Source organism: Populus nigra, chromosome 15, assembly GCF_951802175.1.
Source record: "Populus nigra chromosome 15, ddPopNigr1.1, whole genome shotgun sequence".
NCBI classification, from domain to species: domain Eukaryota; kingdom Viridiplantae; phylum Streptophyta; class Magnoliopsida; order Malpighiales; family Salicaceae; genus Populus; species Populus nigra.
Genome location: NC_084866.1, coordinates 1,514,643 through 1,575,590, shown reverse-complemented (window position 1 = coordinate 1,575,590; position 60,948 = coordinate 1,514,643). Strand labels below are relative to the sequence as shown.

The window sequence follows — 60,948 nt, the reverse complement described above, 5'->3', positions numbered from 1 at the left end:
AAGAAGAAGAAGATGATGAAGAAGAAGAAAGCCAGCCTTGAATTATTGCTGGGGCAAACTAGCTAGTTGCTGTCTAACATAGTACTAACATCCAGCCCCAGTTGGAATTAAAAAAGGAGAGTTAAACATACGATCCAGCTAGTTTTTTTTTTAATCTTTTTTCTTGATTTTTCTTCTATTTTGTATCTTAAAACAGATTGATTACTTGTTAAATCTTCATCATGATAAAAATGATGATGGCTTGCTGTCTGATTGCCATTCTCATTGAGTTCCAATTTTGTTCTTGTTAAGAACTTGATACAGCCTTGGCTAATAATGGATATGAAAATCCATCTTTGTGTTGATCTTTCAAGAAACAATGACTGGAATCAGTCACTCCTGCGTACGAACCCTCTTCAAGGGGGCTGGTTGCTTCAACTTCTGCATTGATCGATAGGGCTTGTTCTTCCTTGCCCAGGTTCAGTAGAGTTTTTCTGAAACATTTCATATTACATTGAATAGCTGCTGCAAATTTAATCCTTTATCATATATCACAAAGCGACGAGAGGAACAAAAGAAGGTATAATCTACAATGATTGTAAGGAAACCAAGCAAAGATTATTTCACTGTACATCCATCACCCCTCGCCATTATTATTCATCATATATAGAGAGAAGTAGACAAAAATTCATAAAACATGCTAATGCACACTGGTATTTTTGCTAATAGAATTCGTAACTAATTTGAAACTCTGAATAAGACTGTATTGCATTCATTCTACCATCTGCATGCCCTTGACAACCCACGATCATCGTCTATGTTAGTCTTTCTTTCCTCTAGAAGCAAACTATGGTCATATATATATCTGTGGGGACCATCGTCAAACCCTTTGCAGTTCCATTGCTATGTAGTAGTATGTTCAATATACTCGCTAGAGTGGAAACTTGAACGAAGATCATATAATCGGAATTTACACAAATCGATCGCCATTGTTATCACCTGCATTACTTCTTTTCAAAATTAAGGTTGGTTCAATGCTCGCAAGGCACTAAATTATATGAAGATGTATGCTTTAATGAAACAATAAAAATACCTTTTGCGTTTGCTTTTCAAGACTGTTGAGGTTGAAGGATTACTGTGCCAGTTCCTCTTCCTTTGATTGATGAACCAATTATTTATCTGCTTTAATTGCAAGCCCGTTTCCTGCACCAATCTTGCCTTGTCTTCCTCCTGAATAGTCATAGAGGTTCAATTTCTAAAGTTAACAAACAGCCAAATCAGAGAGACTGATGATTTCGGCTTAAACTGCCCCCTAATCTGGTCACCCACTAATGTCATGTCAGAAGAAGTATCAGCCTGTTGCCTACAAATTCTGCTCGTTTGCGTAGTGTGTGAGGGTGTACCAACATCTTTTCAGTCCTTTAAGAAAGGAAATTTCGCTCATTTTTGTCATTCTTGGACCCTCAAGGTTGGCATGGTTGTACAAAACTAAAAGCACACGTTTTTTGACTTGTCCTGAGACAGCATACCAGCAGGTGGGGTTCCAATGAACAGGCTAATGCATGCATATGGGGGTAACCGTAGCTTAAATCAATGTAGCTTAAATCAATCTCATTTCAAACTAGAACTCAATAAATGCTGCTAAATGACAGTATCGAATCTTGTTAAAGAGACGGAGCAGTAACAGTAACACTTACGGTAGGATATGGCCACTTGGAATGTGATTGCCACCAAGCTTTTAAGACTGAGGTTGTGTCCCCAGGAAGCTTTCCTGCTCTTCTTTTTCTCAGAATTTCCTCTCTAATGTCAACAATTTTTTCTTTGTAACCCTGCAAAACGAAAGAAAATTGGTTACAATGAAAATGTCAAATCCTTCAGATTAGATAATTTTGGCCATTACCTGTTTTAATTCATGCTTCAATTCTTGTCTCACACGCTCCATCAAAGATCTCTCACTCTCTGTAGGGACCAAGGGACCAAACCCCAGTGTATCTGCACCCTCCAAACTTCCAACGAACAAAGTGGCATCACTGTCAACTTGGTCTTCATCGTCATCGGACATTGTTGCGCCTGTACCTTCACCTGGAGAAACTCCTGTTCATGCAGCAATGGGAAAATATTAAAGCTTCATGTCATGAATACTTGTTCCGGTATCTTATTGCTCAAGTTATGAAAGTGATAGAATTCTAATGCGGCAGAGACATAAACATTTATCAGGGAAGGCAAGAAAACTTGAAACAAAATCAGCCTCTAATGTCAGTCATGTTTATGGTTTACTAGTTTCAACAGGTTACAAAGGGAAAGCATAAGATCCCAAAACTCTCCAAAGAGCAGGAGAGAGTCTTGTAAAGAAGGCAATAAAATTCCCTTAATTCTTTAGCTTTTGCCCTGCTTCCTCCACCGGATGAACCATGGCACAGAAAAACAACAAGAATCATGCCTCCGCAAGAATCTAGCAGCTTAGAGGCTTATAAACAAATTTAGGTAATATAAGATAATGAAGTATTACCCGTTAAACTTTGTAGGGATTGCTCTATCTCCCAGCACGCCATCACTGCTTCCATTGCATGAACTCGAACATGTTGTTGCAATTGTTCTTTGAAGGAACAGAGCAAAAGAAAATAATGTGTCTGCAGCATCAAAAAATGAAAGGATCAACATTTTGATTCTTTTTTCATGCTTCAGCTTCAAAGTAACTCAAAAAATTGTCATTGAACATGCACTAATTACATAGGGAAAATAAGACAAACGATCTGAATTAACTGTCTGCTAGTCATGGCAGAATCAAAAGAATCAGAAACGACAGCGATCTCCTAGCAACACCAAATCAAGAGAAATTCACCATGACTCAGTGATATTTTCTTTTAGAATGTGTGGATTGTACACACTTTGAAGTCATTTTCACTGAAAATGTTCTATTATAGAACTTAACTCTGGAACTATAGGTTACCAAATATGCACATACTCGTTGTAGTATTAGGTTATTACATGTCAAACACCATAGTGAAAAATATTTTAGTTGCACGCTTCACTTAAAAACTAACTATTAGAATTTCAAGCAAGCATCTATGCTTGGGGCAATCAGACCCTAAAGGATCAATAGCCGAGACAGATCCAAAAAATTGTGGGATGAAGAACGTATTTCCATTCAATCAAGTAGTGCAAAGAATTTAGGTCAAGGACGATATCTCAAAGAGTTTGTCACAGACACTTGAAGATCATAACTAAAATCAAAGTATCCAAAAACTCAATTTAATGGCTTTGTATCTACCCTATACCCACTTGAAAAATCAAATTTCAGAGTAAGCTAAATCAGATTCTTTGTTTCTGAAAACATGCCATCAGCCACGTCAGGAAAGCTATTAGACCTAGATAGAAATTATGCCTAACCACATTTAATTTCATTTCATCCCTCATCCCTGACATTGAGAAATTAAGGGACCCCGAGATCTTTAAAGGAGTCCGTCATACTGTACTTTACCATGCACATCTCTTAATCTCTTCTCATCTTCCCCCCTGTCTGATATTTCAATGAATTAACTTCAAATGACCTCAATCACTTCAATCTCCAAGACCCACGATCAAATTCAGATCGGTCCCTCATAAAGCTCTGCTGCACTGTGAACCACTATCGTTCTTCGTATTGGACTTGGCCCCTTGAGTTTTGCAAGCACGGTCAGTATCCAGATTTTCCAGTCTTTACTACATCAAGAATTGAAGATTACAGCTGTAACTACAGTCTACCAGTGGCACTCCAAATTCAGAAACTTACAGTTAAGGTATTATAACCCTTCTTCTTATACCATTACATACGTCCGATCCCATTCAAATTCAAATTCCAGCTTCGAGCCACAAAAGCCCTGCTAGTTTTGGCTGTAAACAAACTCGCTTGCAACCAAAGATATCTCCTCCTCTATTATTGTCACGATGAGCTAACACCTTTCCCTAAATCATCAACAATATATCTGCTAACTAAGCACCTAACAGCCATCCAAAAAGCCCACCACCAAACTTCCTCTTATAATTATCCCACCAAATAAAACCCCTGTCGGTGCATCCACCACCCTTCAATCTCAAAAAAGAAACCCACATAAAATCACTAACTCAACAAACCCCCCTAACTATAATCAACCAAACCAAAATTCATTCCAATTAACAAAAACTAAGCCGATTTAATTCAAAACTATAAACTTTGGGGTGATTTGAATAATGCCTGTGGTCATAATTAATCAAACCAGATTCATTCCAAAAATAATAATTAATCAAGCCCATTTCAGTTCCAATATATTGAAAAATTCAAACTTTTTTGCACGAGAAAACACAAGTGATCTAAAAAACATGTTTGTGAATCAAACCAAAAACACACCAAAATGAATCGAACCCATTTCAATTCACAATCCAAGACATTCAAAAACATAATCTTTGAACCAAAAACAACATAGAAACAGCAAAAAATTGGTCCAAATTGAAAACAAGAGGACCTTTTTTTTTCAGATTTCAAAGAAACACAAACATGATTAACTAACATGGTAGCATACCATAAACTGATCAAGCTCTTTATCATCAGGAACCAATCCTTGGTGACTTCCAAGAGCAGAGTACTTAGTGACTACTTGTTGTGACTGAGCCAACTGTGCATCAATCCTCGGCAACTGATCAACTGGCGTGGCAATCCTTAAACACGCCACGTGTGCCGACAGCAATTGATCGTACAACGGATGCGTCAATATGTCCGCTTTATACCTTGCATTTTGCCAATTCACCACCGCCTCTCCTCCACCACTATCCGCCACCATGGCTTCACCTTCACTCTTATTCATATTCTTCAACTCCGACGATTCTTGCGATATACTAGTTATGATGGCGTGGTCCCCGCCGCCGGCGACGTCGTCGATGACGTCACTGTGGTTGCGGTTAAGGAGGGAGGAGGAGGACCGGGAGAGCCATTGAACTGGGTTATGAGAGGTTGAGTCAGAAGTGGTGGCGGTGGCGGTAGTGGTGGTGGTGTGGAGGTTTAAGAAATTGTTTGTGTTGTTATCAGTGAAGTGGTGGTGAGTTTGTTGCTGTGGTGGTTGTTGAGAGCGGAGGAGGGCAGTGTTCAGCCAATTCGGTGGTGCTGTGTGGTTCTCTGTTGCTTGCTGGTCTGTGAAGTGGTGAAGAGGGAGGTCTTGTGATGACAAGTTATGGTGATAGGCCATGTTCTTTGCGCAAGTCTTGGAGACAGACAAAAGAGAAGAGAAGAGAAGATTGTGAGTCTATTACAACATGGGATGTGTGTACATGTGCAGGAAAGAAAGAGTCTATTACAACATGGGATATGTGTATATGTGCAAGAAAGAAAGAGAGAGATGCAGAGGCAGGTGTGATGCAAGTACTCTAAGGAGAAGCGAGAACACGGTGAATTTTGAAAGTGTAAAGACAGAGAGATTGTGGTCTTTGAGAGAGAAGGGAGGGAGGGAAGGTGATGAGAGATAACGGTGATGATATGTGGGGTTACTATAAACGTCCAAGTTGAAGAAGAGGGAGATGGGAGTGTCAAGAGAGGCTGTAGGTGAGAGTGATTTTGGGTTTGTTTGTAGTGGTTTTCAGGTGAAGAAAACTGCTTGCAATCAAAGAAATGGGACTTTATATGTGGAGATTTTTTTTATTATTAGTATTATTATTTTCAATGTTCACGGTATTTATGATATAATTTTTTATATATTAAACCTTTTTTCCTTCAATTTCTTCAATCTAGTTACGATTTTAAAGACATTTATCCACGTCTAAATTAAAAACAAGGATGCTTGATATTACTAGTGCCATGGCTAGAATTTTTGGCATTTTAATGTTTTTTTCCATGAGATAAAGAAATATATCACATTGGGTTTGAAAAGAAAAATAATTCTTCTCTAGTTGTTTGTGGATTTGCTGTGTGTAAAATTTTGTGTAGATTGGATTTTTATATATGGGAAATAGTTTTTGATTAGTCATGAGATCAATAATTTAATTACTGTAAATAATTAATACAATTCAAACAAAAATGGTCTGGTTTTTGTTTTGTATTAATTCTTGTCTTGACCTTTCTCGACGCAAGTGTGGCTAGAATTGCTCGAGAGATGATATCAAATACCTTATCGAATTGGCTAGCCAGGGCCAGCAATGTAATTAAGGCCATGATTTGGTCAAGAAACTATTTTTCCACGTCAATTGACAAGTATAAGTCATTATTTATTTATTTATTTATTCCCATATATAGTATTTATGTTTAGCTATTATATTTATTTTTCAAATGTCAACACGGTTTTGCTTGTAAATTGATAGTGTAATTATCGTTTAAATTGCTACTGCTATCATTACTTAGTGTACATGGGTCGGATCCTTCCCTAATTCGGATGCTAATCATTCCCTCGATGCACGTAATCTCATTCGTATCAATGCTAATTATGTTTTCTTTTTTCAAGATAAGACAAAGAAAAAAGAAAAAGAAACGGTAATTCTTGAATCTACCCTTTTTCCAATATTCCTACGATATTCTTTAAATCGTTTTTACACTAAAAACTAGCTTCAGTTTTCCATGTAGACAACAAAATATTTCAATATCTAATTTTACTATTTATTACTGTGCGGTTGTTATTGTTTGTGATGTGTTTTTAATATTATTTTTCATTTGAAATATGATGATAAAATAATATTTTTAAAATTTTATTTATTTTTTTTTAATATAATCATTAGAAAACTTGTATCTATATAAAAACAATTTGAAAAATAAAAAGAAAGTTAATTTAGTTAATTTAAAGCGATATGTTTTGATAAAAAATTTAAATTATATATTTTTATTAAATTAATAGGGTCATGTGTTGACATGGTCAATTGTATTATAAAAAAATAATTCCTATATAATTTAGAAATGAGATGGTAAATTAGATCTATAAATTTAAGTTAGATTTAATAATAATATTTTTAATTTTTATTAACGGATGTTTAATTTGCGGTTGGATTGTCGTTTCATCTTTTTCTAAAAAAGTTATTTTAAATTAATTATTTTTTATATTTTAAATATTTTTTATTAAGTTAATATTAAAAATAAATTTTAAAAAAAATATATTATTTTAATATATTAAAAAAAACACTTTAAAACAAAATATGTACCTCCTTTCCGAAGATGCAACAGTAAACGATTGCCAAAGAGGGCAAAGAAAACTGCCGAGTTAGGCTTGGAGAGATTACAGTTAGAAGCGCGTGAGCACAGGGTGTAATGAAACAGTGGGCGTAGGTAGGTGTGATGACGTATGCTTGCCGTACAAGGGATGCAGCTAATCCATCCATCCATCCAATCAATCTTAAACTGTGGAAACATACGTGTATGTGCCCCAAGTACTGTTTGCAGCACCAAAAAGGCCTTGTTTTATTTATTTATTTATTTATTAAAAAAATAAATACAGAGATTTATTCCATGCCCTAATGATGTGCCATGCTCCCCACCCTCTCCCTCTACCGTTTCATGGTGTCTTTGGATGGATCGACAAAAGCCATCTCAAAGCTGTGGTTGCCACAGAGCTGCATGGGACGTTATTGACTTATTGTGTCCTATTTCAAGATATTATTGAGTTATTAATAAGATTTGATTGTGTCCTATTTCAAGATATTACTGAGTTATTAATTTAACATCAAAGATTGACATGGCCTTTTAAAAGTCCTTTCATTTTAAAAAAGTATATTTGATTTTAAAAAATATTAAATTAATTGTTTTTTAATGTTTTTTTATGGTTTTGATGGGATAATGTTGAGAATAAAAAAATTATTTTAATATATATTTTTTAAAAAATTATTTTTAAAAATATCATAAACCACTATACTCAATATAATTTGTAAGTTAATTTACTAGTTTGCTTTCTTCCATGACTCAATTACCTGACTTTCAAATTACACTAGATAATAATTAATTTAATGTGATTAGATTGATATAGAATATATTTGGCATTGTGATAGTGGTTATTTTTTAAATAATTTTTCGTGTCGAAATACATGTTAATAATATTTTTTATTTTTTAAAAATTATTTTTGATATTAGCACATCAAAACGATCCAAAACATACAAATTATATTAAATTTAAATTAAAAAAAATTAATTTTTTTTAAAAATATGATTTGTATCGCGTTTTCAAACCAATTTTTAATATTCAACTCATGATCGAGTGAGACTTCGAAGCATGACACAAAAAAAAAAAAAACCACCAACTATTCAACAAAAATCACATATGACACTCCCAATAACTTTGTTCAAGCTTTTGCTAATTTATTTCATTGTTTCACTCGTGACTTTTTCGTTAAACGAAATTCTTGCTATGCATCTTTATCCTTTTTATGAGTAGGTTTTCTTTATATATATATATATATATATATATATATATATATATACACATACTGACCTAATTAACCCTGGGGTATTAATTTGAATTTTAATTCCTTCAAAATTTTATTATTTTTTTTTAATGGAAGAGAGTTCAAAAATTGTCTAAAAAAATAAATTATCTAACGAGAGTAATGGATTAGTAACAAATTGTGTGTGTGTGTATTTTAATATCAACAATGAATTATCTAAAAAAATAAATTATCTAAGGAATTTGCAACGAATTGTTCGTTGCTGATGTGACGATATCAACCTTGTGTTTATCCACAGTATCTTGGCTTGTTTCCATCATAAGCATTATAATTATATTTTTTTATTGTATTTTGACTTATTTACATTAATGAAAGTTTAACCAAGTTTTAAATTGCATTACAAATTTTATTTTTGTTCCATTTATTATTACTAATAAAGTAGTTTTAGATATTAATGTATGTTGTTTATATAGTTATTTATATATGTTCTACTACTTTCAAAATATCCATAAATAATTAATAAAATTAATAATAAACCAAAATATAAAAAAAACATATAAATTAATAAAAAAAATCTATATAACCATCAATTGATTTTTCATTGCTAATTAGAAATAATTCATATAATCATCAACAAGAAAATCTATCGCTAATATCAACAATGGATGGATTTTTCAAAAATAAAAAATCTGTTGCTGATAAATCAGCAACCACAAATCTACAGCTGAATTTTTTTTTTTTTTGCTAATTTTTATCAGCAATAAAATTTAGTTTAATCTACAATTAATTAGATAGTTGTTAATAGCTCTATTTTTTTTTAGCATTGGAACAACAAAATTGTTTATTTTATTTTTAAGAAAAATCAACCCAGAAAATTCAAACATCCATTTGAAAAACTTATATATATACTTGTAATAATATTTATTTCCAATAACATCCATGCAAGATATAAATGAGATTAATCGTGTCTGAAAAATAACAATCAAGCCAGCGAACTGAATGGTTCCCGAGACCTGCATGCATGCACATGAAGAAGCCTCGAGAGTGAGAAGACAGAGCTGGACTCCTGTCCTCCGGCAAAGACACATTAATTTCCGATATTTCAGCAACCAGTCCACGAGACAAAATCTTGTTGGGCATATAGGGGATGCCTTTGTTCGCATTTATGACATGCAATAATAATCAGGGAAATACGAAGGTCAGAACCTGTTCCAGAAGAGGATGTACTGATCTCCAAATCCAGTAGTTGTAATTAATTTCTTATAATATTTTTCATAAATGCTAAAATCAGCATTTGTCTTTATAGTCAAATCATCCAGGGGGCTTCCATGAACCAAAGCTTGTGTTCTTGTAAAGATTTTCGATGAAATTAATCTTATTCTTCGTTTGGTAATATGATTTTAGAAAGGTTTCTTGTTAATTTAGGCTATTAATTAGGGTTTTAACGTGCCGGATAAGATTGATACATGAATCTTCCGCATCAATTACAATTAATCATATAATTTAACGAGAAAAACAAGGTTACATGACAATTAATTACGCCATATAAAGCTGTGCCAAGCATTTTGAAGTCAAGAACATTGTTACATGCATGGCCCCAGTTGAACCAGCTCAACTGATTGAACAAGGCTGGGGCTTAAAAGATGAAAATTGAATCATTATATTTCATACAACACGTACACTTCAATATTAAAGCAATATGAACGGTGAATTTTCAGGTAGGAGTGTTTATAAATTAATCATGTGCGAGAATCCCAGAGCTAGCTGGCATAAATTAATTATCTGGGGTTTTTTCAACATGAATTAATTATTCCAGGGTTGAAATTGATATTTAAAATATTTTTTAAAATTTATTTTTGACGGAACATTAAAATGATTTTAAAATATAAAAATAATAATTTAAAGTTAAAAAATTAAAAAAAAATCTAAAAACATAATTGGATATAATATCTAAAAGTAATGGGTGTCTGTGTAAGCAGCTTATATAACGAGGGGAACACGGTTTTGATGCTTGTTTGGCTGTTCATGATATGTTTTACTCCGTCAAAACAGAGCAAATTGCTATGGAGAGGCAAGTTAATTAATGCTATTTGTGTGCTGTGTGGAAAAGCTGCTGTGAAACGGGCGACCATTTTTATTTGATTGTTCTTAATTACTCGAAGGCTAGCTGGAGTCGTGTTGCAAACAGAAGTCATGGGAGCTGGTCTTTCAAAATTGCGGTGGGCGGTGGCAAATTTGCGAAAAAGACTGTTCAGGCTAATTATTGGCAAAGTGGGATGGAATGCCGCTATCTAGGGTATTTGGAAGCAAAGGAACCATCGAGTATTTGGCATGGGAGCTGGTTAGTTCTACATCTGATGCAGTGATCGAATGGATTGGTCAAATGCTTTAGTTGTTGGTATAGTTTGTTTTATATATATATATATATATATATATATATATATATATTTTGCTTACCATATACTTTGTTAGGGGTGTGAGTTTTTTTTTAATGTAAAAAATATATATAGGTACTAGAAGCTTCCTGACATTGTTATTAATCTTGAAAATAAAATTGTTTTGGAATTTTTTTCTAAAAATAATTTGTTATATTAGTGTATTTATAGTTTATCTTAACCAACACGAAGTTTTTCACTAAAATTATTATTTATATTTTAAAAATTTAATAATAGTATTTAAAAAACTGACCACTAATTGAACCTAATAAAAAATTTCGGACAATCAAAGAAAAAAAAAGGAAAATGAAAAAAAAAGGGAGGGTAATTGTATGCTTTATAGTAGGGTGAGCTCCATGTTTTTTTTTTTATCAATGGAAATGCTCACTTATATTCAAAAAATAAAGCAATATGAAGCAAGCATACTAAATACGAAGATAAAAAGTTCTATATTCAAGTTGTATGGATCGATAGTTTATAAATTCATAATTATTATTAATTGATAGGGTTATCATTTGAATAATATGTGCCGCTTTTAATTTTTCTTTTGACCCATTAGACGTATTCCTTTTAATTAATTAAGTAAGTAATTAATTAATTATATATATATATATATATTGGCGTGAAGTGGTTGTCCCTTGGCATCCAGCAAGGGGAGACGTAAGCTTCTAACATACAAGTATAGTACTTCCAGCTAGATAAATAAAGTGTTTGGAATTTGGAGTACGGTAGGTAGGTGTTATTTTTTAAAATATTTTTTTTAAAAAATATTTTAAAATAATTTTTTTATTTTTTTAAATTATTTTTGATATTAACATGTTAAAATAATTAAAAAATATTAATTTAAAATAAAAAATAAAAAAATTAAACTATTTTAAAAATATTTTTAAAACATACAAGTAAAAAGCGCTCCAAAACCCGATCGAGGCCCTAAACTTTCTCCGAGATTTGCTTAGCTAATTGAATGTCATCCCTTTAACCTTGGAGCGTGCTTTCCACGTCACTTAAATTTGCGTAACAAATTATCAGCTAATAAAATCCAACACTGGAGACAGCAAACAACATTCCATCTATCTCGCTTACCGGTTTGGTCAAGAATCCATCTAGATGGTTTCCTTTGTGATTACCGGCTATTCCAGTCACTTAACACTGAAGAACATAGTTGTCACGCAATCCCACCTGCTCCGAGCATCTCCATGATAAAATTTATAAAATATATCAACTCGAGTTAATTAAAAAATTAAAATATATTATTTTAAATAAAAAATTTAAAAGAATTCCTTGAAAGAGACTAGGTTTCATCCTATTTAAGTCAATCAGATTATAAATGGATAAAATTCAAATTTAACTTTATTAATATTTAAAATGTTTTAAAAAAACTTAGCAAAAATCAATTTTCAAATTAACAAAGTTATTAAATATATAAAATTAAACAAATAAAATTAAAATAATTTTACTTTAATTTAAATTTTAAGATATTGTTTGATAGTAGTTATTTTTTAAATGTTTTTTTATTTAAAAATATATTAAAATAATACTTTTTTATTTTTTAAAATTTATTTTTAAAACCGGCATATGAAAAATCTAAAATTATTTTAAAAAAATTAACTCAAAATAAAAAAAATCAAATTGTCTTAAAATTACTTTCTGGATTAAAAAATAATCACACTCCAAGTTAACACAAGGGTTGAGGCTCAGGTTTAAATAATAAAAATAAATAAATTGGATACCTTCGATTATGTCGCTCCTCTCCGCACCACTCGCGGGAAATGGAACTCATACACACGCGTCATCCTATCGTAGCTTGAACCACAAGTCGTCCCTAGCCAAGAGCACGCGCCATGAACGTACCGAATGAATAACGTCCATGTGGAACGGCAGGAGGGTGGGGACAACTGAGAATTTTTTTGACTTCCCTGACAGCCGCCGGCTCGGTGGGTGTTTGTCGGCGTGTTAATGTTTAGGTTTTTTAAAATTTATTTTTAATAACATCGTATTATAATAATTTTAAAATATATAAAAAAATTTAAATAAAAATAAAAAATTGAATTTATATATTTGAGCCTGGCTAAAAAAATAATGGTTTAAAACATGTTTATTTTTATATTTTAAAAGTATTTTTTAAAAAATACAATTGTATTTTTTTATATATTTTTTAAAATTATTTTTATATGTTAATATCAAAAATAAATTTTAAAAAATAAAAATATATATTATTTTAATATATTTAAAAAAAAATAAAGGAACGTAATCAAACTTACTCAATTAATGCAAAATTGCAAACTGCTTATGATCCCACACCTTTAAATACTCATGGGGTCCACAACCAAAGAAAAAATCGTGGGCTTTGTGCATGGGGCCCAGTTTTATAAGAAGTTGGGTCCAGCAGAGATAGAGAGAGAAGGGACTGTCCATTAGGGCCAACGTGCCCTATGGTCCCCTGCCTAGTAGCTTGGCTCTCTTTTGTTAGTAATTTATTTTTTCTTTTGGGCAGGGGACCAATGGTTCTGCCGTCCGACAAACGGCGAATAAGCAAGGCACACTCCATCTAAAAGAGGAGATAGGCTCGAGTAATTTCTAAGGGGACGTTTGGTTGTCTTTTCTTCAAAGGTTTTTGAGGTGATCCATGGACTTGCATGCTTCCTTGTCCATTCGGTATCGATGTAGAGCATGTTTGGGAACGCGGTTGAACCCGTGTTTTTAAAAAAATTGAATTTTTTTGGTTAAAATTTAATATATTTTGTACATTTTGGATCGTTTTGATGTGCTGATGTCAAAAATAATTTTTAAAAAATAAAAAAACATCATTAACATGTATTTTAGCACGAAAAGTTATTTGAAAAGCACCCGCAATAACTCCGCCCAACAAGCACGTAGTCTTTTTTTTTGTTAACTATTGAGAGAAAAATGTTTAATTTAATCAAATAATTTTTACCTTTTCCATTGGATTCTATTTATAATTGCGTTTTAAATTTTTATTGTATAAAATTTAAAATAACTTGTTTTTTTATATTATTTATTTTACATGTAAAGATTCATCTCGCGGTAATTTTAATACCTAGGCACTAGGCTAACCTCTAGATGTTAATATCAGGGATGAGTAAAAAAAATTAACAAACAAATTAAATCGAGAAAATAAAATAAAAATAACTGAAAAAAATTAAACCATGAAAAAACCTGATTACACCAATTAGAATATTTTAAAAATTATTTAGTTTAGTTTCGGTTTTATAAGTCTGAAACTGAAAAACCTTAACCAAACCGAACCGGTTTAGTTACAAATAAACCGAATAAAAAAACCAAATCGAGACCAAGCTCGTCAAAAAATCCAAAAAAAACCCCAAAAAATAACCAAATATTGAGTTTTGATTTTTAATATAAAATAATCGAATCAAAACCGGTTGGTTGGAACAATTTTATTTTTTACATTTTACAAAAATTTAATTTGATTGTTTTTATTTATAAAAACAAAACCAAATAAAAAATAAGCACCCATAGTCAATATAGAATTTAACTTGGGATACCATAGAAGGACTTGATTAAGGTGACGACATTAATTAAGGTAACTCTCTCAAGCCTCGTTCGCAGGTGTGATTTTGTCGTTTAAAAGAACTCACTGTGAAGGTAAAATTGATGGTGTTTTTGTTCACTGCCTCGTATCCCTCGAAACTGATTAACTGCGCATGCCTTACTGGTTCTGACCATTCAGTCGAGATGTGAATATTTTATAGCTGCATGCCCTCGTGTTTCTGTTCTATCTTCTGGGTTGATTGTACGGGTGGTAATAGTTATTTTTTAAAATTATTTTTATTTAAAAATATATTAAAATAATATATAATTTTTATTTTTTAAAGTTTATTTTTAAAACCATTACATCAAAACAATATAAAAAGAAAAATTTTAATAATTTTTATATATGTTCATAATTAAAAGAAAGAGTAATAAATATATTCCCAATAAATTAGTGTATTCGTATAAAAATAGTTTTCTTCAATCATAAGCGAATACATTTCCACCTCGTGAGCTGCCGACTCATGGGTAGAATATATATAATTTTGAAGTGCACGTGGCACGAAACCAGGCTTCAAATTTCTGTCTAGTTTGTGCTGGAAGTCAAAAGCTCTCTCCTCAAACTTTTTTTTATTTTGTCTATCGCTGTTTATAACCATGCGGGTTAATATTCAATTCCTTCTTTTTGGGTTTTAAAAAAGAAAGCCATTCACTTGCACTTGCCATGCCAGTTCCAAAATTGGAGGTGACAAACACTCGTCCCTACCATCCAATTTAACCACTATGCATCATATAACTTTTTTTTTTTTTTTTACCATAGATATTCAGGTTAGATTACGCACATCTTGACTAATTTTCTGAGACTCTAAAATTAACGATCATGTAAACATTCAATGGTCATAATATTTATGGCACTAGAACTAATGATCTCTGAAAAGCAAATACAAAATCTGACCAGCTAAGCTATAACCGCATTTCTTGTTTTTTTAAATAGTTTTTATTTTTATTTTTGAGGTTATTTCAAAACATGTAGATGACATCTTCCAATCAAATTTATCTTTTATTTATTTTTTAATATAAAGATTCCAATTCTAATTTTACATTTTTAGAATAACTTGAAGAATAGAAAATGAGTCTATTAGATATATATTAGATCTAGTTTAGTTTAATAGGTTGATCTACAAAATTTAAGAATTTGATTTGGATTGGATTTTTAATTAAATTATATAAAACATTTGATTTTATATTTATTTAACTAACTCGGTTCAATTTGAATGAAATCAATAAAAAAATAAATATTATTTAATAATAATAATTAATCTAAATTAATATAATAACCAGCGCATAGATCCAATAATCCAATAGTGCATGCCTCTTTCCAAGTCAATCAGGATGTGATAGCTATAATAAAGAGTGTACCCCCACACACACACTAGAGAGGGAACTTTCCTATCGCTAATTAGGATATCCGAACAGTGCGCGAATGGTTATACAGTTGACACGTGTTCGACTCCAAACCTAAAAAACGTAAATTATAAAGTAATAAATGAAAAAAAAAAATCCAGTAAGACGCGGTCTAGGTTTCTTGGGGTATCCGCTACGGTGTTGCTCAGCGTGCAATTTGCTGTTGCTGTCACCATCGATCAATCACAGCCGGCGATATGATATACATGATCATCTTCCTTTTGGACGGTTGGCAAGGCCCACACGTTTTACACGAGCCGATAAAGAGCAACATCCACGGTATCCCAATTTCACGCACTTTTGGATGCACTAACTAGTAAATTAAGCTATCTTAATATCAACACCAAATTTTAAAAAGAGAAGATTGATGATTAAAAAGAGAGTAGTTGCATTTAGTAGGTTGATTTCTTGATTAATATAATAATATGATAGGGTAATAGGTAGTTCTAGCATATTTTTTTATCATTAATATTATTTTAGTGGGACCAATTCTCACAAGGTGAAATATAAAATATATTTTGATTGTGGGGTGTGAGGAAAACGTGTTTGTGTGAGATTTGTCCATGTCTTGTTTTTTTTTATTATTTACTATTATAAATATTTGGGTCAGCTTGTGTGTATCTCGACTAATCATACGGGCCCTGAAGTTAACGATCATGTAAACCTCTAGTGACTCTAAGGTTTATAGGACTTGAACTGATAACTTATAGAGAACAAATCTAAAATCTAACCAGTTAAGTTAGTGATTTTGTTTCATGTCTTTAATTTTGAAAGTGTCAACTCCATCCAATACAACAAATGTTTACTTAAGACATTAGGTGATTTAATATTGTTTTCCTCTATCGATGCAATTGCAATCATACACAAAAAGATTGGAGCTATTCCACGTGCTTGAAAATATTGTACCTCTTTTTTGCTACAATGAAAATAAAAGAATAACAAAGAAGCGTCTTCTCCGCGGCAGCTAGTAGCAATAAAATAAGTAATAAGAAGAAGAACAATCAATGAACAAGAGAAAATCCAAATATAAAACTCAATCATCCTCTCTACTCTTATCTTGACTAGGAATTAATCCACACAAGAGTTAGCTTCTCCTAGCTACAAAGTTCTTTGATATACATAATAATTGTTCCAATTAAGATGATAGTGCTGAGTATTATCATCAAGAACAAGATGTAAAGTTTCTAACGAGTCTGAGTTACAAAGGATTTTTTTCAAAGCCTCGAGTCCAAGCAACCAGCAAACAATGCTTTAGAGCCATAAGTTTTGGAAGGAGGTTAGAGGCATAACTAGTAAAACCCGTGAAGCCCGCCATCTAGGGTTTCTAAAATAGTTTTTGCTTACATCTAATTTCACAACACCCATGCTCCAACATTGCCATGTAATTGAAGGAATTTCCTTGCACATGCTATCTTTATTCTTCCTAGCAAATTGATAGTAAGATATAAGATGTTTAATTTGAAGCATTTATGCTCATATACCTCTTTTAATATTAATTAAGAAGATAGAAAAATATTATTTTGAAATTCATTAAAAAATTTAATCTTGATATATGAAAATTCATTCGAGTTATTTCAATGGATAAACATAAACAAAAACTTATAAACATGGTAAACTTGAAAAGTATTCCAAGGTGAATTTATCCGTAATATCTATATTAATTAAAAAAAAAAAAACAACAAAAACATGCACCACTTGAATTTGCAAGTAGATATACCTTTTTTCTTGTTTCCCATCAACTTAATTTTCAAAACCCCTCTATTAGTTTATGTACCATGTCACTTTCACGAACTTTGATTAAGATCTTGATCACTTAAACAAACAATAAAGGAGTTGAATCACAACCCCATGGCCTTATTTTAATGCTAAAAAGATTTGGCTTGCTAGACTGTCCAAGATCATGGACTCCGAACACAAGATTATCCCATCGATGCTAGCAAGGTTTCGATAAAGCTTGCGAGGGATAACATTCCCAATAATCGAGGAAGAAAAACCTAATAAAAAATAGCTAGCTAGGTCGCCTTGTGATGCCCTACGTCTATTCCAATCTCATATAGCGTGTTCTTTAAATATTTTTTTATTTTAAAATAATATTACTGAGTTGTTTTCATGAGCGTGTTCTTAGTTTCATAGGGAGTTGTTCTATAATTTTCTTCTCGTTTTTTTTGCGATTCATTTTCTAATTAGATTTAAGACTTTTATTTAATTGAAGTTGTAACTTACCAATCACATATAGCATCAACATGAACAACAAAAAATATTGATGAATTAACTTCAAAGTATGTAGCTTAACTAGTCAGATTTTCTTGTTACTAGTTCAAATCTTACAAATTTTTACTAGTTTAAATCTTATAAATTTCATGGTCACTAGATACTTACATGGTTATTAATTTCAAGGCTCGTGAAATTAATCGAGGTGCACGCAAACTGATCCGGACATCTATGTTAATAAAAAAAAAAAATGTTGTTGAATTTTTAAAATCACAAATTATGGGATGCTGGTTGATTTCTCTGTACATATGTCACATGTTATGAATTATTGAGTTTAATTGGCATGGATATGATTATTATATGATTTTTTATTTAAGAATAAGCTTAGACGAGCCAAACAATTTTTTGATAAAAACATACTTCTAAATCTTATTCTAATTATTGGATCGGATTGAGGATAGAGATTGAGATTTTGTAAGTATGTTTTTTTTTAATAATTCTCTTTATTTTTTTTTTAATTTTTTTTGTGATTCATTTTCCAACTAGGTTCAAGACTTTTATTTAACTCAAGTTTTATCTTGCTATTAAAAAAAAAAAACTTGGTTTTTGTAGACAGCGAGTTGAATGCGGCTGGGAATCGAGGTTGTGGAGTGGGGCAGGATTCTTTTTGGAAGAGTGAAGACTTCAGAGAAAAGGTGTAAGGTAGAAGAGAAGGACTCTCATTGAAGAAGACGTGAAACATTTCTGGATTCCAATTTGATCTCCATCTGTAGTACATAAATGGAGATTTTGACTGCTCTTCTGAAAATGAAAGCGCCAACTGCAGCAGTGGATGGCATATGCATTTTTTTACCTGCCCACAATTGTGGATCATGCCCAGCTAGTCTTACACTTTTGTTTAAGATTGCGGTAGATTTTGTTTTTGAGTGCATTTTAAATTTGTGTTTCATCTTTTAAAAAAAAAATTGGTGTTTTTTTATGATTTTAATGGGTTGCTGTTAAAATTAAAAAATTATTTTAATATATTTTCAAATAAAAAATCATTTTTTAAAAACACTATCTATTATAATCTAAAATACACTCTTAATGTCCGCTTGTTTGAGTGGTGCCTCCCAATCACTCAACTAAAAAAATAATAATAAAATGATAAATTATATAATCACCCTTAACACACCCGACAATTACCCAAAAAGAAATCAATATAAAAATATAAATATACCCTCATGACAATGGCTTAGAATTTTTAAATTTATAATTCTACTGTATATTAAAATATAAAATGCCCGTAAAGATTCTTGAACAGAGTTAAATATTATTTTGCTGTAATAAAATCATTTTATTATGGATAAACATGATATAAAAAAAAAAGAACAATAAAACCCTTAAATAATTATCAAATGACAAATTGACTAATCATGGGGAGGCAGCAAGTTAATTTCATTCACTGATCAGATACTAATCATGGGGAGCCAAGATTGACCAAACAGAAGATGGCCTCTTCAACCCTTGAAGAAGAACAGACAAACACTAGCAGTCACAAACTTTTATCTTGCCGAGTTACCTCAGTCTTTTTTTTTTTGTTTTTTTTTTAAAACTTAAGAGGTAATAAAACAAATATTTCTAGATTATACTTGTCTAGGCAGTTCAAACACGGCATTATCATACATTCAAACAGATAATTAGTCATCGAAATCATTTTGAAGGCTAATTTCTTGCCTATAATGGTAATCCATGTCAAAAGAGCTCAAGAAATATGTCCAATTCATGGACATGGAAGTGTCTGATTCCGTTACGCGTGACAAAGGTTGCGAAATTGCCCCACCAAGGATGTGATTGCCTTATCCATAGGATGATGATGGAGCATACATGTGTTGCTTGTTAAAGACTTGTGCTTTGTACGAGTTTGATCTATACCTTTCAGAGGAGCACTTGTCGGGAGAGGTGGATAGTGCAAAATCAAGGAGAAAAATGGCATCAAGTTAGGACAATTATAGAGGGGGGAATTTGGCTTAAAGTGACTCCCAAAAGAAATGCTTAGAAGATGTACTAGCAGCACTAGATAGTGTGATTCATTAGTGTTTGTTCATCGAGTTTTCTCTCCAATGAAGGCTTCAACAACAAGATGCTCTTATCCTTGAACATGTGAAAAAGATTTGAGACTGAATAATGATACATCATGCATTCGAAGGGTTTTTTCTGAGCTTTTTGCAAGGATGAGGAGTGTGCTGAAACTTGGATGAGCTTGTGCCGTGGAGGCGGCAGCATTGAAGATCCCGTTTGTTTTTGCTTTTAAAAAGCATTTTCTAAAAAACTTGAAGGTTTTTTGTTTTTTTTTTTATTTTATTTTAAATTAATGTTTTTGATGGTTTTAAGTTATTTTGATACGTTGATGTTAACAATAAAAATATTATTTTAATATATTTTTTAATAAAAAATTAAACCGCTATTTCCCACTTCATGGTTTCCCTCCCCTCAAATTAGGCTTTCTTCATGGACCACAAGAGCACTTCTGAGACACTACTCCTTCATGGACCACAATCCCACTTCACCTCTTTACTCTCACTGTTACAATCATGAGATTTTATTCTACCAATATGCCTTGCGTAGTTGAACTTTTCTCAATTGTTTTGGAGGGTAACCTCAATTTTATCTCCAACTTTTTACTCAATTCTCAATTTCATTCCAAAAAAAAAAAATATCAATTGGGTCATTACATCCATATTGGGTAAATATTCTCCATTTGATTTGCATATTATACAAAAAAACTAGATTAAGTGATATTCGAATTAATTTTAAAGTATCATATCATTATTTTCAGCAAAAAAAAAGAGGCAAGACTTGAACTCTATAATTCTCATCTCTCTTACTTTGCAAGGGCAGGCAGAACAAGCACGTCTTCCTATTTATGATGTTAATGGGTTCCTGCCCATAGTTAGTCACCTTCTTCATCTTTTTGCATGTCTCCAAAGTCACAGGGGCCTTGTTCATGGCGCGTGGCCAGTCTCTCAACGATCCCCATCTTTTATACACTGTTACGAGTTTCGAACAACGATCCAAACAGGTAAAGGAACCCTTTGCCCCACCAGCCATTGTAGGTGATATGATAGATGAGGAAAAGGGGATCAAAGGACATATAATTTTGGCTTGGTTTTTAATGATAATATGTTTTCCCAGTCTCTCTCTGTGATGTCATGCCATTTGCTCACCGAGAGAGAGAGGAAAAGGGACTGAGCACACAGACAAAAACTACAGCTGAGACCACATTTCCTATTACATGATGTTGATTGCACACACACACAATTGGGAGAAAGAAAAGGGTGTCATAAGCATAGTAGAAAGGTTGTTGACAAGTTTTGTGGAAATTGTTCTAGCAATGATAGATAGCACTTGAAGGGATTTTTCCATTTCGAGGGAAAAGTGTAGGAGATGTAGAAACTAAGGACAAATAGATTAGTCTGCTAGGCAGTGAAACCGTATCGATACTGTGATTGTTGGGTGGTGTGCTCGTTATGCAGAAAGATTTCTGACTTGTGAGTGAGAAAAATCCTTTCACAAATGTGTGAAATAATACACAGCAATGAAAACACATTGACATTGATCATTGCTGGGGGATTTTTCATGTGTTGATTTCTGACTATATCAGAACATGACAAGGGAGACATGTTTGATTTAGACACAATAGGTTTGGTTGCTGGATATTCAATACTATTAAGAATCTAACATGTGATTTGAAATAGATCAGCCATTTTATTTTTTGCTTTGAGGGGGATGCATTATCCACTATACAGTAATTAACATATTTGATAATGATATATATTTTTAAAACTCGAGATAAATATTAAAGTATCAAAAACCTGATTTTAGTGCGGCTAACCGTGCGGTTGAGCGTATTTCCAAATAAATTCTTGTTTTTATAATAGTTTTTTATTTTTAAAATATCTAATTTTATGTAAATAATAGTAAATAAGAATCATATAAATACGTAAATACAGTATCAATTTTAGTTTTTTTAGTTAATTTTTTTAAATTTTGATAAAAGCTTTACATGACTACTGATTTCCATTCATTGGAAGCTCGGGATGTTATTTTAATAGATTAGAAACTGGTGCTGGTGATTTACAAACCAAATCAAGGATGATTTATCTTTTTGTTTAAATCTATGTTTCTTTTGAGGTGAAATTGTTGATTGTTGCTTCAAGTTAATTCAAGGGTCTTGGTGTAGGAGAGTAGTTGAAAATTGCAACAAGGTCAATTCTAAATTACCAGCTGGTGAGTTTGAAATATGAGCTTTCTTGAAAATGAACATGGAGAAGGCAGCACAGAGAATGTAGAAATTGCATGCCAAGGAAACTACAACCCTATAGCATATAGCACTTAGCATGGGGAACATTAGGTGAATGAAAACAACTCATCACTCAAGATGTTTCATGAAAATCTTTTGCTTTTCATTTTATATTTTCCCGTCACATTTTCCATTTGTTTCCTTTCTTCTCCCTCCCCTCTCGAAAACATGGCTAGTAAGACTTGGCAAGTCCTGCTCTTGTCCACATTACCATGTATTGCTAAGTAAATAGATCGAACACCTTCACATTTTTATCACGGCATGTTCTTTCTAGAGCTGAGTAAATGGGTTCAATGGATCTCATGGGAAAGAAAAGGGAAATAAAAAAACTGGGTACTTGACATTACCATGTATTGCTAAGTAAATAGATCGAACACCTTCACATTTTTATCACGGCATGTTCTTTCTAGAGCTGAGTAAATGGGTTCAATGGATCTCATGGGAAAGAAAAGGGAAATAAAAAAACTGGGTACTTGACATTAAAATTGACGATGAAGACCAATTCATCCAAGTAATCATATCATCCATTGCCATCAAGCATATCTAATGACCAACACGATCACTTCACGAATCTTTAGGTCTCAAATATGTTTTATATGTTCATGTACAAACTTCACAAAATCTAATGGCGTGGTAGAGATAGTAGAAGGGTGCCCAACTTTCAATCGGCCATCCTTCTGACAACCAATTGATATAAGTTTGAGCTTCCATACTTGAAACCCTTAATTTTTAATCCATGTTGAGCTTCCAATACGAATTTGATAAGTAATCCCATCACACACACACACACACACACTCACACTAATGGTGGTAAAAAGGAGGCATTTCGTTACCAAATTGAAAGGTACAAATTTTATTTAGAGTTGGTGAAATCTTATGTTTTCTTAATTAATTACATTCTTGGGCTTAATCTTGGGAGATGGAGGGCATACCTACTAGCACATCAACCCTCAAGGTCAATGCTCGAAATGAGACTATGGCACCTAGGCCACACCTTCTACAACTAAAGCCACATAATGAAATGATTAGATAGCTCTTTAATTTGAATCGACTATGTAACTATAGAAATTTGAAAGGTCTTATCCATTTGTTACATTGAAGGGTCAAATCCTGCGAGCTAGAGTCCGTCCACATTCGGGAGCCCCATTTAGGTCTAACCTACTGTTTTCTAAGGTTGTGTTAGTTGATGTTTAAAGTTAGATATAGACAACCCAGAAATTAATACCAGAGCCCAGGATGTTGGGTTCCTTAACCAAGAAGCTGATTAGCCAACCTCAAACGTCCAAGATTCTTGGTTAAGGATCTTGATCATTTGATTAGCCCAAGATTCTTATAAAATCTTGGGCTAATCCCATTTGATTAGACCAAATAGCGAGTTGCAAAATTCTCTTAATCATTGGATTAGCCCAAGATTCTCATAAAACCCCGACCAAAATGAGTGAATATAGGCAGCCTAAGCTGAAAGACCCCTTTCAGATGCCAAGCTTCGAGTTCGAAAAATCCTGACACGTCAAAAACCCTAATTAGCCCACAGGTTTTGCTTGGGGGTGGTTTGGCTAAGTTTGTATCGGCTTTTTGTTTTTTAATTTTAAAATTATTTTTTTCTTTACTTCAAATTAATTTATTTTTCCTGTTATTATATCATTTTAACATGTTAATATTAAAAATAAATTTTAATAAATAAAAAAATATTTTTTCAATACATTTACAAATAAAAATAATCCGATTGGTTAAAAACAAAAGGGAATAAGAGGGTACCATTTTGTAATTGACCAATGGATTTACAAGCACATACAAATCACAAATACAGATTTAGTCAAATTGATTAAGAGAACAACTAGAATAGCACAACAAGAATTGTATAGCTCGCAGAACTCAATAAAACTGAGTTCGCAGTGAAGCTGCCAAAAAACCTCCGCATTTGAGCAGGCAGCTCTCCGTGGCCGTACAACCCAACATATAAGTTGATTCATCGTCTTGGACAAGAAACAAAAATCATGCAGTCCCAATGACACGGACATGGAATGGGGGGCCGCGACAGAATATTGGCTCCTCAGGTGAATTGGTTTTAGCTCGAGCTCTGAGGAGGTCATTAGCATCTTCTATCAGGGCAGCAGCTATTAGAGTGTACTCCCCAGGTACAAGAAAATACAAAGAGAAGGAATGCTTGGATTCTTGGAGGGGAGGAACCTCTATGGTTATTCCATTCAGAACACCTACCAAAAAACCAAGCACAGTCATTGATCGCATCTGTCATGGTAGTAGCAATATGCAGAATTAGTTCTCTACCTATGGGAGGCCAAGGCACAGATTATGCTGATTACCAAGGAGGCGGCCAGAAATGAAAAGATTGAATATTTTATGAGCGAAACTTATTGATGCGACATGAATATTTCACTAGAGTGAGTAGCGGGTAATAATAATGAAAGAAAGTAAATGCATACTAACATCCCTCAACACAATAAAGCCTTACCAGACCACAAGACAGTTGCCTTGGTACCCTCAACGCAATTCTCTCCAGCTACGTCCCTGCATGTAATATTAAGACTCATCCTGATCATTTCCTTGGTGTTATTGCGAACCAAGACTTCCATAGGAGTCATGTCATGTGCCAAAACAGAACCTTTAGGCCTAGAGTCACCAGATTCTTGCGAGAGATTGTTTCTAACAAGCCTGAAGCCAAATGTCAAGGGATCTGGTAGCAGTACATCCATAGCAGATGTCTTCAGTGCTGCCTGTATGGCATCCTTGATATTTAATTCTCCAGAGCTGGTCCGGCCTGATTGCCACCGGACCTTTATTCTGGATATCAGGTTATTAATGGAAGCTTTTAGTTCAGCCTTGGCACTCTTTTCTGAGAAGCTTGAATTTCTGCTGCCAGCAGCCCCATCAGGCTTAAAATCCTTCATGAAAAAAGAACCATCAAGGATAGGTAATTTAAAATGTTCCAGTGGTATTAATACCCTAGCAGAGAAATCCCTATCGATTCTTGTTTTTGGATAACCATATTCAGTAGCATCTTGACCAGCAGAAAGCTTGTCCTCTGTGCTATCCAGCTGGACAGAGACACTGATTTCGAACACCAAATCGGTTGGATTAGACAATTCTAGTTCCAGAAATCGCAGTCCCCAACTTCCTCTGAAAGGATCAATCTTCACCAGTCCATCCATCTTTGTTTCAGAATCAATAGCTTCTTTACTAGCACTATTCTCTAGATAAATTGGTTTTGGAAGATTTTCACCAACATGGGCAGGAATTTCCATTGACAGCAAACGAGCCTTTACAAAAGACAAACCTTGCAAAACGCATATGTTCAAGGGAACAACCAGGCGTCTACCAGGAGGCACAGCAGATCCTTTTGGAGGATCTTCACAATCTGTTAATGGCCCTGAAAATCAGAAAGAAAAGGGCAAGCGAAGAAAAAATAATTTATTCACTTAAATTCTGTCATGACATTCAGAATACTATTTATAGGGGAATGAAGAGATAAAAATAGCTTTAAACTAACAGCAGAACAAATCTACAAAATAATAATTAACAACAGTCTATTCAGTCAATTCTCAACAATAGACATATATAAAGTGCAGAAGATTCTAAATGCTGGGGGGGTTGGTTTCAAGTAACTAAAATCTCATTTATATATATATATATAAAAGATTAACAGCAATTTGAAAAAGAACGGACTCTTAACTCAAGTGGTACTGACTACAAATGAGCTAAAACTCAGTTAGATAACAATTCTTTTGTGCGTTTAAATAATTTACAAACAGAAGAGGTATAGGCTTGAGACACCTGACCTCACATTTCCTTGAATCCTCCAAAAACAAACTAACAAAGTAAAAGCATATACTTAAAGTATTGCAAGCCCGCACTATGGTTTTATGGTAGAATAAATCTTTGAATTGGAGGACTAGCCGGATTATTTCACCCAAAATTATATGGCTAGAGCAAAGAGAAGATAAACAACAAAAAGTTTCTGTCAGCCAATAGCTTTCCCTTTTTGCTCAGAGTCTGCAGAATTAAATATCAAATCTGAGGGGGGTAAATGTACAGAATGAAAATTACCTGCATAATGAATCAACAGTGACGGGCTACTACTGTCCTTTAACTGTCTTCCTGTGCTTCCAGAAGCATTATCAAGGTCCACTAACCCAAGCTTCCAGGCTTTCAAGGTCACAGGCAGGATCACCTCAGCACCAGGTTTTAAAGGAAGAACGGATTTTAAAGTTTCATATGATATTGAGAGAACAGAATCTTGGTGTTTTCCTGAGAGTGAAATATGTGCCTGTTCAACTGGAACAGTGCCTGCATTAGCCAGACTAATATAGATTTCACGTATCTCACCTTCATATAAAACTATTGCACCATTACCCCCAACAACATGTGAAACCAGTGAAGGCAGTGGTGGTACAACAGAAATATTTGGGACAGATACATTTTTCAACTTTGGAGAACCACAGCATCTGAAAGGGTCAGAAAGCACAAGTCCTTGTGCTGCACCATGGAGCAGATTATCTACATCCCTGAAGAGGTGTTCAGTAATAACACCAAAACAGTGAACAGTGCACCCTGGAATTGTCACTAGCCCCACTGAAGTTGGGATTCCAGATAAGGTGATCACCTTCGATGAATTGGGAGGGAGATCTACACTGATGGGAAAAGGATCAAAATTTCCTGAATGCACTGACAAGTAGATACTATCAACCATTAAATTAAAGCCACATGGGTTTGCCAACTCCACTAAAATCTGGACTGGTTCCCCAACAATCCAAATCAGCTCCTGCTTGCTGCTATCATTTGGTTCCCCTTTGCTGAATGGCGTATAAATAAAAGGCCCTGAAGGAGCAGATCCAACCCACCAATCTTCTCTTCCTGGATTGCGTTTTACAATATCCATTTGAGAGGTATGTAGAGGAAAAGAATACAACCTAGAAGAAATAGACAGATTAATTGGATGATGATTGCCAACTTCAGAAACTGATATGAAAAGAAAATGAGACTCCATAAGCAGCTTTCTTGTTGACAGATTCAGTAAATACAGGACCATCTGCTATAAGTTCTTATACACATATTCTTTGAACACCCAAACAACAATAGACGAAAAATAAAATAAAAATGAAAGGACCCACAACACATTTACTACTAGGTGATAGGTAAAAGATGATAGAAAGCGAGCTAAGATTCCACGGATGAAGCAAAATACCTTACAAAAGGTAAGGCAGGATCACTGCATCGAATCCCAGAAGGCAGCATCTCCGATGAATTAGCAAGTGCACGAGCAAGGCCATTCTGTCCAGCAGGTGTGATTAGAGGGTAATATGATCTTAGAAGCCGAGCAGCAGCGCTCCATGCAGCAAGAGGATCTCCTGCACGAACAGCAGATAGCAGTATCTCCCTCAGCACAACCATTTGAAGCGTGCTCCATTGAGACTCAAATAAAGAAACTACAGACTGGTGATGCATTTTCCCGCTATCAGCATGACCTGATCCAACCTCCTATCAAAAAGAAGATAATTCATGAAAGGTGAGAATTTTAAAGGACGCCAGGAACACTATAAGCTCATTTCTTTCACCCATTGTTTGGTTTACGTGACAAGTTTAACCCTCTCCCTTTTCTTCATCTCTTCTTTCCTCTTTTTCAGCAGGATTTGATCCTGATTCTCTTGAGACAAAACCAAATGAATTAACTAGCTAAGCATCAGTAGACATTAATCAAGTTACAGGAGGACTTTATGTAATTATTATGCAGCCTTTTTCTTTCTGTAAATTGAGAGTGCTGCATTTTCTAAGCATAAATAGATAGATTTGTTCGGGGAAATAATGTAGTTAACCCAGAGGAATCCACGATAGATGACTCCACACTACAGCCAGCCAACAGTACAAGCATCCCAGCAACCATTACATGCATGGTTTCAAATTTCCACCTGGCTTGTATACTCACATTGATATGAGAATTATTGGAGATGGAAGCTCTGCTCTGAACACGATATGCTTTGGTTGTCATTGCCAAAACTTGCAAAGCACTAATAGCAGCCAATTTGCTGTCTTGTTGCAGATACAGCTGAGCAACCTGCCTAGTAAAAAAGGCAGCTTTCCTCTGGTAACCAAGAGTTCCAAATAAACGAGCTATTTCGACATATAGTATGAGTCTATCAGTCGCATCAATCAAAGATTTTGCACCATCTGCAGCACTTGTCAGCAAATCCACTACATCCTTAGCCAGCTCTCTTCTGCAAAAACAAGGACCGTTACTTTGAAAATTGCTTTCAAGAAACAGAAGCCTTAGCATCTTAATTTAAAGAGCTCTCTTCTGTGTGTATCTTCTTACGTTGTAAAAAAAAGTTGAGAGAAAAACATTTACCTGCAAAGATATCTTGCCAATTTTAAATCAGCTTCAAGTTCAAAGCTTAAAGGTGAAACCCTGCATTCAAAATATTAAAATAAATTTTGCACTTAATAAGATTAATTAAAATATGAAAATAAATCACCTGAAGATCTCTAGGCAGTCTATGCAAGAGCATGACCTCCTAATATATGTAAAAATATAAACCAACTGCAATTATTAGGGAAACAGGCCTGGAAATTATATTTTACACTGTGCGATTCATAGAACAAGAGTAGAGAGATTGAAAACACATATAATATAATGAGAAAATTTGCAGTTTCACTTCCTAGCATAAGCATACAAAAAAAAATTAATTTTTAAGCACTATTTCACATTGATTCAGGAAGAAGATGTTTAAAAAGATAATCGATCAACAAGAAATTACCTCTGAGCATTCTCTGGTATAAATGACTTCTTGTAATGCAATATCACACTGTTGTACCGATACCTAACTTCATCCTCTAGAGATGGGTCTTTCAGGCCTATCCGGTCTATCTGATAACAGGTAAAAAAGGAAGGTAAGTAATTGCATAACTGCAGGGTATGCCAAAGATGTAGACATTAACAGGACCCATCATTCAAGAGGAAAATAACAAAGCCTTAAACCAATCAGCTTTCGCAGAAACTTCACTACGGAACAGGGAACAGCCTAACTACTCATAGACCAACAAAAGGATGTGTTTGAAATGAATGTCATTTTATCATTTAATTCAAAAGGCGCACATACCAATAAGGCACAAACACTACCCTCCAATGCCCCAGCATACCAGAAGTAATCTGCAGTCAATCTGGATAATTCCAATGCGGTAGAATAATGAGCATTGGCATCAACAGGAGATCCTGCCAATAAACAATAATCCCCTATAGTCTTTTGTGCACGACCAAGTCTTCTCTTTTTAGCCTTGATCACCTGTAATTTTTACAAAACTCAAAATTATCAACCTACAGGGTACAAAATACATGGCATCACATTACAAAATAAAAACTTTTAGAATAAAATTTCCAGATTCAAAATCCTTAGGACACCTAAAAATAAACCTCCTCTGAGCTTAAACTAGCTTGAGAATCCAAAGGCGTCTTGAGTATAGTTCCAGCAGATTCCGCTTGAAATACATACTTCTCAAATTCCATCAACAATGAAGCTGCGATCTCTTGCATCATTGTCTGCAAATGCATCTCCTGCGTTTGACGATCTGCCGGCGGAAACAATCTCAAATTCTCTCCCTTTTTACCACCATCCTCTAACTGTAACAAAACCATGAGAATCAAATCACTGATCAGCCAAATATGAGAGACAATTGCTTGGCATTTACATCAAAAACCACCTCAGATTCATTGAAATCAAAACCTAGGTTCATTTCAAAAGCAGGTCCGCAAGCAAACTTGAATCCCAATCCCAACTCCCACTCCACTCCAAAAGTTTCATAGATTAGTTTCATTCCTCATTTCTCACGGAATCCTAACCTCCTAGTTTAGCAAACTAAATCACATTTAAATCTAAAACACCTAATATCCACGTAAATCTCTATAATACGTAATCCAACAGAAACAACACATGAAAAGAGAAATTCAAAAAACCATTCCTTAGCATTTAGCTCAATCATAATCATAGTCATTGTCATTGTCATAAATTTTTTAAAAAAAACAATATAATTACAAATCCGATCCGATTCCAATTAAGAAATAAAAAATTTACTAAAATACAGCGAAGCAACAAACTAACCTGAGAATCACAAGGAAAAAAACCGAAACAGCGAGTAACACGCGCAGAAGCGTAACCTTTACAGACTCCATCGAACTCTTCAATAACTGAATCAAGATCAGGCGATAACGGACAATGAAAAACACCAATAACAGCCAAGATCTTACGATTTGACTGGAAATCTTCCCATGGACTAGGCGGTGCACCGCCGAGGACGAATTTGAACCGGAGGGAACCAGTTTCCCAAGGTTGATTGGTGAATGGTGATTTTTGTTCTTCAGTGTAGAAGGAGGAGATGGAGGAGAGTGGGATCGTGTGATGGTGGAGGAACATGGAGTAATAGTCGCGTAGGGTTTGGTGAGGGATTTTGCCGATTGGGATGATGGCGATTCGGATCATGGCGGAGGTTTCTACGCTTACGTCTGGTTCCATGATGGGATCAGACGGTGATTGAAGGTGGAGGTGTAGGGAGTTGCAGTAGGGAGTGGAGTGTAAGACTGACAACGTTAGAAACTGGAGAGAGGGGTGGAGTAGGGAAACGTTTCGACTTTCGGTGGTTGCGTAAGAGGGAGGGGGACGAGAGGGTGTGTTTGGCTATAGGGAGGTGGGAATGGTTTTGTTGGGAAGAGAGGTGAGTCCTTCTAGTTGTAAAATAGTTTAATTGAGTCCTACTTCGTTTTGGAAGGTTACAAGAGCAAGAACAAACGGTACCAGTCTGTGCATTTAGGTTGTGAAAATATTAGGAGTTGTTAAGCCTGCAATGGTAAATACTAGGGCTCGTTTGTTTGCAGGGAAGTAGTTTTCTTTTGAAAAGTGAATTCCTGGGAAAATGAATTCCAGAAAAGTATTTTCTGATATTTGGTAGTGTAATGAAAAATAAGTTGGAAAACACTTTCCAGTGTTTGGTTATGTTATGGAAAATGAGCTGGAAAATAACTTATTAATGTTTTATTTTTTCAAGTTTATTAAAATAATGAGGAACAAATATTACAAATTAAAAAGTTGAATGAGAATGAAATTGAAAAAAAAAATAATTTCATAAATTATCTCAAATAAAATAAATAATAATCAAAATAATAGAGATCAAATCTAAAAAATTAAAAAAAATAAAAGGTGAAGAAATTAAAATAATAATAATTAACATTTCATAAATTATTTCAAATAAAATAAGTAAAAATCAAAAGAATGAGGATCAAATTTGATAGATAAAAAATTTCAATAAAAAAATGATAAGGAAAAAGCAAATAGCAATTATAAAAATAAGGACCAAAATTAATATAAAAATTAAATTTTAAGAGAATAAATTGAAAAATAAATATTCAAAACAAATTATATATAGCAATCAAAAGTTTGAGGATCAAATTTGATATAATCAGCAAATAATGACATTTCTAAATTTTTCACAACTTCTGGAAAGTGTTTTCCGCCCAAATTTTTCAGGAAAACACTTTCCTGAAAACCAAGCCAAATTTTCCTTTGACTGGAAAGTGTTTTCCGTTGACCAACTTTCCCAATGGCAAACAAACACATGAAAGTTTGGAAAGTGATTTCTCGGAAACCACTTTCCGGAAAACAAACACAGCCAAAAGAGAAAACACTTTTCTAGAAACCAAACCAAATTTTTCTTTGACTGGAAAGTGTTTTCCGTTGACCAAAAAGTGTTTTCGTTAACCAGAAAGTGTTTTCCGTTGACCAACTTTCCTAGTGACAAACAAACACAGGAAAGTTTGAAAAGTGATTTCCCGAAAAATAAATTCTGGGAAACAAATATGGCCTAGATGAGGGGTCGCGTTGCACTGTGGGCCCGTGCTATTTATTCCATATTATATTTAGCTGCTGTAAATATATTTTTTTTAAAAAAAAAACTTTAATAACCCGTGCTATAATCATGATCATCTAAATAAATTAGTTTTATATAAATTAAAAAAAATGATTATTGGATCCAAATAAAATGGACCTAAAACCTCCTGAAATGAGCTTAAAAGATACTTTAAAATAGGCTTGTTCAGGTTTGGTAGCCCAAGCATAATGTAAAATAGTTGCCCAAATAAAATAGGCTTGATGTATTAGCCCAAGCCTAACTCTCTAGAGGGCATGAAAGGTGTTCGCCCAAAATGTGCACATATTCAGCCTTGTTGAGCGTGCACCCCAGCACCTCCGTGTGCTCGAGAGTACACCCCAAACCTAATATACTTAGGTTTAGAAACGTGCCTGAATCTATTTTTCACCTTTAATAGGCCCGAGCCCAACATTTAAAAAATTATTTTAAAAAATAAAGTTTATTTGTATTAAAAAAAACATGGATGAATATAATAGTGTCTTAAAATTAAATACAAATATATATATTTTTTTAATATATATATATATATTAAAAAAGACATGCAAAACGGGTGATCTAAATCATAAAATTAGGATAAACTGATTAAAAAGAAATTGAAGATGATCACAAAACCATTTTTTTTAATAATAATCTAGAATGATAAAATAATAAAATAAAATGAGGCAAAAAAAGATGTTGAACTATATTAAATTTTCAAAACAGTGACTTGGATTATTAGATCAAAAACATTATAATTGAGAAAATCACGAAATCCAATCCTCAACAAATCAAACAGCAGATGAAAATCAAGAAAAAATATCAATTATATAAAAAGATCTAAAAAAAAACTATAATTAAAAGAATGGGGTGAAAAATAAAAAATAAATAAATCAGAGAGCAACAAAAAATTTTCAATTTAAGAGTTAAATTGAAACAAAAAACAAATTAATAAAAGGAAAAACATATCAAAAGAATGAGGGTCACATTATAAAAAAAAACATAAACTTTTATTGAATTATGAAATTGAAAATCAATAAGATATTGACAAAAAGAGAAAAATAACAATAAAAAAAGGATTGGAATGTAAAAAATAAAACATGACTAATTATAATTGAAGGACTGGATTAAAAACAAACATGATATTTATTAAAGAGATAAGAATAAAAATAAAAAATAAAAAAAATAAAGATAATTTTTTTTTTTTAAAAAAAGACAATTACATACCTTATCAGGTTGAAGAAGAAGAGGGGAAAAAATCGATTATCAACGACAAACTACATGTCATGCGTCATACTATATGAGGAAGAAAAAATGACTGTACTTTTAAAGATACAGTGAAAGGACAGGTTTGTCCTTCAAGTAAAGTCTCACTTGCCGTTTAAGGACGCGTTTGGGAATGCGGCTGCGGCGCGTTCTCAAAAAATTTGAATTTTTTTTTTTTCTAAACTTTAATATGATTTGTACGTTTTGGATCGTTTTGATATGCTGATGTCAAAAATAATTTTTAAAAAATGAAAAAACATCATTGGCATGTATTTTGGCACGAAAAGTTATTTGAAAAGCATTCGCAACCACAATACCAAACACACTCTAAAAGGCACAAACACACTCATTTGCTAGCACATGATAAGCACACTCCAGCACTGTTTTTGAATAAAAAATCAATTATCCAGCATAAAATAATTAAACACTCTTTATGCCACCAAAAATTACAAAACAATCCCGTGTGAAAAGGATAAAGATACCTCTAGACACATGCTCTTTTTTTTTGGTATTTTAAAGGCAAATACATATTTTTACTGTATTATAACAAGTAAAAAAACAAACAAATCATTGGTCAAAAGTTCAAATTTTTTTTATTGAAAGTAAATGAATAATTTTACTGTTTTTTTTTTAAAAAGATGAACATATATATTTAATAATCTTTTAATAATCAATGAACCATTAAAAAAAAGGATAAAATTACCCCTGATATCAAGACTTTTAATTTTTAAACTAAAAAAATTATTATAACAATATACAATAATTTATATCTAATGCTATAGTGAAAAACTCATGCCCTTTATTTTCGTGGTTAATGAGAAAATTCAGAGTATATCCTCCTTGCGTGGCCACTGTTTATTCTCCTAAAGTCCAATTCTTGACTCTAAACCACCTTTCAACTCAAGTAAAACTTAAAAGCTCATAGTGGTAAAAAAGTATTTTTTTTATATAGTTTTTTTTTTATATATATTTTAAATTAATATTTTTATATTTTAATATCATTTTAATGTGCTAATATTAAAAATAATTTTTAAAAATAAAAAAAATATTATTATAATTTTAATGGCTACTAATATTTGCACCACTATAGATAATTATTACACGAGGAATGATCTGAAAATGACCTGAAAATAGATTTAGATTATTAAAATATGGATCAACTCGTTGACTTACAAATCATTAAATTTATTTATATTAATTATTTTTATAAAAATAATATCGTTTTATTTTAAAAAAATAACAAAGTTTATCCCATCGAGTTCAGCTAGACTAACTAAATTATTAGAAATCTAATACATTAATCAAGTATTAGTGAATTAATATTTTTTTATTCAATTTAAATCTTGACAGGTTTGATATTCCAAGTTATAAATTTCTAAAAAGTTAAATCAGATTTAATAATTATACCCTTACAGTCAATAACTTGGCAGAGATTTGAATCTCGTCGGGAAAATACTTTGAATATATAATTAGCATTATTTATTTCACAAAGCTATATAGACAGCTTTTTGGAAAAAGTAAGGACATAACAGTGAAAGCATCTTCTCTTTTTTTTGAAGTTCTTCTCCTCAGAATTATTGAAATAGTGATGTACAAAAAGCAAATACGCTGCAAACATAAAAAAGCAGGAGGAACTGGAGGATCTTGCGAGGAAAACGAAGCCAAGTTCTCATTACAGCCCCGTTAAGCGAAACACTTTTAAAAACATCCTCACAGCCCTGCTGCCCTAAACCACAAACATAACTGCAGACTTCTCTACATCTTTACTCCAACAACAAAATTTTCTGGACGACTCAAGATAGTGAAATTCAAACTAGGAGGATGTCAACATGATGAATGGATGGCTTCTCCGCTTCAAATGCTAAAACAGAGGATCATGCTTGATCCGTTGGCAGATTCATGTCTTGAATACTTGAATCTGGGATTCAAGCTTCAATGGGTGACCCAGATAATCTGGTTTGGACGGGTAAACATGAAAAATGCATGCCTTATCCGCTTCGAATGCTAAAACAGAGGATCATGCTTGATCCGTTGGCGATTCATGTCTTGAATGCTTGAATCTGGGATTCAAGCTTCGATGGGTGACCCAGATAGTCTGGTTTGGATGGCAAGCAGACCATGGAATCTTCAACAAGCTCTGATCTTACAGATTTATTAACAAGTCTAAAAACCAATCCGAAATACAATTTAAGCTGGCAAACACAAGGATTTATCACAATAAAAAGATTTCATTTTTATTTAAGCTGGCAAACACGAGGATTTAACACACTAAAGATTTTCAAGTACATCATGAACAGGGATTTCAAAAAGATAACCCCTAAAAACAAAGGCCATCAAAGGTCATCTTGACAGGCACCTGTTACAAATTTAAACATGATAAAACTAACCATCTAACTGTAACCTTAAACACCCCGAAACACCTTAGAGATTCTAAATTCTAGCAATTAACTCACACGAACTGATAATTAAACTATACACGGAGAAACAGCGAGCGCGCGCACCCAATAAGACTAAGAATTTTAAGGTCAAGCAATTCGATTTCTCCCCTTGAAAAAATACGGGATAATCGAATGCAAAACATCAAAAAACAAAACCCCATCTACATCATAATCTTCATTCTTCAAATCCCATCTGCCAGAGCAGCAGCAGCTGCTTCAAAACCCACCAAAAGAAACCTTGATGAAACTACAAACTAAGGCCTAAAAGCTTCATTATCTCACTGCTTGCATCAACAGCAACAGGGTCATTCGTCTTCTTTGTGAAAAAGCCAGGTAGAGGAAGAGAGCTGGGTGGCGGGGACGTAATAAAAGCCGATCCCGCATAAAAACCATTAACTATGTCCTTTGACTCAGTGAGTCGGACCTGAGTCGGAACCAGAACGGCATCAGGACCCAGCTTGTTGGTTGAGAGGAAACCCAGGTCTTCACTTTTCACAGCCTCTGTGTTATGACTCCCTCTTGGAGTCTCATCCTTCTTGCCGGATTCGATTAAATCTTCTTTGCCTCGTTTGAGAATCTTGACTTGTCCCATAACAAGGTTGCTGTTGTTCTTGGGTGCAGCGGCGCGTGGAGGTGGTGATGAGTTGGGACTCCGTTTTCGGCGGTTGGGTTGTGCCCGGTTTGGGCGGGGGTTGTTAGGGTTAGGGTTCCGTGTGAACCTCACCCGTTGTGGTTGTGATTGTATGGGATTTTTCAGGCAATCTTGAGGATTTACAACAAGAACTCCCATGTTATTTTTCAAGAAGCAGATCGAGAAGACAAGATTTCTTGGAAACAAAATACAGTAAACCTATAGAAATAGAGGAAGAGAGGAAACCCTACGTTGGAGTTAACGTGGGGAGAGAGGAATGGAGAGGGTTAGTTTTATAAAGGAAGGGGAAAGGAGGATGAGACCGTGGATTTGAGGACTAGGGGGCAGTTTCTTATGCCAGTCTCACTAGGGATACGTGAGAAACACGGAGCGGATTTTTTTTTTTTTTTTACTAGTGGTATTTGGCTTTAAATTTCAACCGTATTTTTCTAAAATTTCCTTAACGTTGCATTTCTTACTTATTATTTTTTAATGTCATCCTCAAGTCACGATAACTTTCTTTATGCAAGTGATATTTATCGTAAAAAATAATCACTGTTTACGCAGATGTTAACTCTTTCTCTCTTCATACTTAAAAAAATTAAATTTTATTATTATTTTGATGTAAATTTAAAAAATAAAAATAAAATATTATTTTAATATATTTTGAAATAAAATATACTTTAAAAGCGTGTTTTAAAAAAAAATAATTTTTTTATTGTTCAAATACAAATTTTAAATATAAAAATAATATATTATTTTAGTATATTTTTAAATAAAAATTAAAATAAATAAAAAACATCATCTACCCCCACCGCCTAACAAACCTTTATTTTAACAACGTGATTTAAGGAGCGTGATGGGGGTAGCTGGGAGAGGGAATACCCCACCAGTGCTTTGGTTGCGAGAGGCTCTGTATCTGACGTGGGTTAGATGCCACCGGTGCCATAATTATCGTCTGTCTTAAATTTCAGCCCTTGTGGTTTCTCTTAACTACGATAATGCCACGAACCACTCCAACCGTTTTCTTGCTGTCATGCTACTGCTGGGAACTGAGGCCATTTCTCTTAAAAGTATGTTCGTTGGTAAGATAATGGTTGTTTTTTAAATAATTTTTTGTGTTAAAATATATATTAATAATTTTTTAAAAAATTATTTTTATTTTTAGTTAAAATATATAAATTATATTAAATTTTAATAAAAAATTAAATTTTTAAAAAATACGGTACAAAATAGTTTATATATTTTATTTATTTATTGTTAAATTAATAACATTAACTTGTTATAGCAACAAATCCAAATTAAAAATCATAAAAAACATTAAGATACTATTTGACATTGTGTTTGTAACTGCGTTTCATTAAAATTTGAAAAAAAAAATTTTGCTAAAATTGAGTGCGGTTTGTATTTTTTGGATCGTTTTGATGTGTTGATATCAAAAATAATTTTTAAAAAATAAAAAAACATCATTAGCATGTATTTTAACATGAAAAACTATTTGAAAAACACCCGCAACTACACTGACACACACGCTCCTCTTCTCTACTGTGAACCGAAAAAAATCCGTCCAGCCAAAATTAAAGAAAAAATATTCTCTGTACGGCCGAAATCCTTTTCGAATGTAATGGGAAAAAAAAAAGCACACCAGATGTCAACTTTATGTGTCATGCAAGCATACATAAAAGATATGCTCGGTGCGTTAAAAAGCGTGACAGTTTATGTTTTTAAATATTTTTTTAAATATATTTATGATTTTTTTAAAATATTTTTTAAAATTTTAATATAATTTAAAATAATGAGAGTAATTTAAGCAACTTTTTTTTTATTCCAATGAATTCTCAAATATGAAAAAATCTCACCCTCGCTCCCTTTGCTTGAATTTAAAACTAACAAACAAACAATTTGATGCCTGCTCCATTATCATACAGGTCAAAACTTAAAAATAAATAATAATTAAAGCTATTTACTATTTTCAAAGAAAGAAATTGATCTACAGGAGTTGCTTAGGACCACAATTCACGAGAACCATGCGAACAGCAAAATTTCGACACGGTTTGGATCTTTGAAACGCGCTTTTCACTGGGAAATTCGTGAGGAAAGTTCCTTGGTCAATGAATCATTCTGCGATGGATTTGAAAAAAAAAAATGGTTATTTAATTAATTTACATGTGAAAGAGTCGACGATTTTTATTGATAATTAAATATTTGGCCTATGTTTTTTAGAGCAATCCAAATGATGAGATTAGCTAGAATGAATTTTTTTAAAAAATATTTTATGTTTTTAAATTATTTTAATGTGCTGATATCATGAATAAATTTTAAAAAATAAAAAAATATATTATTTTAATATATTTTTAAATAAAAAATAATTCAAAAAATAATTGTTATTACTCTTCCAAATACCCTTTAATATGTGCTTCACATGTTATGACTTGTATGATTGTGATTTAATAAAATAGATTAAAAATATATATAAATTATAGTTTTTTTTACAACTAATTTTTTTAAAAAATAGTAAAATCTATGTAAAATTATGGTATATTTTAATAAAAAAATATTTTTAAATCTATAATTAAAATAAAATACAGAACCACCCGGGTAAATGTAGCCTCGACAACTTAGCAATGAAGCTAGCGAAGAAGCAATTAATAAGAGCAGATCACAAGATGCAAAGGATCTTGGATACTTTTTGTAATTTGAAAAAATATCAATGGGCATTTTTGTAACATCGAAGAGCATTGGATCCTCGATGATGAGAGGACAGCTGGACCCAGGAATTAGTATACGTGTTTCTTATTAAATGGAATGACGTAGACGTGGAAAAGACGTGCATGACTGACTGAGGCAGCCGACCTTTGCTTCGGCGGTCCGATTGGACCGCTCTGGGTTACCATAGACATTTGAACCGGCAGAGCTTTTTGTGTGGAGGAAGCGTTTCATTCTTTATTTTGATAAAGAGATTTGATGGAGACAAGAGAGCTTCCTGGATGGACAGATGGCACATGTCAAGGATGTGTCGAAGAGGACGAAAAGTTATTTTAGTGGTCGTGATTGATTAGTGTTTTGTGAGAAAAAAGTGAATAAATAATATAAATAGTTTAGTTGCAAAAAATATCAATATAAATATAAAATAAATTTATCTCTTTAACATAAATATAATTTTAGAATAAATTTGTATATTTTAAAAAATAAATATCTCTTTTATCATTGTCATCTTCATCTCTATTCTCTTAAAATAGTAACGAAATATTACCATAAATATGTACATTTCTTGATAATCTTACATGAATTATAAAGTATTTAGCTTTTCTGTCAAAAACAATTATCTTTCCAGCTATCTTGTTAATAAAAAATAAAAATGAAGTTTTCATGTATATCTATTTACATAATACTATTGACTTGAATAGTATATTTATTTTGTTTTTTTCTTCATAATTTATGTTTTTTATTATTTTAAAATTTCATCTCTCAATATTAAATTTATTAAAAAATTAATTTTATAATTTTTTTCAATTAACTTTTTACGAGACTATCATTATCTTATTATTTAGACTGCAAATTTGACAGGTAAACTCGTTTGATTTGAATATTTTTTTAATCAATTTTTTATTTTATTTTCATTATTTAATATTGAAATAATCTAGAATAAAATCAATTAACTTTGTGATTTGTTCTGACTTATTCTCTATAAGGCTATCTATATTTTATGATCAACCGAGTTAACTCAAGTCATTTTTATTTTATTTTTAATTGATTTTTTTTTTAATTTTATCTCTCAACATCGAATTTATTAAAAGTTAATTTTCATAATTTGTTTTAATTTACTTTTTATTGGATTATCATGATTTGATATCATGAATTATAGGTTTGACAATTTAACATGAGTTGATATGGGATATTTTTTTTAAATCCTTTATTAAATTGATTTTGTTTTCAATTTGGTCCCTCTACATTAATTTGTTTTATTGAACATTGGACTTTAGAATTTATTTTAATTTTTTTATGAGGTTTTCATGGTCTTATGATCTGGCATACGAATCAATAGATTAACATCGGTTAACCCGAATCAATCTAGTATATTATTGTCTCGATTTTCATAAAAAAATCTTATTCTTAAAATTTATTTTAAATCAAACTAAATTTTTACTGCTGATTCGAGTTATTTTGAAACCTATTAAATTAACATGATTATATTAGTTAAGTTCCCATATAAATTAATCAAGTTATTTTGAAACTTATTAAATTAAATACTAGTTAAGTTCCCATATAAATTAATTTTTTTTACTAAAACAGTATTAGCAATAATTAAATATTTTTTAATTTAAAAAAATTTACCGAATTTGCAGCGCATGCCAGCTATATAGTAATTCAACTACTTCGGGAACGAGAACCAGAACTGTATAATTAATTTTTAAACAGTTCTTTTATAATTAATTTTTTTTATTGTTTCTTATTGCACACATTGAAAATCATCACAGATGATATTGAAATTCATTGAGAATTGATTGCAAAGATTCCAAACGAGCAAAAATTGAAGTCCTATTTCTTCACATTCACGTGTGGTTGGATTATTTTATTCATATATGGGTTTTTTTTTTTAAAGTTCAGCATTTTGATGTATAATAGCCTAACTTATAATTTTCTCTGCAGCATAATATATTTTTTTTAAAAAAATTATTTTTTACAGTATTTGTCAGTAACAATAACTACAATGTAAACTCATTTTCTAGCCTTTAAAGGTATAGTTTATAGTTTAATTGATCAGGTTCTATATTTATTTTTTTAAAATCACCAGTTTGAATCTTACAAATTTTAGAATTACTAAAATTTTACATGTTTATTAATTTCAGAACTCATAAAATTAATCAAAATATAAGAAAGCTGGCCTAAAAACACAAACATTAGACCAAAAAAAAAAAAAACAGAAGTTAAAACAAAGACATGCCTCGATATTAATATATTTTTTAATATATACATTAATTTATGTTTTAACAATGACTTGGATGGGTCCAAGTGTTCGAGGACACTTTGGACTTTCCACTCGTTGTTGATCTCCAAGAATCTTTCAGCTTATCATCTCGTTATTCTTTCCATTTTCCAAGTCAAACATCTCATGCTCCGAACCGAATCACAGTAAATATAAAAATAAAATATCGAAACAAAAGGCTGAGAAATTTATTTGAAGAGGAGAGGAAAAAGAGCAGCATGGTACGAGGTCCAGCCATGGCTTACAATCATTCCCGGGCCTAATCACAGCTTATCCAATCCATTTCCGAAGAGGCACGGGCTTAGGTCCTTAATTACACTGCCTGTCTCATGAGCCCTAGGCCTAGTCTCTGAGCTGGGGTTATAATTTATCGCCATGCCAGCCCATGAAGAAACCAGGGAAGAAAAGACCCCCCCAATATAAAATATATATTTTGCAACAAAACAAAATTAATTTTTTTAAATACTTTTAAAATATAAAAACAAACAGTTCTTTGAAGAATTCGAGGGAGAAAATATTTCCGCATCGGTTGGGTTTTTATTAATTTTAAAAACTAAACCCATTTTTTTTTTATTGAAATTCTCCAACAAGTTTAAAATTCGAGTGGATTTTTATGGGTATTTCAGTCCATTTGCTCACCGTCGGCATATAGACCCACCTTCATAGTGAATTAAATGATTAAATTAGTATGATGTTTGCCAACCATGTGAGATTTTTTACAAATGAATGATCAAAGTCTTTGAAGCATAATTGCTTTTAGCATTTGGAACTTTACATAACGTCGAGAACCCTATCTTTTTCAGGGGCTGCATGTGTGGACATGGCCATTAACTCGTCCCTTTAATTAACCACATGATTACCATTTTTAGTTAATTTAAATTCTTAATGCCCTGAATTGATTTTGGCATTGCTAAAATCTCACTAACCCCGTAATTATTGTTCCCTTGATTATATTTTATGAAATAATTTGAATAATCATTCATTCATGTTCGCACTTGAGACCACTTATCTACAAATCCATTTGCTTATGTGTTTTAAAAGCAATTTTTTTAAAAATAAAATTATTTCAACTCATTTTAAGCAAAAAAAATATTTTAAAAAAATAACAACTATTTCATTATAAAACAGTCCTTAGAGTGAGTTTGGGATTGCACCACGTTCCCTTAAATTTTAAAAAAATTCTACTTAAAATATTTTTTTTATGTTTTTAGATTGTTTTGATGTGCTAATGTCAAAAATAATTTTTAAAAAATAAAAAAAGTTATTTTAATATATTTATAAATAAAAAAAACATTTTAACCCCAATAACCCACTAATAGTTAAAGATTTATCCTTTAATTTTCTAAATTTAAATATTATAATTAGTATTTAAAATAATTTATCAATAAGTAATTCTAAATACATCATATCGATATAGAATATATCCTTTTAATATTATCCGAAAATAAAACTTAGTCTTGATTAATACTTAATTTGATTTAAATATATCTCTTAACATTAAAAAAAATAAAATCATCTGGATGCTCATGCATAAACAAGTTCAATTATATAAAAACTCAAGCTCCAATAGTTAATTTAATTCTTATTATTATTATCAATAACCTATAACCATGCTGAATTAAACAGTATCAGACGTAATAATTCAGCTAAATTGGAATCATTTTCAAGATCTAGATGTGGATCCTCGGATTAAAGAACAAGGACCCTTAGAAATTAGAATTGATCTTGTTCAAATAAAATATGAAAAACAATTAGAATTAAAATAGAAATGGAACCCTGAAGGAGGACTTATCCGATAGGTATGATCTGTCACGACTGCCTATTTTGAAGCACACCATTTACCTAACACGTGACAAGTTTTTTTTTTAATTATTTTATTGTTGGATAGTCTACTGATTATTGATTTCATGTTATTGAATTATAATTATGTAAATGACAAGCTCAGACTACTTTTAGATCAATGCCGGTTTTTTTTTCTACGAATCCATTCTTGTAGCGGTCGGTGCCAGAAAGCTAATGCGGAGATGCTCACAGATAGGTTATACGAGTGTTAGAGAGTTTTGTTTAATAGTGTTTTTTTAAAAAATATTTTAATATATTTTTATATAAAAAATACTTTAAAAATAATTTTCTTTTAGTTCATTGTTGGTAATTTTTGTCAATTTTAGTACGGTTTTTTCGATAATGATTTTGTTAATAATAGTGCATTTAGATCACGTGTGCAATGGAAATAAATATTTTTTTAATTAATCCCAGGTAATTGAGTTAATTTGCAAATATCTTATTGTTTAGGGACCAAATGCAAATACCCAAGGAACTGTAAGGACAGATCAAGTTAACAAAGATGACAAAATTGGAAAATAAGAAAAAGTGCGGAGGAAATGGGTTCAGTTCAGTATCCAGTCGTAATCATTTTACTGTTTTTATAAATTGTGACTCCTATCCAGAAAAATTTATTTCAACTATATTAGTAAAAAATATTTTATTCAAATTATATCAAATTAATATTTTTATTTTTTTTATCAGAAAAGTGTAATTTTATTAAGTATAAAACTAGCAAGCATGGGTTTCTCACAGTACATATCTCGTTATTTATCCACCCTTCCATGTATTATTGTGGATAAATTCTTCAAATCTTTTTTATTTTTTTAATTTGATTATTAAGCTTCTTTTTTTTAGGGATTTAGTTTTAATTAAAGAACAATTAATTTTAATTTCTTATAAAAAAATAAAATTAAAAGAAGACATATCTAAATGAAAAAAACACCAAGCATGGATGACGTGTCATGGATTTCGAATAAGATGTACTTTGATCATCAAATTGAAAAGAAACACAGATTATACAATTTCAGTATCTCAATATTTTTTAAATTATATATTGGTACAAAAATTTATTTTTATTATGTTTCAGTCCCTGATTTAGAGAGGAGAGAGGGAGAGGTCATCAAATTTTAGCAGTAGAGGGATAAACATGTTGTCGAGACAGATTTAGACCACCAAAATAAATAATTTTTATGTCAAATTATACATTCTGACGAGGGGAGTTCATATTAGATGTTTTTTACATTTAAAGTCCGTGAAAAAAACATATACAAGCTTGGGTTGAATTTTTTGTTCCGGTTGATTTTGGTTTCCATGATGGTTTTTTAGTTTTTTTGAGGTCATGAATAGATTTATCATGATTCTTAAAGTGTTTTTGGTAAAAAAAGAGATAGAAAAACAAGTTTTTAGGTAAAAAAAAATTAAGCCCCGATATTCCTGCCATCCGGGATCCGGACAGGATTAGACGACGTATTGTCTCCCCAGGGGGCAACAAATAAAAAGGCTCCACCGCGTAGGTCTATTAAGGCAAGCCCGCACGAGACCATGACAAAATGGGTCAAGCAGACTGACAGGGTTTTTTTTATTTTTTCCTATTTTTTTCAATGAATGCTTTTTTTATATTTTTTTTCAAAAAAAAATATTTATATTTAAATTAATACATATCTCTCTTTTATTTTATTTATAAATTCCTTAAGAATGATGATTATTTTGTTTAGAGAATCCTTTTTTTTTAACTCGATCATCTTGACCATGAACTTAAACTTGATCGACTCTTGGATAATGTCTTGCAGCTACAGGAGTAATTGCTGATAAAGTTGCTATCGCCTGTGAAGGAGCACCGATGATAAACTGAAAGATAAAAAAATCTTATGGTAAGAGGGAGGGGGGAGGGATGGAGAGAGGCAATGAATAAATTGAGTTTTAAATTAATATTCCTGATCGGTATGATTTTATTTTCAAGTTTATATTTATTAATGTGTCTGTTTGGAATTGAAACAGATATTATTTTTTAAAAGTATTTTTTTTATTTAGAAATTCATTAAAATAAATTTTTTATTTGTTTTTAAAAATTTATTTTGATATTAATACATTAAAAAAATTAAAAAAAATATTACTTTAAAATTAAAAAATTCAAAAACGTTGTTGGACTACAATGTGAAACAAAACATTTTATTGTGTTTAATTATATTATAATAACTACTATTCCTGTGAAATATTTGATTTGACTGAAATATTTTTAATCTTTTATTAACTTAATCAGTGTTTTTAATAACTGTTTTAATTCCTGTTTTTATTAAATTTCCTTGAGTTTTTTTATTAACTTAATGAGTACAATAGACTGTGTAATTTCAATTTATTTTCCATGTACATTGTTAATTATTACCTTTTTCGATTTTTACTAACTTACTTTCCCAATTTTCATTAGCTTAATGATTACAATAATGATTTTAATATATATTCCCCTATTGAATTTTTATTAAATTAATGACCATGATAGCGATTTTAGCACCTATTTTAATTTAATTCATTTTTCACACATAAAGTTAATTAATCATTACATTTTCTGATTTTTATTAACTTTCCTTGAAGTTTTATTAACTTAATGACCATAATAGAAATTTTAATGATTCATTTAATTCCTTCTCCACATATAAATACCTTTTTCCATTTTGAATTTTTAATATCTATTTCCATTTTGAATTTTTATTAACTCGATAAATCAGGCGAAGTGAAATCCAGCCAGGCTCATTTGCTTTTGCCAGGCATGTCGTGTCTATTGGTTTAGAGGAAAGTTGAACAGAGGTCAAGTTTTTTTTAAAAAAAACAATCAATGCAAAATTAATATTAAAATAAAAAAAGAAAATATATAAATTATAAATTAAAATTAATACCAAAATCCCCACAGTTCAAGATGTAGAATGAAAATATATAAATTAATATTAAAAAGATAATTTATGTTGCAAAAATAATTTCTTAATTAAGAAAAACATAATTAAGATTATCAATTTAATTCGTTTTCACAAGTATCACAAGCAATATAATTAAATCTAATTATATAATTTAGTATTTTATTCTAAACATATAAGAATTATAATAAGATCAATTGGATTCAAATATTAATAGAAATTAAATTAAATTAAATTTAAGGATTTGGTTCCAGACATATTGTTTTAACTTTACATACATCAATTTTCTTACAGATGTATTAGAATTCGAAACGAGGAGACGATAACGTTGGAGACGTTGCCACCTGGGGAGTTCAAAGAATATTACACAAATCTATACAGAAATGCGAGAAAACGAAAGGCCAAACGACTGAAAACGAAATCAAAGGGAAAAATTATTATAATCGAAGTCATATGATGATTAAGCTGTGCCAACAGATTTCAAGTTGACATTTTCTTCAAATCAAATCAAATAAAATTTGGAAAAATAAAATAAAAAATTTGAACAAGACACCTAAGCCAATCAAAGCCTGCTTGCTAGGCCATTGCAAAATATTTCCAATCAAATTCCTGTTTCTATTTTTGACAAATTAAAATTGAGTTTATCATTTTTAGTTCGGTTTGGTTTTTATATATAAAAAAAACCTATACCGAAACATTTTTTTTTAACATACCGAAACCGAACCGAAACCGGTTCAAACTGACCGGTTTCGGTTAGGTTCGGTTTTTTAGGACAAAAACCGGTTTGGTTTAGTTTTTTCTAATTTGACTCAGTTTTTCCCCGGTTTGACTCAGTTTTTTTCAAAACATTGATTTTTACACAAAAAACAAACAAATAAACACAAAGAAAGAAATAAAAAAAAACTTCAACCAACAAAAATTATTATTTACCCCTTTTAAGTTTCAAGTTGTTATAAGATCTTATAATGTCGGGTCTAATCCAACAAGTTAATTTGATGATGTGTTAAATTAAGATTTAATTTAAATTAGATTTTTATTTCAATTTATTTTTAAAAATTCTGATTAACATGAATTAATTCATTAACACAGATGACTTGAACATTAAATTAGATTGATTCAAAATCAGATCTTATAACCATGCTATTTTAAAAGAATCTAAAATATATATATATAAAAAAGATATTTTAATTTTCATTATCAAATTTTATTAAGTGTTTGGTGTTGCGATATAAAATATTTTTTATTTAAAAATTTAAATTTTTTTATTTTATTTTTTTACATAATAACATCAAAATCATAAAAAAATATTAAAAAAAATCTGCTAAACACAAATTTAAATATACCCAAACATAATTTCAAATAAAAACAAACGGTGCCGCTGATTCAGGGCAAATGGGTTTTAACATGAGAAACTCCAAAATGCAAAAAACAAATTGGAATTTACCTGTCTTCCATGCTGGGAAGTAAATGGGCTCTCGCAGGCAACAGCTTTTTGTCATAAACAATTTTGTTATTTACTATTTTGCCCCCACAACTGCCCACATGATTGTGGTGTCGTGGCCCCCACTTAATGACTTAAAAACATAAATAGCTTTTTTCTGCCTCCTTTTTTGTTCCCTTTTCTCTCCCTTTTAAACATGGAGTAACAGTTTTAAAAGAAAATAAAAAAAGAATTAAAAAATATTCAGGAAAAGGAAAGGCAAGTCTAAGAACTAGGAGAAGATCCAAACCGAAGTTTTAACAATATACACTCTCTTCCCATGATGTTCCACCACTTGCAAGTTTGTAACTTTTCTTTCTGTTAGTCTGTCTTTTTTGAACCTAGCGGGCTAAGGAACAAAAGTCCTAACATATCTCTGTCTTCATGTGTTCTTTGCACTTAGAAACAAACAAACAATGAAGCTTCTTCATCTTGTTCTTGTTCCTCAAACAGTTCCTATTTGGTTTTTTCATCTGTGTCTAGTAGTAGTTCATGCCATACAAGAAGACCCACCTGTCCCTTCACCATCTCCCTCTCTCATTTCTCCTATTTCAACTTCAATGGCTGCCTTCTCTCCAGGTACTTGAAAGGGCCCCTTTTGTTTTTTCAAAAGAAATGATTTTGTGGTGGTTTAAGTTCTTTCAAAGATTCAAACTTCCCGTTTCAAATTTAAAAAAAGGACTGCAAAATCTAGTGCATTCATGACTTCACACTACACGTAACAAAGAGTTTAGCTCTTTGGCATGATCCCATCTCTCTGCACATTGTTGATAAAGTCTCAAGATTTAGTTTTTATGGTTCTTTCCTTTTTGTAAAAGCTTAATAAGCTAAAAAGTCTGCTTCTTTGTATAATTTGACCAGGGGTTGAATCGGAAATGGGAATCAAAGACCACCACCAGCATGATGACCTCCACAGGAAAATAATCTTGTTGCTCACTGTTGCTTGTTGCATACTTGTTATCATCCTTCTTTCTTTGTGTTCTTGTTTCATTTACTATAAGAAGTCCTCACAAAAGAAAAAAGCTACTCGGTGTTCAGGTACTTCGGTTTCTTTTTACCAACACCCCATCTCTAGTTTACTTCAACATTTATGGTTGTTGTTGTGCTTTATGTTAATAATTCTTTGGTTTGTTTTGCTTTGATGTGAAGATGTGGAGAAAGGGCTTTCATTGGCACCATTTTTGGGCAAATTCAGTTCCTTGAAAATGGTTAGTAATAGGGGATCTGTTTCATTAATTGAGTATAAGATACTAGAGAAAGGAACAAACAATTTTGGCGATGATAAATTGTTGGGAAAGGGAGGATTTGGACGTGTATATAAGGCTGTAATGGAAGATGACTCAAGTGCTGCAGTCAAGAAACTAGACTGCGCAACTGATGATGCGCAGAGAGAATTTGAGGTATCATCAATTTTCTGGTAGAATTGATCGCATCATTTTCTTTTTTTAGCTTTGCTTTTTTTTGATAGCGATTTATTATTCATTGGAATTGCAGAATGAGGTGGATTTGTTAAGCAAATTTCACCATCCAAATATAATTTCTATTGTGGGTTTTAGTGTTCATGAGGAGATGGGGTTCATTATTTATGAGTTAATGCCAAATGGGTGCCTTGAAGATCTACTGCATGGTAAAATATCTGTCTCATGTTTTTACTAGGGTTTACTGTGTCATGGTAGATGAGTTTTGGGATTTTGAAATAGAGAAGTGTTAATATATTTCTCTCTTTTTTTTCCTGGATTTTCGTTGATTCTTTAGGACCTTCTCGTGGATCTTCACTAAATTGGCATTTAAGGTTGAAAATTGCTCTTGATACAGCAAGGTGATATTTTATCTTTTCTGTAGATTTTTAAATTTCTTTTGCTTGTTTGCTTTTGATTCTCTGAGTATTTATTTATTTCAACTTGTTGACTATAGAGGATTAGAATATCTGCATGAATTCTGCAAGCCAGCAGTGATCCATAGAGATCTGAAATCATCGAATATTCTTTTGGATGCCAACTTCAATGCCAAGGTAAAAATGTATAAGATTTTTGAGTTTTTGTTAAATTAATTCAACTTTCAATTATTTCAATCTCTCTCTCTCTCTCTCTCTCTCTCTCTCAACTTGTGTTTGAATTCAGCTGTCAGATTTTGGCCTTGCTGTAGCTGATAGCTCTCATAACAAGAAAAAGCTCAAGCTTTCAGGCACTGTGGGTTATGTAGCCCCAGAGTATATGTTAGATGGTATGCCAACTGAACTGGTTATATTTTGACATCAGTAGTTTTGACTTGTTAGCTAGATGATGGAGTTGAGTTGAGAAGCCACTTTTTTTTTTTATATATAAGAGCTAGTTTAGGGTAGGTGAATTGAGGGAGAAGACTGATGCATTTTGCATGAATTTATGAGCTTAGAAGTAATGAATTGAGGTAGAAGACTGATGCATTTTGCATGAATTTATGAGCTTAGAAGTAATGAATCTCGGATAGCATGGTCAAAGCATCTCTAAATTATGCATTTTCTATGGAAGAATTTTTTGGTCAAAGTGTAAAATACTACTGTGTGTTTTGGCTTTCACATTCTATAACACTTGAATATTCTGTGGTCAGCCCTTTAGATGATGTGGCTAAGAGTATGACGCACTCAAGGTTCATCAACCAAATAATTCTTTTAAGGACGCCATTAACAGAGCAAATCACATGACAATCGATGAAAAAAATGTCAGCGAAATGCAAATGACTGAAATCACATCATGTTTGCTTTGCATTTTGCCATTTTCTCTTCCCTTATCAACAATTACTTTTTGAAATATTGTAGGTGAATTGACGGATAAGAGTGATGTCTATGCTTTTGGAGTTGTGCTTTTAGAGCTTCTATTAGGAAGAAGGCCTGTAGAAAAACTGACACCAGCTCATTGCCAATCTATAGTAACATGGGTATGTTAACTCCATATCCAAAAAAATAATGTCTTTTGAGAGGCAATAAATCAAGATTTCGATAACTATATTTAATGCTCTAGCTATTTTAAATGCAGGCCATGCCTCAGCTCACTAACAGAGCTGTGCTTCCAACCCTTGTGGATCCTGTGATCAGAGATTCAGTAGATGAGAAGTACTTGTTCCAGGTTTGTGAACCATAAAAACCATAGTTTACTTCTCCAATTGAATTTGTACAGTCTAGAAGTTTGAGGTGAACTCCAAGTTGACTGTTGACTATTGACTCATGCAAACCAACCCTGAAGAAGATTTTTTCCTTAAAATAATAAATCTGGATTGGTTGGTAGTTGTGAGTGGGCACAACAAAAAATTTGCCTTTGGTGAGGATTAGTCAGAGGTTATATCGATCTATTCTGCCCTAAATGTTATCATCAGCAAGTTAGGAGAGAAAATGATTGTTGAACTAAGAAGCTTGTCGGTGAATGCTGAGTGCGTTTGCCTTGAGTTAGGCGATGCTTAGGTGATTTTAGGGTTGATGTGGAGTTGGTATTTGCGAATTTGCTTGAGTTGGCTAATTGGATAGCAATATCTGCAGGTTGCAGCAGTAGCCGTGCTGTGTATTCAACCAGAGCCAAGTTACCGCCCTCTCATAACAGATGTTGTGCACTCTCTCGTCCCATTAGTTCCTCTTGAGCTTGGAGGGACACTAAGAGTTCCACAGCCTACAACTCCCAGAGGTCAACGACAAGGCCCATCAAAGAAACTGTTTTTGGATGGTGCTGCCTCAGCTTAAGTTTTGTATTAGATGAATCATCGATCCACTGCGCTTTCTAAGTTTCTTATGTGCATATTTTGATGTATCATAGATAATTCATATCTTTGGTTATTTCGGTCAAGAAGGTTGATATAGATGGATTTGAAGAGCATCGGGATCTTCACCACATTTGTAAATTGAAGCAAAGTTTATAGAACCAGTAAAATAGCACTCCCAAAATTTATTTCTGCGCATCAAGCTCATTGTCAATCTCATGGCCATGCACATAATCAGTCATTTTTACAGCAACTTCAGAGAATCTGTAAAAAAGCATTTTCTATCTCTTGGGGTTTTATTGATCTTTCGGGTGTCAAGGACACAGCAGAGAGCTCTGCTCTGTGCTGCAATTCTTTTCTGTCCTTCCCTAATAAAGGAGGAAGCGATCGCCAAAAGGAGAATGTCTTGAGAAGAGAAGAAACTGATACCATGACCAGTGAAAATATAGCTTAGCCCCAGCTGGGATGTAATAAATAGCCTCAATCAAAACTCGGTTCGCATGGATTTGTTTCAGTCAAATACCAGTGAACATTATTACAAAACTTCCGTAAAATAATACCAACTCAGTAAAACAGTTTAGTGATAAAAAATTTTGCTTGTTGGTTATAATGCCTGTTCATCATTCTTTCAACTGACATTGTGGTAGGAGTCAATAATTGCATCAGCAAGGTATTCACATTTGGCCACAGACAGTCCAGCCAAGGATATTCTTCCATCCTTCGTCATATAAACATGCCACTTGTTGGTCATATTATCGCTCTGATCAGACGAGAAGAGAAACACAAAAGATCAGAAGTTAGGGAAACAATGCTGCATGGTACACAGAAGAGAAGTTTAATAATTGAATAGCTTAAGCAATTGCAGCAGTGTGAAGAACAGACTGGCAGCAAATGTTTTATGATAACCACCGATTTAATGATGATAAATGGAGAAGTCTGAGGTTCATAGGGGAGAAATGAGAGAGAACAAATTCACCCGTGACTATAAAATATGAAGAAATTTAGAAAAACATGAAGATGATGAAAGTTTTTTTAATGATTCTACCAAAAGAAGCACACGAGATCCAGAACTTGATAAAGATTTTAGGAACAATTACCTGAGCTTTGTTCAAGCCAGTGAAGGAAAACATGCCAATCTGCTTCAGTATAAAAGACCAATCTTTCCCACTCTTATCTTTTGCAGAGAGACTGTCAAATAGCTTCTGTCTCACATTTTTTATCCTCCCAGCCATCATTTCCATCTCTGCCTTCCATTCATTGAAAAGAGCTGGATCCCCAACAACATTAGCAACAATTCTAGCCCCATGAACAGGAGGATTTGAGTACATTGGTCGGGCAATCCTTTTCAGTTGGCTCTTAACCCTGAAAATTAAGGTAAAGAAAAACACATGATTTAAACAGGTAATATAATGTGAGAGCTATCAAATTGGTTGTTTAGCAACTTGTTCGCAGGACACCTTTGACAGCACCAGCCTGACCTCAATTACAACAAAATTGACAAAAGGAGACCCGATAATAAGAAGCAAAAGGCTTAAATATGCAGTCCATTTCTTCCATACCACGATGTAGGATACAAAATCTATGTCCTCACGTAGTAGATTCAACAGACAAGGGCATGGCATCTCATTCATTTTTCATTGGAAAGAAAAGGAAACCAGAAGTTTAAAATAGCACGTATTATATAGTAAATCGGTTTATCACACCTTGCTGCTGCATCAGCTGATGAGCAGACAACATTAATCGCCCCAATTCTTTCGGCATACAAACCCAAATTTTTGCTGTATGACTGAGCAACCAGAAGCTCCATACCACGTGCAGCAAACAACCTCACTGATGATGCATCTGCATCAAGGCTTCCACTAGCAAATCCCTAATAGTACATTGAAAATTTCAAATTAAATATCATTGCCCAAACAGTATTCTAAATTCTTGAGAAATTTTTACATGATACTACAGCAACAAACCACAATAAATATTCTACATTTCACACAGGCACCATCTTTGGTTCAGCAGGAAAAAAATTGATAGTGCAAATGTTATTCAGATCAGATTTAAACCATTGTATACCTGGTAGGCAACATCAAAAAATGGAATATGGTTCTTTTCTTGAATGACATCAGCAATTTTCTCCCATTGTTCAGGGGTTGGATCAATACCGGTTGGGTTGTGAGCACAGCCATGTAGCAACACAAATGATCCCTCAGGGGCTGCCTGTAATGAAAAAATAGCACGAGTTAGAGAAATGATTCAGTCTGAAACCGAGGTTATAATGAAAGACCACCTCTCTCTCTCTGAATTGTCATACCAAGCACCAATAGTGTAATATTCAATCATGTGCCTGAACACTGACCAACCCTAGAGGGAGGGAGGGAGGAGGGAGTGTGCGTATGACAGGTAGGATAGTATACTAGTACAAATTGTAGTGAATAGCACAAAAGGGGAGCTGAAAGATTTAACAGCATGGTGTGTTTAGCTTGGGCATCGATTCTAATGATTCAAAACAATTTGGTGGGAATTTTTGAGTGCAGCATAACTACTCCAGACCTAACCTTTATGTCCGATATCATCCCCTCAAAATCCAAGCCAACTGTTTTGGGATCATAGTATCGGTACTCTGACCATGGAACTCTTGCATCATTGAAAATATTCTTGTGATTACCTGCAAAACAAGTTTGTTGGCCATTAAAATTGATATTAATTAGATGAATCGTACAAAAAGCACAAGGAAGTGACATATCAAACCCCAAGTAGGAGACGATATCAGAACTTGTGCTCCAGGAAAATATCGCTCAATGAGAGCTGCAGCTAATCGAAGAGAACCGGTGCCTGAGAGACCTTGAACAGTTGCAACCTGGAAATTTTATACAAATAAATATCTAGTTTATTATCAACGTATTATTATGTTTCAGTAATATCTTTGAGGCAAGGATAAAAAATTAAACTCCTCTAAGAAGAAGAAAAAAGCTTATGTCCTCAACATACTCTTTGTTGCTCTATCACTTGGTTGTCTGCTCCGAATAGTAACTCTGCAGTCACCTTATTGAATGCAGCCAAACCTTCGATTGCGAGATACTACATAAAAATGATCTACGTCAGGTGAGTTGAAGAAAATATGGAGATCAAAAACTCTGGCCACTCTTACAATTGAATATATTAAGATACCTCTTTGTTTTCTTCCCTCTCCAGCATAAGATTCTCAGCCTAGAAAATGAAAATCAATTCCAGATTTGCCATATCAATTGCTGCTGCTTGTAAGTAAAAAGGTCCAAAGCTAGACTGCCATTAAAGAAATATATACCAAGTAGACTGAGAAAGTGCACTAACCTTCTTAACAACATCAAGCACATAAGGCTGTAACTCTTCAGTTCGGTAGGCCCCAACTCCAAGGTTGAGCTTCTTTACATCTATGTCTGCTCTAAAAGCTTCAGAAACACCAAGGATAGGATCAGGGGGGGCCATAGCAATACCCTCGAAACGGGATACATTCACTGCAACAGTCATAGATATCCGGCCAAATGACTGCAAATCAGAAACAGCAAACCCACATCTCAAAACTAAAACATATCAAGCTCGAATCCACCCAAGTATGCGTGTTAAGTTCAAATAAAATCATATCAAATTCTTCAAAAGACAAGAAGCATGCACTGGTAAAAAAACCCATGATTTCAACAAATACGTGATTAAACAACAAAGCCTCCATCTTTTACACTTCTAAACTAACATAGCTGCCGCTTCAGATAAAATCACGAATCCTCCACCAATTACAAAACATAGGATCAAGCAAACAAGAATTCAATAAAAAAACCAAGCACCCAACAATACAAGAATTAACATTCATACCTTTTTCTTGATAGAGGGATTGCCTTTCTCCTTGCTAAACAATGTACTCACACTACCACTTCCAAGCCTCATCTTTCCCTGTCCAAAACCACAATTAAAATTCCTGATCCACACCATAAAAATCCGTTTGGCTGCCAAGAAAATAACAAAATACAAACTTTTGAATTTTAACGTCTACTTTCATAGTCTATTTTATTTGATTTGCCACATTTTCCCTATAACCAAACAGAAAACTTAGAAAACTGATGTCCCAGAAGAGAAAAACAGTAGAAAGTGGCGATTAAAGTGGGAAATATAGCTACCTTGAGAGTTTCTTGCACAGAAAGTGAAGCAGAAGGAGTAGCAGAAGCTAAAGAAATCATTGTTGAAGCCATCTGAATAACAAAAATCACACTGCTCAATGGTGAGATTTCTAAGGAATGATTTTGATAAAATCAAACAGCCACTTGTGCGATGTACAAGTATTTAAGTGATTGGATATGACAGAACTGTAAATGGTGCTTAAAATATAGATGGGTTTATTAAAGAAAATGAAACCTTGAAAAACCGTTGGCTATAGATACTGGAGTTGTTCTGTGGTAATCTTCGTAATTATCAATTGTGTCGCAGATTTGAGTGCATGCTTTGATATGTAATGATGGCGTACATTTAAGGGTAAATTAATCCGAGGATATTTATAAAACTCCGACTGAGTCTACCGACTCTAAGATCCAATCAATTCAAGATCTCAATTAATTAATTCGGGTTCAAAAAAATAAAACTGACATGATCTAATTAGATCAAAACTCAGATTGATTAAACTAAAAGCAGGGTTCTTTTTGTTTCAAATAATTTATTGTTAAAATAATAAATTTGTCTGCATCTTAATCAAATTTTTAAAACTAGCGGCCATGTATCTGACTAACGTATTTATAAAAGATTTTGGTAGCGTCGAAGATAAAAGATATGATTTATCATGTTTATGAGACCATAGAAATAATAAATCAATATAACATAAAGATGGTAACTAACGAGAGTCTAACACAAAGCTCTCCAATATAAATCGCGTGGTGTGTGTAATTCACAAGACAAGCAATTTATGAGTTGCAATATAAGAGATATTTGTTTTGTATTTTAAAAATATTTTTAAAAAATTTAAATTTGAATTTTATTTTTTTTCTTTGCTTTTAACCTTTTTTTTTTAATATTTTCAAATAATTTTGATGTGTTAATGTTAAGAATGATTTTTTAGAAAATAAAAAACATTATTTAAATTCATTTCAACATTTTCAATTGAAAAATACTTTAAAAAACAAAAACTACCATACTTATAAACACCCATACAAAAGCTATTTTTTAAAATACCTGAATAGGCATGATGGATTGATTCAGGACCCGATCAACTTGAAACCTAAATAGATTTAAATTAAAAACAAATAAAAAAAAAACACAACTAATCCAATCAAAAATCCATATTAATCTAGTGATTTAGATAACCTAGACCTGGCCATGTCTAAATCCAATTACCAATATATTTATTTTTCTTATCAAAATAATATTATTTTAATTAAGTTTTTTCTTTTTTGTCAACGTCGTGGTTTTATCATCTTAGATGAAGTCCTTTCATTTTAATTCTAAAATAAAAAACATTTTTGCGGGATCCACCTGTGATCCAGCACTTTATCCATATAGAATCCCCGGCGGAGTTTTAAATCTACGGTGGAAGTAGGTGTTGGACATCCACCAGTGCTGAAATAGGATAATTTTATTTGGTCTTCATGTTAGGCCACAAGAAAATAATCTCTCATAAAGTAAAAATAGGAGAAAGGAACTTGAATGCAGCCCTACCACAGGATACATACGGTAGCAGTTATGGATCGTTCATAAAAAGTTGTGGTTAATCTTTCTGCCGTTGTGACTGGTGGGGAGCTCATTTACTTCAGAAGCCATTTGTCAGCAGATTAGTGGCTGGGGTTTACTAAATGGGTCCTATCTGGCCCATGGGCCCATTCAGTTAAAAATGTTTGGACACTGACAAATGTACTACCCTCTGGTCTCTTTCCCCATATTCAGCGGCTTCAGTTAATCTTACAGGACACCGACGAACCGGCTAGCCGATTATGCTTGTCATCTTCAAAAAGCATACGAGAGGGTAGAGGTGAGCAAAAAAACCGATAAATCGATTAAACCAAGAAAACCGGGGAAAAAATAACCGAAAAAATCGAACCGAAAAAAAAAACCGAATTAACCGATTAAAAAATCACAAAAAAATTCTGGTTCGGTTCGGTTTCGGTTTTCAAAATCTAAAACCGATCGAACCGAACCGAACCGGTTCAACCAGACCAGCACTAAAAAAAAAACAACTATAAATAGGATGCTTTTTCTAACCCTAAGCCAACTTTGCTCTCTGCATTCTCTAAACAAAAAAGTAGCCGCCCCTCCCTTTATGCATCTCTCTCCTCCCCTTCCCTTTCTCTCTACATATCTCCCCTCCTTTTCTCTTTGCATCTCTCCTTTTTGATTGGAGAAAGAGACTGAGTTGGTGCAACAAAGTTGGATCGGTCGCCATTGAGAGCGAGTTTAGGGTTTTTTCTTTACAGGTGTGTGGCGGCGGCTCCAAAACGAAGTGGAGGGAAGATTAGAGAGTAGAAAAGGGGGATTTTTTAACTAGCGTGTAAGGGTTTGGCCCTTCCTCTTTGATTTGTTTCCTCTTGTTCAAATAATAATGTTTTGATGGTTTTACATTTTAATAACAGATATCTTTTGATCTTTTCTTTGTTTTTTTTTCTCCAGTCAAATTACTTCTGTTCTTTCCTTTTGTTTTGTGTATCTAGTCAAATTACTTCTGTTCTTTCCTTTTGTTTTGTGTATCTAGTCAAATTACTTCTGTTCTTTCCTTTTGTTTTGTGTATCTAGTCAAATTACTTCTGTTCTTTCCTTTTGTTTTGTGTATCTTTTTGTAAAGTTTAATTCTTGGGCAAAGATCTAACAAAAAGAAAATCGGGATTGAATTTCTGGATATCATGCATGCCCAACCAGTTAAAAAAAGAGTCATACTTGTTGAGAAAGCCAAGATTTCTCATAAAACAAGCACAGAAAACACAGATCTGTGAAATTAAAAATAAAACAAAAATAAGATCCTTAAAAAAAATAAACAATGAAAAAACCCAGAAATAATGTTCGGTTTTAATTGGTTTGGAAGGGAAAAAAACCGAACCGAACCGAACATGATCGGTTCGAACCGGTTTTCAGTTCGGTTCGGTTCAAAAACTTGAAAAAAAATAATTTAAGTTTGATTGTTTTTTTTGGCCAAAAACCGGACCGAACCGAAAATGCTCAGCCCTACGAGAGGGGCCATTGCAGTCCATTAAAAATTGCCTTTTATAATATATATTTTTAAATCTATACTAAAATAATATTTTTTATTTTTTAAAAAATATTTTTAACATTACAAAAAATATATTAATTTAAAACAAAAAATAAAATAAAAAAAATTCAAAATTTTTTTTTAAAACACTTTCTAAGCCATAAGGTCAGCCTAGTAAAATAAATGGCACGAATACACCATCACATAAACGAAGAATATAAAACGACAGGAATCCTGGGTTTGATCCTGAGCAAATCCCATTCCCCTTGTGTGGATTTCAATGAGCAGAGAAGAATGAACACTGAATGCACGAGTATTAAATTGCAGTGCCAAGAAAAGAAATGCAGCAAAAATGATCAGCATCCATATCTGCAAGCATCCTGTGACAATTTTGTTTGCTCAGAGAGTTGCATTCCTATCATTAACAAAGGACTCAACACTATATGGAGATGGATCATGCCATCTAAAAATAGAGTAAGATGAAAAAAGAACCCTCAATTTGGAGATGGGCAAAATGTTCATAAACAAGACTGTGCACTATATGCAATGCCCCACATACAATGAGAAGATTAAATTCATGGTCATGAAAAAAAGAAGCTATATCATACTTGAATTATCTTCAAGACTCCATTATTAAGGGGATTGCGTTTATAGAAGATTGATCACATACTATGATCAGAATCAGAAAATTGTAAAGGAGATTTTGTTTAAAAATCAAATGAAATGAAAAGCCACGACTTTAGAAATGAAAATCAAGCTGGAAGTAAGACATGAGAACATTTTAAAAAAGAAATCAAGCTGAAAATCAACAAAAGATTCTATTTCAAGCATGTAAACATTGAATAGAAACAGAAAAATAATTTCAAATCGACCTAATAAAACAGCTATTAATTAGACTAACTAATGCATCCAACCAATTAAACAAAGCCAAGCCACTCAAACTAGCTTCTATCATAGTTGGTACGCAGAAGAAAACTACAGTAACTTGGATAATAAATCTTAGAAAACAGCAATGACAAAGCACCCTAATGATAACCAGATCATAAAAAACAGCAAATCAAACACAATCAAAATGCATACCAAAAACTTGCGGGTTTCATCAAATTGAGAATTAATCAAAAGTCAACACTTCAAACATAGCAAGATTTCTCAAGTGGGACTCTCATGAGTTCCTTACAAAGCAATATCAACTACAATTCTCTCCTCAATGAATTCTCCAACTAATTAAAACCCAAAAAACACTAACAAAAACCCAATATTCCAAGTACCCAAAACACCTCAGAATCCAAGCTTAGTCCTTCTCCAGTGCCTGCGCTTGGCGTTGTACCTAAAGAAAACACAAAAAACCCCACATTCAATAACTTCAAAACCTTCTTACTTTGTTTCATTTCCTTTTCTTTTCTTCAAAACAAACAGCGAAACAAAGAAAAGAAAAAAGACCTGATAGTGTTGTCTGTTCTCATGCGAATCCAATGAGGGATAGGCCTGTTTTGCCTCATCTTCTTTGCTAGTTTCTTCTTGATCCTAAATGTCTTGTGTGACGGCTACACAAATAGAAACATCAAGAACCCATGTCAAAAATCAACAAAAGAGTTTCGATTCAATCAAGACAGGAAGAGGGTTACCATTTTTGCTTGCTTCTGATCTGCTTCTGCTGCTGCTTGATCTTGTCAGCGAAAACACTGAGAGGAGAAACCCTAGAACTTAGAAGACTTGATATTAGGATTTTTTATACATGGATTTATTGACGGTCGCGGGTTACCCAGAGGTGAAGGATAGACATTTTTTAAGAGTCTAGGCCTCGGATGTTTAAGTGGGTGCCCAAAGTCTGGTACTTGGGCTGAGCCAATTAATTGTTTAGAAAAATGGCCCAGGTATATATATATATATATATATATATATATATATATATATATATATATATATATATATATATAACCAGCACTGAACACACTTTGTTTCATAGTAATTTTGATAGAAAATGAAAAATAACAGAAAATTTTCGGAGAATTAATAATATTCGGTTCCAATTAAAGCTCTCATAATATTTTTGGTATTTTTCATTAATTTATTTTTTTTAAAATAATAAAAACCATCTCAAATTTTGAATTGAAAAATAACATCAAAGATATAAATATCCAAGTAAAACAATATAAACACATAAATTTAAACATACAATTTAATTAGCAACCACATTAAAAGAAAAAAAATAGAAAAAAAATAAAGGATTTAACAAATTGGAAGAAATATAATGCTATCAGTTTTTGGTTTTCTACTCAACTTTATAAAAAAAATTAAA

General features: G+C 32.5%; 6 protein-coding genes across 9 annotated transcripts; 1 reads left to right on the top strand and 5 right to left on the bottom strand.

Moving 5' to 3' along the window:
* Positions 1-575: 575 nt before the first annotated feature.
* LOC133674630 (homeobox protein knotted-1-like 3) lies at positions 576-5,573 on the bottom strand. 3 transcript variants are annotated; one of them, XM_062095843.1, is made up of 6 exons: positions 4,518-5,573; positions 2,489-2,609; positions 1,880-2,073; positions 1,677-1,808; positions 1,073-1,209; positions 576-989 (listed from the first exon to the last, which is right to left on the bottom strand). In XM_062095843.1, the coding sequence occupies exons 1-6, from the start codon at positions 5,175-5,177 to the stop codon at positions 950-952; spliced, it is 1,284 nt and encodes a 427-aa protein (XP_061951827.1). In that variant the 5' UTR covers positions 5,178-5,573; the 3' UTR covers positions 576-949. The 3 variants fall into 3 exon arrangements, with proteins under 3 accessions (XP_061951827.1, XP_061951828.1, XP_061951829.1); XM_062095844.1 differs by having other exon boundaries at positions 576-986; XM_062095845.1 differs by having other exon boundaries at positions 576-978.
* An 18,392-nt stretch (positions 5,574-23,965) lies between these two features.
* LOC133674234 (trafficking protein particle complex II-specific subunit 120 homolog) lies at positions 23,966-31,017 on the bottom strand. Its single transcript, XM_062095264.1, has 10 exons — positions 30,414-31,017; positions 29,729-29,935; positions 29,418-29,600; positions 29,076-29,185; positions 28,667-28,726; positions 28,247-28,535; positions 27,509-27,801; positions 26,371-27,233; positions 24,779-25,693; positions 23,966-24,521 (listed from the first exon to the last, which is right to left on the bottom strand). The coding sequence occupies exons 1-10, from the start codon at positions 30,822-30,824 to the stop codon at positions 24,301-24,303; spliced, it is 3,552 nt and encodes a 1,183-aa protein (XP_061951248.1). The 5' UTR covers positions 30,825-31,017; the 3' UTR covers positions 23,966-24,300.
* A 4,665-nt stretch (positions 31,018-35,682) lies between these two features.
* LOC133674676 (uncharacterized) lies at positions 35,683-36,824 on the bottom strand. The gene has a single exon (XM_062095889.1). The coding sequence runs from the start codon at positions 36,700-36,702 to the stop codon at positions 36,160-36,162; it is 543 nt and encodes a 180-aa protein (XP_061951873.1). The 5' UTR covers positions 36,703-36,824; the 3' UTR covers positions 35,683-36,159.
* Positions 36,825-47,909: 11,085 nt separating this feature from the next.
* Positions 47,910-51,661, top strand: LOC133674375 (probable receptor-like protein kinase At1g80640). The gene is made up of 10 exons (XM_062095439.1): positions 47,910-48,319; positions 48,602-48,778; positions 48,890-49,140; positions 49,235-49,367; positions 49,496-49,559; positions 49,655-49,751; positions 49,861-49,963; positions 50,535-50,653; positions 50,752-50,841; positions 51,249-51,661. The coding sequence occupies exons 1-10, from the start codon at positions 48,157-48,159 to the stop codon at positions 51,444-51,446; spliced, it is 1,395 nt and encodes a 464-aa protein (XP_061951423.1). The 5' UTR covers positions 47,910-48,156; the 3' UTR covers positions 51,447-51,661.
* A 233-nt stretch (positions 51,662-51,894) lies between these two features.
* On the bottom strand, positions 51,895-56,007 carry LOC133674373 (aspartate aminotransferase, chloroplastic). 2 transcript variants are annotated; one of them, XM_062095438.1, is made up of 12 exons: positions 55,841-56,007; positions 55,606-55,696; positions 55,304-55,381; positions 54,788-54,982; positions 54,626-54,664; positions 54,446-54,535; positions 54,206-54,314; positions 54,013-54,122; positions 53,531-53,674; positions 53,167-53,333; positions 52,561-52,825; positions 51,895-52,223 (listed from the first exon to the last, which is right to left on the bottom strand). In XM_062095438.1, the coding sequence occupies exons 2-12, from the start codon at positions 55,675-55,677 to the stop codon at positions 52,092-52,094; spliced, it is 1,401 nt and encodes a 466-aa protein (XP_061951422.1). In that variant the 5' UTR covers positions 55,678-55,696; positions 55,841-56,007; the 3' UTR covers positions 51,895-52,091. The 2 variants fall into 2 exon arrangements, with proteins under 2 accessions (XP_061951422.1, XP_061951421.1); XM_062095437.1 differs by having other exon boundaries at positions 55,606-55,677; positions 55,841-56,005.
* Positions 56,008-59,722: 3,715 nt separating this feature from the next.
* LOC133674302 (large ribosomal subunit protein eL39) lies at positions 59,723-60,400 on the bottom strand. The gene is made up of 3 exons (XM_062095349.1): positions 60,275-60,400; positions 60,090-60,193; positions 59,723-59,976 (listed from the first exon to the last, which is right to left on the bottom strand). Exons 1-3 carry the CDS (start codon positions 60,275-60,277, stop codon positions 59,928-59,930), a joined length of 156 nt encoding a protein of 51 aa, XP_061951333.1. The 5' UTR covers positions 60,278-60,400; the 3' UTR covers positions 59,723-59,927.
* Between the last annotated feature and the right edge of the window lie 548 nt (positions 60,401-60,948).

What these genes read in the sequence shown, in the direction of transcription:
- LOC133674302 (XM_062095349.1), bottom strand. An exon ending in AGAACAGACAACACTATCAG is followed by an intron (nt 59,977 to 60,089) that starts GTCTTTTTTCTT and finishes TGTTTTCTTTAG; the next exon opens with GTACAACGCCAAGCGCAGGC.
- LOC133674375 (XM_062095439.1), top strand. Translation starts at nt 48,157, where the DNA reads ATGAAGCTTCTTCATCTTGTTCTTGTTCCTCAAACAGTTCCTATTTGG. An exon ending in ATGCGCAGAGAGAATTTGAG is followed by an intron (nt 49,141 to 49,234) that starts GTATCATCAATT and finishes TTGGAATTGCAG; the next exon opens with AATGAGGTGGATTTGTTAAG. An exon ending in CCTTGAAGATCTACTGCATG is followed by an intron (nt 49,368 to 49,495) that starts GTAAAATATCTG and finishes TTGATTCTTTAG; the next exon opens with GACCTTCTCGTGGATCTTCA.
- LOC133674234 (XM_062095264.1), bottom strand. Translation starts at nt 30,824, where the DNA reads ATGGAACCAGACGTAAGCGTAGAAACCTCCGCCATGATCCGAATCGCC. An exon ending in TTGGCAAGATATCTTTGCAG is followed by an intron (nt 28,536 to 28,666) that starts GTAAATGTTTTT and finishes TTGTTTTTGCAG; the next exon opens with AAGAGAGCTGGCTAAGGATG. An exon ending in CCTGCCTTACCTTTTGTAAG is followed by an intron (nt 27,234 to 27,508) that starts GTATTTTGCTTC and finishes TATTTCTTCTAG; the next exon opens with GTTGTATTCTTTTCCTCTAC.
- LOC133674373 (XM_062095438.1), bottom strand. Translation starts at nt 55,677, where the DNA reads ATGGCTTCAACAATGATTTCTTTAGCTTCTGCTACTCCTTCTGCTTCA. An exon ending in TGCTTGATGTTGTTAAGAAG is followed by an intron (nt 54,665 to 54,787) that starts GTTAGTGCACTT and finishes TTCATTTTCTAG; the next exon opens with GCTGAGAATCTTATGCTGGA. An exon ending in AGAGGGAAGAAAACAAAGAG is followed by an intron (nt 54,536 to 54,625) that starts GTATCTTAATAT and finishes ATTTTTATGTAG; the next exon opens with TATCTCGCAATCGAAGGTTT.
- LOC133674630 (XM_062095843.1), bottom strand. Translation starts at nt 5,177, where the DNA reads ATGGCCTATCACCATAACTTGTCATCACAAGACCTCCCTCTTCACCAC. An exon ending in CCAAGTGGCCATATCCTACC is followed by an intron (nt 1,210 to 1,676) that starts GTAAGTGTTACT and finishes ATGACTATTCAG; the next exon opens with GAGGAAGACAAGGCAAGATT. An exon ending in TTGAAAAGCAAACGCAAAAG is followed by an intron (nt 990 to 1,072) that starts GTATTTTTATTG and finishes AATTTTGAAAAG; the next exon opens with AAGTAATGCAGGTGATAACA.
- LOC133674676 (XM_062095889.1), bottom strand. Translation starts at nt 36,702, where the DNA reads ATGGGAGTTCTTGTTGTAAATCCTCAAGATTGCCTGAAAAATCCCATA.